This window comes from Microtus pennsylvanicus, chromosome 1 (assembly GCF_037038515.1).
Source record: "Microtus pennsylvanicus isolate mMicPen1 chromosome 1, mMicPen1.hap1, whole genome shotgun sequence".
In the NCBI taxonomy this organism is placed as follows: Eukaryota; Metazoa; Chordata; class Mammalia; order Rodentia; family Cricetidae; genus Microtus; species Microtus pennsylvanicus.
The window spans coordinates 179,282,078-179,354,166 of record NC_134579.1 but is presented as its reverse complement, the minus strand read 5'-3'; the positions used below and the strand labels follow the sequence as shown (position 1 = coordinate 179,354,166).

The following is a 72,089-nucleotide window of genomic DNA, read 5'->3' as shown; positions in this document are numbered from 1 at the left end:
CTAGACTAGCTCTGATATTTGTAAAAATGTTATAGTCCATGTATATACTGGTATTGTTATGGAATTCTCAAAGGATGTTTTCTTTTATCACACATAAGGCTTTTGCCTGCCTGTTTTCCTCCCTTCCTTCCTCTGTCCTCCCTCTCTCCCTTCCTACTTCCCTCCCTCCCTCCCTCTTTTTTCCTTCCTGTTTTTGTTATTGTTGGGTTGGATTTCTTTTTGTTTTTAGTTGTGGGCAATTTTATTGGTTTGTTTTGAGACAGTTTCTTCTAATGTGGCCCAGGCTTGCCTGAATGTCTCAGCCATGTCTACTCCCAGGTCACTGAGAGCCAGCATTGCACTTATATACCACCAGGCCAGGAGGTGGTGGGTTTTTGGTGTTTTTTGCTTTGTTTTGTTTTGGTTTCAGGGGTGGGGGTGGATTGGTCCATTCTTTTTTGCCTGATGTAAACACACTTGTTAAGGGCTCACTTGGGATCTACTCAGCAATCCAGTTTACCCATATTTCCAACGTTTTGCAGAGCCTTGATTTCAGTATTTACAAGCAAGTTTTAATTCAATTCAGTTTTATGACTATGGCCAGAAATACTGTGGTTTTCAAGCACACTATGTGCTCTTTATTTTCATATATTCCATAGGTGGGATTTTTAGCAGTTCAGTTCCATTTTCCGCCACCAATACGAAGTTGGTGGTCACAAACTTACATACCTGGTAAGAGCTGAGAACTATGGCTGGTTTAAAGAATAATATCTAGGTACAACAGGCTGTGAGAATGAGAAATGGTTTAAAGAATGATATCTAGGTACAACAGGCTGTGAGAATGAGAAATGGTTTAAAGAATGATATCTAGGTACAACAGGCTGTGAGAATGAGAAATGGTTTAAAGAATAATATCTAGGTACAACAGGATGTGAGAATGAGAAATGGAGGCCCATTCCTCAGACCTGACGCTCACACACGATATGCAGAAAGAGCTTCTGGTTGGAGCTTTCTAAAACATGAAAACAAAAGTAGGAAGCCAAGAAGCATCTAAGACGTAAGGGACCCTTTGTGACTGATGAGAAGTGCAAACCAGTTAGTACTGCTGTCTCATGCCTGTAATGGGGCTCTCAGCAAGCTGAGGAAGGAGACTTTCCAAAAACTGAAGGCTGTGTGTGTGTGTGTGTGTGTGTGTGTGTGTGTGTGTGTGTGTGTGTCTGTAATCTATGTGTACCAGCCTAAGCTATAGTATGAGACCTTAACCAACAACATAGTTATAAATACAATATTAATCCTATCAACATTTATTCATGAATGAGGATGGAGCCCATGAGGGCCCACCTCTCAAAGAGGGATTTCTATACAATTAATGACGGGTGGAGGAGAGGGTGTTGTTTTATTTATTTTTTGTTTACATGGTATAGCCACAGACAAGTTGATTTGCTGACTTTTCTCACCCACACTGAAGCAAGTGACCTTTACTAAACTTAGTGGGCCACACACAGAAAGGAGAAATGAAAGCCATTGTTAAAGATGCCAGGGAGAAGGAAACGAGAGTCAGGGATGGGAATAGGGGGTGAAATACCAAAATTAATGTACAATTTCTAAAGAACTTTACAGAACAAGTTCAGGCCACCAAGAGGCGGACTGGAATAGGAAGTAGAAACTGAGTAGAAATGGCCACCTGTGATTCTGGCTGCTCTCCTGGGGCTGCTTGGTCTCCCTTTCCTGTGCAGCCTGGCTGACTCCTCAGCTTCGCCTGAACACCGCCCACCCAGGGAAAGGATCCACGGGGACTTCAGAGATTCTGTCCTCACTTCAGATGGCCAAGGGAGGAAATTAGACAGGAGAAGGAAGGAGAGCAGAAAAAGAGAGAGTGGAAGGAAGAGGAAGCGATGGAAGAAGTCTTCACCAGTGACCATAGACAAATACAACTCTTAGGAGATTTTATTTTATCCCAGTCAACTGAAAACTGTGTTTATTTTCTGTTTACTCTGAAAACAATAGCGCAGTGTGTGCGAGGACTGTCTGATACAGGAAAGCTCTTTCACAACGTCTCCCCTGCTCTTACTCTTCTTTTTATTGGGTCTTGCACAACGGAGTTGGGAAGTTACAGCCAAGAGTCTCCCTGCTGAGGAATAAACTCGTAAATCAGGGTGTAAATCATCTCAACAGAAAGTGTTACACTCTATCATCTTTATTGGCTTTACCTCTCTAGTTTGGAGGGGATAAAAACAAAGCTGGACCATTCTTTTTTTTTTTTTAATGATAAAAATGTGCACTAACTACACTTGGGTTTACAGGCCAGTCTCTGCCAATGAACATCTTCAGATCTGTTGCCTTATTTTAGTTCAGTCTCTGTAGGAAACTTCAAGCTCGCTTTTGCTATTGTTTTTGTGTGCTTTTTATATTTTGCTGTGTTTTGTTTCTTTCGAACAAAACATTGTCAAGATGAACTGAGATTTGGTCCCTGAGATACATCTTATTTTTAACCTAATATTTCAGTGGCTTAAGATAATCAGCGTTCCATAAACACACTTGGAAAAGTCGGTGAAACAATGAAAACAGGCCTTGGGTTCTATCACGAGGAACTGGACGTTTTTGTTTTTTAATGTATCGGAACTCAGAGCCTCAAGAACTTCAATTTAATCTCCTGGAGAGTAAATCCATTCTCAAGTGCCTGTGGCTACATTGTTACTTAGCCCTTGACTGAGTTTCTTTTTAAACTTTGGGAAGAAACAGATCCAGGTCACAGGGTCTCAGGGCTTCATTTTGTTCTCAGTGGGAGAGGACCATCCCCCTACACACACCCGGACACACAGCTCTGACCCTTTAATATTCGGTCATTGCCTTTCACCCTTGATCACTGGCTAGAAATTAACCAGGCACAGAGAAGGGCTTTTGTTAACTATGGTCATACCACACATTTTTGGTAAAAATTGAAGAAGCATTATTGAACAGCGAAAAAGGGAGGAGAAACCAAACTACGAATGTTTCTATGCATTTTCTATATTTCTATGTAGAACACATATTCTGCCTTTCAAATATTAAGTTTGGTTGGGTTGTTGTGTTTTTTTTTTCCCCAGAATTTTATACTCTTTTCCATTAATACTCAGCTTTCTTAAGTGCCTTCAGAGGCAGAGCTACACATTTGCATCAGTAAAAGAACTTTGCCACAAAACGTCATAGTGAGAACATGGAAACCTGACTAGAAACCTCCTGGGCCTTCTGGGCCATTCCACTCATCTCCTAACGATGCAGATGGAATAAAATAGTCGACAAGATAATGCTTCAAGTTCTGAGACAAACACATTCCCATGACAAGCTGTTGCCTATGTGAAAAATGGGGCCTCTCTCCTTCTGCCTGGGACTTCTATGGAGCTTCCTTTACCCAGTTTACCTCAGACTTTTATAGAGCGGGACAGTACAGACAAAAACAAAGACATGCTTCATAGCAGGTAGCTGGCGTGTTCTGAGCTACTGAGTCCAATCCATACCAGATTCTGAAAACTTCTCTCAGTGTGTTACTGGGCTGCTGAACCACTGAGAGCTGCCTGGCGGAGGGCTAAGACATCTCAACTTTTGCAGCCTTGGAGCCTAGTGGGAGGTTTTCTGGGGCATGAGGGAGTGGGAGGTAGGCAGGCTTGAGTCCTTAATTGGCACAGTGGGACTCCAAGGCATCCTCTTTTGATCTCTCTTTTCCAAGCTGCTAGTTAGGCAAATGGTTTTGCCACATACTGCAGCCATGACACTCCCCAAAGCAACAGAACTAACTAATCATGGATGAAAGGCACATAAATTGTAAGGGGAAGCAAACCTTCCTCTTTTTAAATCAAATTAAAGATCACCAGGAGCACAAGTGTCCTTGCTGCCATAGGGCTATAAAAGAGTCTGAAAACACGCAGCAACAGTTTAACTAAACACATCTTATAGTGCAGAGAGCTCTGACTGAGAGTAAATTTGAAATTTAAAATGGCTCATCTCACACTTAATACAATCGTAGGAAGCTACACGTGGGCAAAATAAGCATTACTATGTCCAGAAAATGTGTGTCTCTGTTTTGTGAAGCAGATAGTCACATTAGAAACAGCCTGCTTCTGCTCAGAAAAAGTTGCTGTCACTTAATAGTAAGGAGTATGAATATGTAATCTATACGGAAATGCCTAAATAAAATCTATGACAATGCCTAAAATACCTCTGACTCACTAAAAGCATATAATTGACATAAATTCCTTACTTTCCTAAAATTGCAAAAAATATAGTAAACGTTTTAACCTCACAAAATATAAATTGTTCCAGTTTTTTAAAAATATGAAGGAAGTTTTTATTCTCAGTTTTAATTTTTATCTTCATATATGTTCTGAAGAGAAACCTCTGTAATATGACTTTACTTCATTTCAGATCTTAATGAAGTTAAGATTGGTGGTATGCATTTGAAAGACTCTTGGGCATTTTATTAAAGTAATTAACTGTGATGAGATAAGCTTAGTAAATTATTTTTAAAAATGATGACACAGAAGTTCAAGAGTATTATTACTGATATTTCAAAATTTACCTCTGTAATTCACTATGGAAAACTGTCAAAGGGTACTTTAATTTTATATCCATCCATTTATAGCCTAATAAGATAAACAATATAGTGAAATATATGAGCCAATCAAACATATTTCTTATACACCATGACTTTTTCAATATCAGTCAACAATATTTTCAATCTTGAGTCTGAGCTCTTTGTACTAAGACGTACTTAGAAAAATTGTTTCTTCTTGTTTTCAGAGTGTTGGTAGCAAGGACATCTGCTTTTGAACACTGGTGTTTTCTAGTGATCTTTGCTTGATCACAGTAACATTTCTTCATAAGAAATTACAGTCATCTCAGTGAACTTCTGTCCGTTGAACTTTGTCCTTATTTTGTTGCTAAGGTTTATTATTTTAGCACCAGGAATTATAGATTCAAGGGAGATGGCAGAATACTTTGTCCCTTAGTATTGGCATGATCTGTGCTTGATGCTTGCTTAGGGCACTTTTGCTGGCACATTCCCTGGAGTTCAGGGTGGGGGGATCACTATGTCCAGTGGCACAAGAAGTAATGGGACCAGAGAACTCACCAGCTTAATGGGAGTCTCTAGACTTTCTGGGTCAGTGCCTTCCGTGCGAAAAGACCAGCATGTCCAAAGAGAAATGAACATTTGGAGAGATCACAAAGGACTAACAAGTAGACTCTGAGGGTTGCAGTCAGCTTCTGTGGACTTCCCTCCTTCTATCAGGGGTCCCCCTTTGTGATACACATGCTGTCATCTTCCTTCTTAGCAGGTAACTGATTCCTGCTGAGGTATTCACTGAAATCAATGTGCTGTGCTAAATTAAGTGCAAAATTCATATAAATGATACGTTCTGAATCCCTTCCTCCAACGCACACACAGCAGCATGCATGCACACAGGATCACACGTGTGTACCCTGTGTCATAACCTAAAGGAGAAATAATTTTCCCATAATATTTCAGTACTGAAAGATGGTTCTCCGACCTATAAATTATAGTACATATATAATGACACCTCATTATGTCATGTGACCGACAATGAAAGCCCATTTCCCTGCAGCTGCTATATAATCCCTACATGATTCCTTTGATTCTCTGCTCTGAATGAAATTATAATAAAAAATGTTTATCCATTTGGAAATATAAAATGGGTTTCATGAAGTTAAGGCTTTTAATGAAAACATATGTACTTCGAATGTGCTTAGCTTCTAGAAACACAGGTCAGCCAGGCATGGTGGCGTATGCATGCAATCCTAGCAGTCACTCAGAAGGCAGAAGCACAGGAGTCACATATAGTAAGATCGCCTCAAGACACACTAGCAAGCAGGCCTGGGACCTCAACTCAGCTGGCAGAGAACATGAGATTTCTGACTGTAGTATCCCAACACTGTAAAAGAAAAACATAGATGCACCTAGGGTTTTTTATTTGTATGTGAGCTTCAATGTATTTCAAAAGCTAGAAGATTTGTCAGAATAAACGTAAGATTAATGTGAAGGACATAGTATCCCCCAACAACAACCAAGACAAAACAAGTCGGCAAGAAGTTGGCTGTTGCTGCAATATTATTCAGGCTGTTGTTGCAGTGGGGTAAGCACTAGGCTGTTTTTCCCATGGAGTTTTATAGAGAGGTGTTTACAAGTCACAGGTGTGCAGATTTATCAGCAGAGTTCATTTGTCATCATGGCAGGCTCGGCCAGCTGAATGATTACTCCTCATTTCTGGGTCTAGTTAGTTTCGGGAGAAGGGCAGGAAGAGGTCAGCTAGTCTTGTAGGAAATACAGAATGCAAAATGGAGGGCCTGTGTTTACAAAGGTCACAGGTAAACAAGAGTTTAGGCAGTCGATCTTACCTCAGTTGGAAAGCTTTGTTTATAGAGGTTTCCCAGAATGCAAAGGGTAAAGATTTCAGAAAAATAAACATCTGTTTTTATAATAAGTCCACTCATGGGGGAACCACCTGTGTTTGCATCTGAGCCTCACAGTTTTGCTACTCACAATATTCTCCAGCTCCATCCAGATTACACTAAGTGAAAGAAACCACTTCCTTCATTTTTGAGGCTATATAGTATTCCTGTCTTCCTCCCCACGTGTGTGTGTGTGTGTGTGTGTGTGTGTGTGTGTGTGTGTGTGTGTGTGTGTGAAAGAGATGCCAAAGGGAGGGTGTTCAGTAGAGGGTGTTCTGAAAATTGCTGACACCAAAGTGAAAGAAACCACTGACCCTAGACAAAATCAGAACCAAGAGAACCAACAGGAGGGCACGTAGATCAGGCCTGATGGCCTGAGTTCAATGCCAGCATCCACATCATCTTTATCTTTATCTTTAGATAAACATGTTATCTCCTGACCTCCATAGGTCTGCCATGAAGGTACACACATACACACACAAATACACACGTGCGCATGCACATACACACGCAGACACTGACTAAATAATCAAATTAACTTTTAATCTCCAAACATAAATCCAAGAACTTATGAAGGACAACACATCAGTCTGCTTGAAGCATTCCTGTCTCCCACACTTTCCAAAAGCTTTAGTAAGAAATTCCTCTCATTTAACATTCACCCCACTGTTCTCATCCTTCTGAGATATTCACATATTTATATAAAATACCTGTCCATAACACCCCCAGACTGCAGCAATGAAGACAAGGCTCTTGACAATGCTTACGCAGCAATGGCGCCCCCACTACTAACAGGAGATGAGCGTTGTCCTCTTTCAAGTCAATGAAGTCTGCAGCTCTGTAGCCAAGTGCTTCCACGGCTTCCCCTTCCTCCCTCCCCACCTTCTCTCCTTCTCTGGTTCCTTCCTTCCCTCCTGTCCTTCTTTGTTCTTTTCTCATTTATTAAATCTCATACATACTTCCTGTTGCCTTGACATCATTGGAGATGCCCATGGCTTGTGCTTGTACCCCAATTTTTTGACATTCATAGATTTCAGTCATTTAACCTTGACCTCGTCTGTTTCTGTGCTTACAATACAAAGTTTCACTTAGAAATAATTTTTAGGGACCTGTTGTACTTTCTGCTGACCATGCTTCAAACAAACTTAACATATATTTTTGAATTGCTGAAGTGGGATTTTTACCAAAGCAGATAACAAATTATGAGGAATATGATTTTATTCAGGTCATGGCAATACAGAATTTTTATTGCCTGAAATTTTCTACAAAGAGGAGACACATGTGTACATCCCATTGTTTTCCATAAATAGACACAATTGTTGTTCTACTCAAATTTTAAGAACAAAAAAGCTGGGTTTGGTGGTTCATGCCAGTTACTGCAACACTAGAAGGGTTTTAGAATCAGGGGTTTCAAGAATACCCTCAGTTACATAATGATACTGAGTTTGAGCCTAATTTGCATTACTTGAGAACTTGTTTCAAAAATAAAATAGAAAACAAAAAACCACAACAAAGTAGTACAACAACATAGGGACCTAAAAGTTTGGCAGTGCCATTAATAATAGCGAGCTACACTAAAGTCTATAATATATAACTCATAACTCTTTTTAAATTTTTCTACAGTACAAAGGGCATTGCAAAGGTTTTAAAATAAGTACAGTGTCATCTTTAGAAACAGAAACATTTTAGGAATGTAATTATTTTTAAAAATACAAATAGATCTATAATCTAAGTCTAGCCTAACAATTTTTAGAATTTGAGCCTCAGAAATTATACACAAAAATTGATTGAAGATACTCAAGAAATTTTATTAGTACAGTTTATTTTTGTTGACATTTACTACATTGGAAACAAAAACAGGATTTAAAAAAAAAATCTATTTACTAATATAATAAAATACCAGAATTCCCAGCACATGAGAGAGGTTCTAATTAATATACACGTTATTATATTATAAATAACAAGTTCATCAAAAACATTTTTCAGGGAAAATTATCAACAAGAAAGGTTGCATTTGGTTTTCTCCTTTGAAACGTCTCACAATATATGGCTTAATATAAGAATACAGTCTCTCACTTTGGCCTCTGTGTTCTCAGTACTGTTGACTCGGGCTGTAGTCAATAAAGAACAGTCTAGCCTCACACAGATATGTTGTTTTTAAAAGATAGTATTAGATAATTGTAAACATTATTCTTGGTATTTTAGCAAAACTCAGCTGCTTGTAGTTTCTTAAAGACTCACTGAGATGTGGTCTCTGAACTTCCTCTGTGAACTTTTCACCCTCTGCTGCCTTGTAATCTATTGTTCTATCTCTAGCTTGGAGTGGATCCTTTACTCAGGCGTGGTTTTGCAACACTGTGCATTGTTTATGAAAAACATTGAGTAATGCAGACCTTTTAAATGCTGATGTGCTTTATGATACAATACTAAAAGCTGGCATGCAGTGACATCATCACTGGTCATGTTGGGAACACTTTTAGAACTGGGAACCTTCCAAGGTTGCATAGAAGCTCTCTCCAGCCCCAATTTTTATCTAAAACCCTGAATTTCAGCATAGCAGTAATAAAGCATGGCTTTCATCAAATTGAATTCTCACTTTCTCCCTTTATGAGAAAGTGTGTTGATTGCCCAGATCTCAAAATATTGTACTTTTTCTGCCATCTTTGTTTCAAGTAAAATGATGATCCTCATAAAATAAACTGGCTCTGTCGGTGGATCAGCTGCTGCTCTGTGATGTCAACAAAGGACCTTGCCACCCATCACCATGGCTTCTTAAGTGAAACTCACCCCTTTTTCCTTTCGTTGTTGTTTGGTTGTTTCTCTCTTTCTATCTGTCTGTCCCTCTCTCCCTCCCTCTGTGTGTGTCTGTCATATGTGTACATGTATTTACGCACATGCGTCTATGTATATCTGAAAAAAGACAATGATGACAAGAAGCTGCTACATTCACACCCATTGCTTTGATTTGCTCTAAAGACTTATTGTCTTTTGGTGTAGATGTCCACGCTGAAAAAGAGGCAAATGATGCCTTCATATTGTGAGGATAATACTTTATAACTTGAAGGGGTGTTGAGAACTCAGAAGCCATCCGACCACATTTGAGGAATGGCTAATCTACTGTGATGAGTGTGCAAATCAGGAGCCAAAATACTGGCATTCCTTGGACCCAAAACAGCCCATGGGTCGGTTCTGCTTGGCCTCTTTATGCTACTTTTATGCCTTTAGACAGGCAATGCATTCCCTGGTTTACTACAATTCTTCCATCCCTTTGACTCAGCTCCTACTTTGCTCACTGATGTTAAATGGTCTTGATAGACATTGGAGCCTGAGACCACTGCCAGTTCAAGAGGAAAGTAAAATCTGAGGCATGAGACTTTGAAAGTCATTATCTGCAGACAGTATGATTGCTCATCTTGAAAAATGTAAGAAATTCATCTGGAAAGCTAGTCAAAGTAATGCGTTCAACAAATACTTTTATATTAACAAAAAAAATCAGTATCTTATGCAACCCCAGAGTCAGCTAGAAAGCTGAGATAAACATATTTAAAAGTTAAAATGTAAAAACTAATATGAAGAAAATGGTGAATTAAAGGAATTAAAGAAATAGAGCACTTTGATAACACTTTGATAACATTGATACATTTATGATTATGTAATGATTAAAACAACACTGTTTACAAGCTCTTACTAAATTTTACATGGGGTCCTGCAGTATTCTGTCCACTAATCTCACTTTAACCTCATTGTAGCCTCCTTTGCTATCAGCACATGTGTAATCTCCATGTTGTAGATGAAGAAATAACACACACACACACACACACAATGAGAGAGAGAGACAGAGAGAGAGACAGATATATATATATATAGAGAGAGAGAGAGACAGAGACAGAGACAGAGACAGAGACAGAGAGAGCAGATGATCTCCAAGATCATATGCAAGGAGAAATTTATCACATTCCTACATGGCAAAGTCAGTGTATGGAATTGTTTCTCCTCAAATACTCTATAATCGTTAATATTAGTCCATTATCACTCAAAATTCTACATTTCAACAAGGAAACTTGGTATTCCCATGAAAAAATAAAATCTATGTAACCAAGATAGTTTTGAAAGAATGAAAGAGAACTGTCCTACAGGAGTGAAAAGACAATGAAGTTAGTACTTAGGATATCACATACTTGGTAGGCAGCAGGGATGATAAAATGGAATAGGGTGCAGAAACCAGATTACATCCTCATGTGCTTAATACTCAGCGGCTGCCGCTATATAAGTCTATAGGGTAAAAATGAGGGCTATGATAATGAACAGAGTGTGACAATGCACTCATATTAACTTAAGAGGTCAACTTAGAGCTTCATTGTAGCTCATGTGAAGTAATTTCCAAATGAGTACAAAGTTAAATATCAAATTATATGTCAAATATAAATACGTAAAACACACAAGAATATTTTAATAATGAGATAGTAAGTTTTCTGACCTAGATTTGACTATTTACCCATTATTTAAGATTTAATTTATTTCATAAGTGTGTGCTTTGCCTGCATGAATGTATATGTACTGCATGAGGGTCTATTGCCCTCAAAGGCTAGAAAAGGGCATCAGGTCCCCTGAAGCTATAGTTACAGGCAGTTGTGAGCCACCATGTGGGTGCTGGGAACTGAACCCTGGTCCTTTGCAGAGTATCAGGTGTTCTTAACTGTGAAGGGAGCCTCTCACCTAGTTTTTAAAATGTCCTGCAAATTAATAAATAAAGTAAATAAACTAATAAGCAACTTGGTTTTTTTAAATGGGCAAATATCTTTAAATATTCAGAAGAAATACTAATGTTAAATAGACATGTGAAATTAAACTCATTTGTAAGCATTAAAAAGGCAAGTGATTTCAGTATAATATTTTATTTTAGGATTACAGTAGTGATGTTGATCATTACTTGGATTCCCTGACTGTGCACACTGTCATGCTAGCATGTGCTGCCCAAGTGGTGTAGTTTCTAGGTATAAAAGTAGCCAGCATCCCCTTGTAGTGTCAGTAGGGGTCTTCTTCATAGTAACAGCTCTGTCTCTGGGGACATTTTTTTCAAATTTTTATCACATGTGCAGAAAGACTGAGGTAAAAAAAAATGATTGTTTACACATTATGAGCCAAGCAGACAAATCAGAAAAAGTAAATTAGTACAAATGGGTAGTGGCCACTTAAACACAGTAAGTAAAAATTATGGGATACTAACAGCTATTGCTAATAGATTTGACATGGAGCTATGCACATAAGTAATTCAAAGGAGAAAATATGGTGGATTCAGTTCAAGTAAGTGAAATGCTAGTTGGATAAAAAAAAAAAGAAGGAATATATATGTGTGCACACATTTGAGTGTAAATGACCAGAAGGGTCACTGGAAAGTTACATATCAGGCTGTTGGCAGGAGTCCTTTGGGAACGAGAATGAAGAAGGGGGGGGGCTAATGGTGGCTCCAATTTTGTTCATTGTAGTCCTCCATGGTTAAAATGCTTTCTGTGAATAAATAATGAGAATAAAGGAACAAAGATTTCTTAGATTTGAAATATGTATTTCCATACATATTTGAAAATGCCTTTTCTCAAACCTTCATTGAGCATCTATATTATGGGTGACCCAGAATGAAAGACACTGATGATAAAAAGAGTCTCTATTTATCTGCCTCCCCATCTACTGAGAGCTGGGGAATTCATGCACACACTGTGTTAAAGGGGACAGTTTGCCCTCTCCTAACAGAAAGGACTAGAACATACAGTAGCATCAAAAGAATGAGGTAGCCAGAGTAGATGGTGTGGGGGTGGGAAGGGAATTTTGTTCTTCCTTGCATCATTAGATAAAGTAATAACTGATCACTTCTACAGTACCCTCAAGGTTTTCTTTGGTAATTCATGTGCTATTTATTCATTGGTTTCCAACTCTGTACAGAGTTCCTCTGGCTACTTTCCCACTATTTCAATACCCTTAGCTTTCACAGTATAAACTGTTGTGTTCTCCCTCTACCACCACGTTGGTAGCATTACTAGTGACTGTGTTAAAGTAGTCTGCATGGAGGTTTTGTATTGTGTCTTGTGAAAGATTGGATGTCTAGGGGCTTTTATATTCAAGCCCAAAGTCTTTTTTCAAATATCTGTCAATCTACTTTTCTAAAATATAAGTAGTGAGCTCTTGAGAGGGTACCTGTTTTGCATCCCAAGAATCTATGTAAGGTCAAAGGATAGAATGGACTCCACAAAGTTGTTCTCTGTCCTTCACATGCCCACTAGAGCATGTGTGCATACTGCCCTACATAACACACACACACACACACACACACACACACACACACACACACACACAAATATATAACAAATAATTTAAATAGCAACAGAAGCTAGATGCATATATTTTTTCTTTTATTTATATTGCTCTTAGAAGTATAAACAAAACATCCCTATAAGAACATAACTAGAGTCAGATGTAGAGGACATCTTGCATTTCACTGAGGAATGTATCTTTAATCTCTTGTATTGCCATTAATTTCTTTGCAACAATTATGAAATTTTTTCTTAGTAATATATTCTGTACTGCTTTGACTTTAAAACTGAATTCTTAAAGCCATTGCATCTGCAATAAAAACGAATCATGCAAATGTGTGCTTTAATGTTAACAATCTTTTGGGCAAGAAAAGTACACCTTGGTTCTTATGTATAATTTGTGTGTGAATGCCTAAAGGTCTGACACTAAGTGGTAGCACAGTTGATTCAGCCACAGAAACTCCTTCAATGAAAGAGAACCTTTTTGTGTTTGCTAGTGCTTTTATGATAAAGCATCACAGACTGGTGGCTTAAACATGAGAGATAAATGTTGTAGGAGGCTGCTCGTTCATTCCAAGCTGCCTAGACACTCAAAATAATCTCTGAGAAACTATATTATTTGCAATACTGTTTGGCCAATAGCTTAAGCGTATTTCTAGCTTCTTGTTGGCTAGCTCTTACATTTTAACTTAACCCATCTCAATTAACCTGTGTATCGCCACATGACTGTGGCTTACAGACAAGGTTCCATCTGTCAGCTTGCATCTTTCCCCTCCGGTGGTTCCATGGTGTCTTCCTGACTCCACCTTCTTTCTCCCAGCATTCAGTTTAGTTTTACCCACCTACCTCTATTCTGCCCAGCCAAGCCCAAGGCAGATTCTTTATTCATTAACCAATAAAAGCAACACATACAGAAAGACTTCCCACACCAGATAAACATTTCAGCAATTCTGGAAGCTATCAGCCAAGACCAAGATGCCCCATTGTTGAAGGGAATCTCTAACCAGTCAGCTGATAGAAATGCTCATCTCTTCTGAAAACCTCTGCACAGACATATCCAGAGATCCAGTATGTCAAGTTATCTGAGCATCATTTAGCCCAGTTAATTGATTCAGTGAAATTAGCCCTCATAACCACAACCACAGTTGTCTATCATCACCATCACAGCCATCACCATCTTCACCAACCATCATCATAACTCACTGTAAGGGCAAGCTTGGCTAGTCTTATTCTGCTGAACAGTTAACTAAATGGAAAGAAGAAAAATATGTGTGCTTGGGATTTTGACAGTTTTCCTAACTATAAATATGTTCCCACTATACCGTGTTACCTCTCAGAGTTGTGTGCAGTTAGGGGAACTCATTCTTCATTTTAGCTCAGTATTCTTTTCTTGCAAACAGGAGTCGGAGGAATGGAAGTAAGGTAGTGATTAAAAACCAAGAACTGTGAGTCAGGGCCTCTGGTCTCTCTACTGTTCATGTATGTGGCTCTCCACATAGCATATCGTTATACAGTACTTATTAGTCACAGAAACTGTTTGCATGAAACCCTAAGTAAGAACGTTTTATTTTTCAGCATAACATATTCCATTTGGGTATAGAAATCCCTTTTGTTTAAATCTCGCAACCATATTTTTGAGCAAAATATGATCCTTTTCTAAATCAGTTTCAAATACTGAATTATATTATGTCTTGAAAAACAGATATATATCTTGTTAACCATAAAAGAATGAAAATTCTATATCAGGTTCCAATCTGAAGTTGTTTGTGCTTTTTTATGTTGTACTTCAAGCCACTTTTACATGGTCAAGACTCACCTAGATTCTGCAAATCCACCGTGGGCTTTGAAAATAGACTCAAGTCAGCCAGGAATACTATTCCAAGCCTACAATTGCAGCACTTGAGAAGAGGAGGCAAAGAATCATCACAGCTTCAAGGTCAACTTGGAATACATAATTAGACTTTATCTCAAAATCTGTACATATATTACACACTTAAGTATAACATACTATGGCATTGTGAATGTAACCAATCAAAATTTTCAGCCTAGTTCTGTCTTGGCTGGCCAAAGAGTCTGACTTTAAAAGGTGTATACATATCCACATGTATATGAATGTGTCTTTCTGACCACATATTTAATAAATTAACAGCTTAATTTCAATGCATATACTAAACAATTTATGTGTCTTCAAGACCAGGTTTCTCCTTTCAGGCTCATCTCCTGGGCAAGCAAGGTTTAATCTACACAGGGGCTCAGGAAATGAGGAATGTGAGCTCTGTGGGGCTCAGGGTTTTGTGACCACTTTTACTGCTTACAGGTGGAAATGTGACCTCTCAGCGTCCCACTCCAGCCACCGGCCAGGCCTGTGCTGCTATGAAGAATACGTCGACTGAGTCACCCCAAATATACGCTTCTTTGGTTGCCTTTGGCCGTGATATTTTCTCGTAGCCACAGAAAAACAACTCATGCATACAAAAAAAGTGATAACCATACCAGCACTTGAGCATCTCATGTCATTTACAGTCAAAGATGTCCTCAAGGGTCCCAAAGTACTGCAGAATAGGAAGATGCAGCCATCCTTTTGGATTGTCAGCAGTCAGAAGCTGAGAGCATTAAATTTGCCAACATGTGATGCTGTGCATGAATATTTTAGAGGGTTTCTGTATTTTTATACAGTTTAAGCAATGTAAATGAAAACGTTAGAAAGGCTCTTGTCTGTTTTAGCATTCTGTGATCATTTGCTTATGTCCCATTTTACAGAGGGCACATGTCAATGTCTATAGCATTCCAACGGCTGCAACTGAAGACAGCTATGGTTTCTGTAAGTCAGCCGCTGACCTCGGGCTGACAGGGCATGTTGGCTGAGGACTGCGGCCTGAGCTCACCACCTAGAATGTACTGACTCACTACCCGGGGTTTTACTTCCCAGCAAAGGAGTTGACTCACTGAGTGACCTTAAATAGTCCTCTCGTGACTTGGTTTCTCCAAAGAAAGCAGCTCCTGAAGAATGAAGGCTAGCAGTATTACAAACCCTCACTGTCATTAATAGGCATTTAAAGCAAAACATAAAGTAGTTTTAAATTTTGATGATTCTTTATAAATTAATAATTTAAAGTATTATATTTCTTTCTTTAATTTTTTTCTGAAGTGTTTTTTTTTCTTTATTTTTTTGAGACAGAGTTTCTCTGTGTATACCTGGCTGTACTAGAACTCACAGAGACCCATCTGCCTCTCCCCCCCTCCCCAGGGTGCTGGTATTAACGGCAAGGGTCAACATCATCCAACTAGGTTTTATTGCTGGGTTTTTTTGTTTGTTTGTTTTGTTTTGCATGCTGGCACATGTGGAGACCAGAGGATAGCCTCCAGTGTCAGCCTCAGGAGGCTATCCATTACCCCTGAGACAGGGCCTCCCATCAGCCTAGCTCTCACCAATGTGACTGAATGGGCTGGCCAGCAAGCCCTAGAGAGTCTCCATTTTCTGCCTTCCCAACATGGGATCTAGGCCTGGAATACAGGTCTTAGTGTTTGTGGGACTAACACTTTACTGACCTCTGTATCTCAGTCCTCATAGGTGTTTCTATTGAGTTATATACGTATAACATACGTATTTTTTGTTATTATTTAATGTGACTTATCGGCGCCATACCATGAACTGCAAAAAATGTATCTACTGTACCACAGCACTAGAGTGTAGTAGTTATATAAGAACAACAGTGGTGTTTTAAATACAACATAAGCATAGCACAACACTTCAAAAATTTCACTAATAAAACTAAATGTAGTGTTTTCTGGGTCATGACTGCCTTATGGAGAAAATGAATATTAGTCTCTAAATGGATTACTTCTCAGAGGACTGAATTAGCTCTTGTGAGAAAAGACATAAACTAGTGGGATTAGTCCCTCCCCTGTCTGGTTTTTGTTTTACCCTTTCCATGTGGCTGGTTCCTTCACTTCACTGCCACAGTGTGACATGCCCGGACGATACTGCCAAACTGTTTGGACCGCTCATTCACCAGAGCTGTAAGCCAAATGAACTTCTTTTCTCTTTATATCACTCAGTGTCTGGCACATTATTATAAGCAACACAAAATAAATTAATTTCATAAAAACTGGATTTATATAAAAGGTATGCCTTTAGAAGGTAAATTTACTCACTGAAGTCAGACAAGGGGGAGCTGGAGAGACGGCTCAGCAGTTCAGAGTACCTGTTGCTCTTCCAGATCGCTGGAGGTGAGTTCTCACAGCTGCCTGCAACTCTAGTTTGGAAGACTGACTCCCTATTCTGAACTTTGCCTTCATGGATGCCTGCACTCACCTGGCACAGGCCCACACACATACACATAATTTATTAATACATAAATCTGATGAGTATTTCCTAAGTTTCACATATAAAATCACATACATGTGCATATATGTATACAAACAAGTGCTTATTCTATGTATGTGCATCAGGAAGATAATTTTACAAAAACTCGCCCATTTCTGCTCTTCCACCCTTTCAAACTACCCCTTAACGTTTGTCAACATTAACTCCTGTATCTATAGCTTATCCATACATTTATTCACTAACTCATCCTCTGACGCTGTTAATGTTCTGTGTGTGTGTGCTGGAGGTTACAGGAACAGCAATGACCAGGGCAGGCACAGAATCTTTTCTGATGGAATTTCCCGGCAAGTAGGAGACATAAAAGTGACACTAGACTGTAGTTAGAGTGAACAAAGAATCAAATAAGGGCTTTGGTTGAGAATGAGAGTAAAGATCCTTAAAGAATGAACAAGGAGCTCCGGGATCAATTGGTGAAGAGTATTTATATAAAAGATGTATAAATATTATGCCAATAGTTATCATTCCCAACCTCATGGTAGAGTTTATTCTCTACTATGAGGTAACAATAGAGTAGAAATTTCATTGAATTCTGGTCCTTAGAGGTGAGGTCTTCAGAGTGGAGGCCACAAAATTAAACACTGTTAGCTTTATAAGACAAGAGACGAGAAGGCCTACACACATACATACACTGTCTCTTGCTATGTGATATCTAGTGTACAACGGGACTCAGCGGGAAAGGAGGTCATCAAAAAAGGCGCAGTCCCTTGACCTTGGACTCCAGAGTCATGGGCCAAAATAAACCTTTTTGTTAAAACTCACGTAGTTAGTGGAGTTGCATTATCAGTCACAGCAAACATACTAATACAACATCCCTAGGAAATGACAACTCAGCAGACAGAAATGATGAGAATTGAAAGGAAGCTGAAAGGACAAATATTCTCAGAGAGGAAAAACGTGCAGCATGTTCCAGATACTAAGGGTAAAAATAATAGGGCTGAAAAGAGAGCCAGCAAGCAAAAGTTCATGCAGAGGTCTGTAGGCCTGCTGAAGGTATCAGAATCTTCTATTAAATGCATTATCGCATTTCCATAAAAGAGTACAAGTTTCCTTTATTTATAGAATGTATTTATTGCTTCTTTGAAGGTCTGCAATTGTCATTCTTCTTTCATGGCAAATCAACCAAAGAAAGTCTATTTTGTGTTGTGCTTTTTATCTCAACGCTTACTCCTATTTGTGGTTGGTCCTCACCTTGCATTCAGCCCCTCAAACGTATTTAAGTAAAAGACTTAACATATGTGCCATTAGTTTATGTTTTCATCTTCTATAAATTGGGTTTAAGAAGTCTCACTTTATCTTTTCATTCAAAATGTTGTTTGAGGCTACTGCCTCCATTCCCACTCTGTATCCCATATAATGAACTATCATATTTCATGCATCTACTCCTTTCACAATCATCTCTCACGGGAAACCCATTTGCCTATTATACATTTGAAAGTGTTGTCATGAGACTCTATCTTACATATCCACATATGCACCTGATTGAGAATTATTTGAAATATCTACCCAGGGGTAAGCTTGCAAATTTATAAGGTACATGTGTACCTAATTTATGTACAGGCTTGATGTTCTTTTATTAGGCTCGTAGAATTTATTGATATTCTCATCAGCACTACCTGTCTCCCCTTTTCTGAACTGACACTTTATTTCATATGCCTTTGTAATTCTAATATTTTGACATCTAGACAGCAATATATATACACACTACTGTTTGTATTTGGTGGCTAATTTTGGATTTCCCTTATGCAAGTTGTTTTTCAGCTTGTTCCATTTTTTTCCTTGTCTTTCTTCTCTTTTGTTGTTTATTTGTAGAAATCTATTTGTAGACAATCTAGTAGTTAAATAGTCTCATTGGTAAGAAAATTTTTCATTTTCTAGTTGGTCTGTTTCTGCTGGTTTGGGCCAGAAGCCCTAATGCTAACACAGCAAGTCCATCAGCCTTGACTTTGGGATTTAAGCTTTTGAAGACTTTTTAATGAAACCTTTTGCTCACCTTGAACCATAGAAAAGTTTTTTTTTTAGTTTTGATTTATTGACTAGCAGATCATCTTTCACATATAATCACAAAACAAATTTGGAGTCTTTCTGCATATAGGGTAGGTCTAGATTTTTCTAAATAATTTTTATTCTTTTCAATGCCATTTGATTTTAAAATCACTAAATCTCACATGTTGCTTTTTTCAGATTATATAATAGTTTGGATCCTATACAGATATTCTTTTATATCCTATTGTTTGTTTTTCTTTTTAAAACCATACTTTTTTAAGTAATGTGACTCAATGCTTGGAAAGTAAAGCTACCATCTTGATTCTCTCATAAGAACAGACAAAAACTATTTGAATCCATCAGACATGTTCACCTCACTCTGATGTGGGGGTCTTCTGTTTTGTGTTGATTTCATTGGTTAAAAAAAGAAACTGCCTTGGCCCTTTAATAGGACAGAAAATTAGATAGGCGGAGTAAACAGAACAGAATGCTGGGAGAAAGCCGAGCCAGGCAGTCGCCATGATTCTCCCACCCGAGACAGACGCAGGTTAAGATCTTTCCTAGTAAGCCACCTCGTGGTGCTACACAGATTACTAAATATGGGTTAAAGCAAGATGTAAGAATTAGCCAATAAGAGGCTACAAATAATGGGCCAGGCAGTATTTAAAAGAATACAATTTGTGTGTTGTTATTGCCGGTATAAAGCTAGCTGTGCGGGAGCTAGGTGGGAACACATTCTGCAGCTCCCTTTTACATCACTCAGAGCGATGGAAAAAGCAAAACTCAGAAAAACTGTTAAACTGTCAGATTGGCGACTACAGAGGCTGCAGAGAAGGCTCAGTTATTGAGAGAACCTGCTCCTCTCCTGAAGAACACACATGTTGGGCATCTCACAACTGCCTGTAACTCCAGTTCCAGGGAACCCAATGATATTCTATGGTGCATGGGGACATTATACACACGAGACACACATTTATTCACACAAGTAATTTTAAGAATAAAAAGAACATATGGCTATAAGATCTTAACTATTATTTAGGTGCTAGACAAAGAGTATTAATCCAAGTGAGGCTTGTGTCTATGAATGATGGTTATACATACACATATATACATATTTATATACATATGTGTATGTAGTAAGGTATATATATATATATTAGGAAAGAACTGAATTAAAACTTTGTTTAATTAAATTAAACAATGTATCTTATATTGTTTTGTTTATGATATCTCAAATTTAGCTATCAAGATATGCTATTCTGGTCAAAGTTGTTTAGACAGATGCCTCATGGAATGAATAGCCATGCCAATAACAAAAGTAAGAGCAAACTGGATTCATTTTTAATTGATTGACCATTAGCACCTCAAATGCTATCTAATAGTATTTTACGGAGTAGATACAGGGAAAAGAGAATACTTGTAGTAGAACACAAAGAAAGTCATGTTCTTTTCCTCTGACATCTACTTCACCATCTGGTCGTATCCCCAGATGGCCAACGTCTTCATACACAAGTCAAATGCCTAAGTCTCTGTCAACAAGAGCTGCCTTCCCAGGCCATGGTGTTGCTCCTATGGAAGGAAGTGTAGTTTTGCTGAATGGATTTTTCTTTTATTTGTGGTCAGAATTAAAATACCTAAAACTGTTTGATATTATCTTTGTTTTTATATACAGTGCTTGCCCAATGTCTTTGTTAAAGACAAACAAACATAATAGCTAATTCTTGGCTTTCCTGCTGTGATTGCTTAAGGATTTCCCAACTGGGATTTAACCTTAGATATTCTACAATTCCTGTGGAAAAGTCTGGTTTAAAGAAATGCTTAGATGTCAGCTCTGTGGCATACATGCAGCTGCAGCCATTCCTTCTGGGCCACCACTCTTCTCATTTTGCAGGGTCATGGGATTCCATGAACCAATGATTATTTTCTTTATTTTCAAATTATAAGTGGAAAGAGGGGGTGGGGGGGAACCTTGGTACATAAAAAGATAAAGCAGAGAAAGAAAATTTGCAAAAATCCTGTGGGGAAACTAGGACATACTGCTACTGTTGTTCTTCAGTAAAAGGCATGTAATACAATAATGAGAATTACTTCCATTTGACCTTAGTAGCATGTTGGCTAATGGCAGCTTGACCTTTGTGTGTGTCCTAATCGCTTTATATTTGAAACTTGGTAACTGCAATCTGTTTCCGCTGTACACCACTGCTAATTTTTTCAAAGATTTCACATACAAAAACACAGAGATCTCTTGGGGTATTTTCCCTAAGCTTCATCTGATCGTGCGAGTGTAATTTGTTTTCACAGCCCACCATTTCCGCCTGTGTTTTGTAAAGATAATGCTTTCGAGTGAGATGTGTTATGAATAGGTAAAATAATTAGCTTAGGAGAAAAGCAAAAGCGTTATATTCCATGAGGAAAATAGAACATAGAGTAGGGGTTGGTTCTATTGCAAAAGTGGTGGCCATGCTAATGGGAAGACCTGAGTTTGAATATTCATCATTATAGAAATGATGGCTACACATGTGTCTGCTGACATAATTCCAGCCTTGGAATGTGGAGACAGGGGATTCCCCAGAGCAAGGTGACATCCATCTCATTGAGCTTTGGGTTTGACTGAGAGGCCTGCCTCCAGGCATAAAATGGAAGAATGGTCAAGGATGATTCTCTGGCCCACCCACCATGGCCCACCACATGCACCTGCACGCAACCATAAAAAAAAAAATGGGGAGGGGAAGAAATCAAAGCCCTTAGATTCAGATTTCATTTTATTATTTATAACTAATTATCTGTAACTTCAAACTACTACATGATGGAGATATTAGCTGTAAAATGTAAAATTGTATTTTTCAGATGATCCAACTGTATGTAAATCTTGAACATTGGTATGCCAAATTTTCTTTTATATATTTTCCTTAATTATAATAGTTGGCAATCATGAAGCAGAGGAAAAACAAACCAACTTTCTGTTTTGGGAGGAAATTTTACACACATCCAAGTGCACGTCAATATCTAGATCATTCCATTTCTCAAGGGTTTTGATTCATGACAGGTCAATGAGTCACTGATGCTTTGGCTTCGAAGCTGCTGGATTGGGATCAATACAATCAAAATGACGACGAGAGATTTCTTTCTTCCACCCTTTTCCGAAAGTGTGACATGTTGCAACACATACAGAGATCTCTTGGACTTGGAGTATTTTTATGAAACCTGAAATTTTCTAGCGCTACATCTGATCCTGTGAGCATAATTTTTCACTGAACACCATTGCTTCCCATATTTTGTGAAGATTATGAATTCTTTATAGCTACTTATTTCTTAAATGTGTTTATCCTAGTTTATCCCTAAAAGAATATGAATGATAGAGCAATTATCTGAGTGAATTATGTCCTGTTTGGGCTCCAAGAACCCTCTCCTATATCACCGTGTGCACTTTCTAAGGAAAAGAATGAGCATGCTCATTGTAAAAACAAGAAAGCCTTCTTGTGGTCTAGCATTCACATCAGATGTTCTATTCTTTCCATCACTATTGGTAGGCATTTCTTCCCAGTGTAGGAAGCAAAGAATTTTACATGTTAAAAAAGTCTGAGTCTTCTTGCTAGCTCTCATTATTTTATTGACCCACTCCAAACAGTGGTTTTCAATTGAATGATTCCTTACCAAAAAAAAACCAAAAAAACAAAAAGAAACAAAAAAACTCCAAAACTATTACTAAAGTCACTAAGAACTAAGAATGGCAATACTGACCGGGCTTTACCATTTTGTTTTAACTTTCTTAAGTTCTGGTCTTTCAATATGTTGCCTTCTCCCCAAAACTTAGGTAGGACTTTGATGATCATTGTGGTAGCATTGTGAGGTAGCTTCCATAAAAAGTAACAAGATTGGGGCTGGCGAAATGGTTCAGTAGTCAAGAGCACTTGTTCTTGCAGTGGCCTAGGTTCGATTCCAGGATCCCATGTCGTGGCTCAAAAACATTCATAACTCAAGTTGCAGGAAATCTGACACTCTCTCTTGACCTTCACTGGCACCAGGCGGGCATATAGAGGCAATACATTGCTGTACGTTAAAAATCTAAAAATCAATTTTAAGAAAGTGCTAAGGTTGTTAAGATGTGTTAATGCCATCGTTAAGGAACTGACTGGATTCTGCCATAACAGATGGTTAGAAGTAAGCCTTTCTTTTGTGAATTTGCATTTTCGAATCTCCATCTCCACTTGCCCTCCCATCTTCCCAATGGGTAACGATGAAAGATGAGGTTTTCATCAGGTGTGAGAGTACAGTCATGGATCTCCATTCTCTGGAGCATTGAGCTAAGCCCTCCCATGATTCTCGGTCAGGCTGCCAGGGATTAAGTTTGTTAGCTCTGTGCTCTTGGGACATTTAACATCTCCAAAGCAGAAGTTTCGATCTGGAAATTTTAATGATAAAACACACTCAATTTTAAAAATAATTCTATCTTGAAATGTTATTAGGATTTATTGGAGTAATATAGGTAAAACACTTAGAACAGTCCACATGCAATGATTGAGCAACGCATGCTCTCAAGAGTGACACTCGAAGAGGCCATCCAGAGCCTCACCATCCCCACCACGCAGCAATGGGACTTGATGGGACTGTAGCAGAGTTCAAGTTTTTTCTTTCTCAGCATCCTTTTCTTCCTCCTTTCAAGAGAGCTAGTCACTGACAGAAGGCAAACTGAATTCCAAGTCCACGTCTATCAGTTGTTTCCATAAAGCCCAACATGTAACCTCTAAAAATTTCCTATAATGTTTCTCTTATATTCCTCATTGAATTAGTTCATGAGTGAAGAGTTCATTTTCATACTTTTCCAACATAATCTTATGGGTATTTACATTTTCAATCCTTTTTATAGTATTATACTATCTTCTATTTCAAACTTGCAAACTTACTACTCTTGAATTATGAGATGATATCAAATTTCTCATTTATAAGTAGTAAACATACCTAGACTTGTTTGAACATTTAAAATAAAATAGAAATAAGAGTTGAAATACTATTACCACACACTTAGAGAAGAGCTATTGAAATTTTTTTGAGTATAACCTTTTTATTTTTTAACTTAAAAGATCAATGTTTTACTTTTTAAATTTTTGAGAATTTCACACAAGAATAATCTATTTACATTATGCTCATCCCTTTCTTTTTCCCCCTTCCAGCTCCTCTCATGTTCTCTCATCTCAAACACATACTCTCCCCTTCTTTAGCATACTTACATACCGGAATCTACTGAGCCCATTTGGTGTTTCTCAGATGTGTATGTGTTTAGAGCTGACCTCATGGGATTAGATAATCTATTGGGGGGATTGTTCATAGACAAGAATGATCCTCCCTTTCTCAGCATCCACTAATTATTGCCCGTAGCTCTTCATTTATGGGCAGGGCCTTGTGATTTCTCCCATTCACCTCAGGATCTCGACTGGTACTGACTTTATGCAGGTCTTGTTTGGGTGACCATATTTTCTGAGTGCAGTTTTCTCGGTATATGTTGAAGACTATCCTCCAGCAGAAGTGCTGGTCCTTGTACAATCTCTCCTACTACTGCTGCAGAATGTTCCCTGAGCCATAGGTACAAGGATTGTGTTATGAATGTATCATTGTGATGAATTGTGTCTTGCTGTGATTGTATCCATATGATGCAAAAACTAAGCTTCAATGATGAGCAGTTAGAGCTATATTTACCTATGGGTATAAGGGTAGGTATTTATAATGCAGTTAGATATTGTGTAGTATACAGTATCTTTTTGTTTTGTTTGGGGGGGTTGTCTGTTTGTTTGCTTTGTGCTTTGAGACAAGGGTTTTCTGTGTGACCTTGGGTGTCCTGGAACTTACTCTTGTAGACCAGGCTGGTCTAGAACTCAGAGATCCACCTGCCTCTACTTCCTGAGTGCTAGGATTAAAGGCGTGCACCACAACTCTTGGGCATGCAGTTTCTTCTCTACTGTAAAGCAGTAGGTTTTCCCTCAAAGATCATGACCTCACCAGCAATGGAGAGCTGGCTTGGTTTTCAGTAGCAGACACAAATTCCTTTCTATCGAATGGGTCTTTAGTTCTATTAGATAGCTGCGTTTACCCCAAAGCTGTAAATGCCATTATTACATGTGAGACAGACTGCTTCAAAAAATATTGCTGGATTATTTAATGTAACATGAGGGCTGGCTGCTTGTTTGTTGTGGTTTTTGTCCCACCCGATACTATTTAGCCCCAAAGAAAATCACACATAGGTCTCCATAAATTATAAGCTGATTGGCCCATTAGCTCTAGCCTCTCATTGGCTAACTCTCACATCTTGATTAACCCATTTTTCTGATCTATGTTAGCCATGTGGTTCAGTACCTTTTTCAGGGAGGCAGATCACATCCTGCAGCTTTGGTGGTCTAGGCAAGAGTGAGAGGAATCAACTTCCTCCTTCCCAGAATTCTCCTGTTCTCATTACATCATTTCTGCTTCCTGTCTGGTTTTCCCACCTATATTTCCTGCCTGGCCAATCAGCGTTTATTTAAAACATGATTGACAGAATATAGACAATTCTCCCACAATTTAATCTTTTGTTTTTCATGTTTGAGAAAAATTTCCACTTTTTAACATATTTTTTATTGATTGGGAATTTCACACCATGCACTGCAATTACACACATTTCCCAGTCCTTCTATGTCTGCCTGCCACCCTTGTAGCCTCGCCCCCAGAAGAAAATTTAAAAATGAAAGATAAACATTTCAACCCTCCATCTTTACCGCCTCTCCAGGAAAGATACTTTTGTCATAGTGGCCAATGCCAATCGGAAGCTGTGAAGTGCCATGTAGTTAGTATGTGCTTTTGCTCAAGCAGTGTTATTTGCAAATATTCATTTCAATGAGTAGTTGGTCTGGTTGGTCTGGTTTAAAAAGGTCTCTGGCTTCTGTTACACCTTCAATAACAGACCCTCACTGAAACTTCTCTAAAATACCGTGCTGGCGATTCTGCAGCTACTGTCCCACAGGGCCAGTCCCTTCCCTTATTCCAGCAAGTGAAGATAACATAGATGCTGGGATCTGCCAACTCAGAGCCCTGGATGTGGACTTGTATGATCAATCCTAGCTTTTGTTGGGACCGCCCACTCCATCAGGTGGGGTCAGGGTCAGCTCCCGTGCCCACACTATCAGGGTCACGTCTCCGGATCTGGTGGCTAGGTAATTCTCACAAGACGAATGATGTGGGGCAGAACCACTTCTCCAATGCCGAGGTTACTGGGTCCAGCTCTCCCATGCCCCGCACCCCACTCCCCGGGGCAACAAGGGCCACGGACATCCACCATGGACCCAGACTTGTCTCTCTGCCGCAGCTTGGGCCCAGACATCACTGCAGTGATTGCACTCATATTGGTATGGTCCCAATCACATCGTGGTCCTACGACATCAAAGTGGCAGTTCAGACCCGAACAGCACATGGCCCCAGGTGGCAATGTAGGTCACCCATATCAGCTTCTTCCTCACTACCTTCTTTTCTCCAGTTCTGCTTCTCTCCACAGTGCAGGAACCACTCAGCATCTTCTCTCCCATTTCCTATCATATGAGCCTACCTGTTCAACGTAGTGGTGCCCACCTGTGCTGGCCAAGGGGCATTGTGCAGACCTTTGGCTGTCTTTCTGCATGCCTGGGCCTCCCAAATTTCCATTTGTTTGTTTTTACTAAATCTTATTTGCTACTCACTTTCTCACTTAACATAATAGGGGATTTGTTCTCTGTTGTTACATTTATAGATGACATATACTTTACAAATATATAATGACGTGTATAATCTCTGAATAAATCCTATGACCATTGGTAGCATAATCTAAGAACTTATGTGATAGGTTCTATTCTGCACGTTTTGTGTTTGTTTTATTTTATATACCTAATAAGATCTTGAATAATAGCTCTCAGAGATGGACAGGATATCCCAAGTCCTTAAGCCATGTGTCTGTAGTGAAATAACTAGGACCGAAACCCAACTGGAGGACTTACATCACCCCTAAAGTCTGCTGCAGACTTTATTTATTTTTTAATACCTGACATTTAGTGCCATCAGTGGGAATAATTCAAAGTCTTAAATAACTTTACCTTCTTCTTTTCATAATATATTTGCCTCTGCTTCTGGGCAACAATAGATTACAGAATAGGAAGGACGAAAAGAATTTAGCTTAATACATTGGTGTACAATGAATGCTCTCAGTGAGTATAGTACATTACAAATAGGGGAATTAAATAAAAAGGGAAAAGATCTAAATGGAACTTCAAGGAGGAGGATTAGGTCTTGAGGACTGACAAGAGACGAAAGGAGCTTTGGGGACAAGTTGGACAGGCGTGACAAGCAAAGGTGTGTGAACAGGCAGGGCATGACTGAGGGATGAAGGCGCTCCTCAGAAACTGTCCATTTTCTCTATGTTACTAAATGAAATTATTCCTCGACAAATGCAAGAAATTTGGATTCTTGTAAGCAAGGTCTCATTTAAAGAATGGGGCACTCGCTGAATGAAATCGTTTAATCTAAATAAGGCCAGTAATCTCTTTACTGAGTTTGGAATCGCACCTTTTGTGAATCGATTTGCAATCCTCTTTTCTTGGGTCTAGATTTTAAACCCCTGGACCTCATCCTTCTGTGGGCTGTGCAGGTCTCTTTGTAATACATGTTTCTGCTTTGCCTTTGCTTTATGTATTTAATTTTGAATTTCTGGTTTTCTTTTTTGTCACAGTTGGTTGTGTTTCTCATGTTTCCTTTTCTAACTCTGCAAATGCTGCATACCAACAAGACAGATGAAGAAGGAAATATTCCCAAAATGATTTCAAAATCAAATTGTTTTTCTGTAATTTGATTTATAGGTAATGCCGAGGAAAGGCTCGGGGAACATTTTAAAATAACTCTTAATTACTAACAGATGAAAATGTATTAGCTAACTTTAGGCATGGAATCCAGGCAGCTGATTATGTTTGAAATAGAATTGCAAGCTTCCTCTCCTTCTAGAGTGGCCCACCCGAGGGCTTTCACCATCTCCATTCACCAGTCTCCATATGTCAATGAACTTACATGGCATTTAGAATTATGTGAATTAAAAGACCTCAGAGTTTCTAGAAGGTATAGATTGTCACCTTTGATGTACATTATTCCAAAATGTGTGTAAATAGAACTATACATCCACAATGAAAAATCATCGAGATTACCTGCCACCACAAACCCTAGACAGACAAACATTTTGGCATATTAATAAAAATGCTATACCTTTGTCTAACCAAGGTTTGTTGAAATAGACTGGGCTTCATGTTAGTTGATGGTACAGATTTGTAATAACCTAAGAGTTAAGGTTATAGAAAGAGACTATAATTGTAGAAAGATACCATATAAAAGCAGAGTCGTAGTGTCTGTGAGTTCATGTTCATGGTGAAAATGTGTGTGTGTTGTGGGGTAAGAGGTTGGAGAGGCATCTTCACAGTTCATTTGGAGATGCAAGTTTAGAATGGTCAGAAAACCTTTATATATTTACAAAAAAAGATTTTAAAAAGTATTATTACAATTTTCAGGACCTTTTGGTATATTAGAAATTTTTTTTTCTCAAATTGGGTGTCTTGAATCAATCACTTCATGGAAAATCCACTTCTGATTCCTAATGAGAAAGGTTACGGTAGAAGAAATTCCATCATTCCCCTTATGCACTGCATAGGATGAATGGCTTTCAGTGAAGTTGATATTTTTGGAAGAAAGCTGGCAAGCACAGGTGAGATGGGCATGAGAGCCGACCTCTTAGCTGGCAGATCTGCAGGGATGTACAGAAAGAAGTTTACAGACCCGCAGGAACCAGTTATTAAACGTTTAGGAATTCTGAGATTCTGCTGACGTCCTGATTGTAGCTTTAAATCTACCATGATCTGAATATTTAACACATGAAAATTGGCACATAATATGTGATTCAGTGTTTCTTTCTCCCATGGAGACACTTGTTAGTATAAGCTTGCCACTGAGTTTATAAGAACCCAAAACCCATGAATTTAGTCTGGAAAAATAATGATAGATTCAGGGAAATAAAATTCTAGTATGAGTTTGTTAGACTAGCAGGAATCTCAATCCAAGAAAAGGCTTTCCAGAAACTTGAAGAATAGAAACCTACAAAATGGATCCTTTCCTCTCAGCCAAGGCTCATCATTACACTGGATGACTGACCATTTGGATCCCTCAGTCTTGAGCTTTCCATATACTTTAGTCCCCCTTCACCAATCACCTGCTGTTCTTCTCCATATTTTGGATGACGACATATAAGTTTTCCACCTCTGAAATCTCTATTTCAAACATCCAAGGTTCTGAATAGAACTGCTTTCAATTAATATTTGCTTCACATGCCTTGTAACCTAAATAAGGACAGATAAGAAGGATGGTGTAATAAATGAAAATAAGTTATGGTGTAGAACAATTTAAAAAACTAATAATAAGAACTGCACCTATTCTAACAGCCTATTATCTATCTTTTGTCTATGTCAGCAGAAAGACTGGCCACTCCTTGAGGGTTTGGCTTCCTTCTTTTTATTCTCCTAAGGCTAAACAATATTGCCACTGCATAGCTGCTCAACATTTTCATGGAATCAACATTTTTGTGGAATCAAGTTTAATACTGCTTCCTAACTGAATACCAGAGGATTACTAAACAAGGGGACCAACCACATCCTGTCTTTCATCTTAATCCTGGAAGGTTTTGGCCCTGGGGACATGACTGATACTACTTATTTAAGAGGCTTCGTTTGTAATGACTGCGGAGAAAGGCTGTATCCTAAGCATTTCTGAGAATTAGGAGGTGGTCCTTTGCTCCCAAACAGGGCTTGTTTGTGGGTGAGATCTATCATTACTTTTCCTTCCTTTTCTTTGTCCTTCACACAGGGCTTCCTTCAGGACAGAACTGTGCTCTCTGAAAGTTCAGAGTCCATTAGTATTCTCTTCTGTTAGTCTGATTCTAATTAGAGCACCACAGCAATTGTTGTTCCGCGCTAAAAGGAAAATCTTTTAAATTAAAAGAAGAAAACAGGAAAAAATCACCCACAATGCTTAGCAGTTCACATCCTCTCCTTAGCTTAGGGGTGTACCTCTTTAACACTTCAATAAAATTTTATTTGGTTGCTTAAACAGCAACAACAACAACAACAAAAAAAAAAACCTTGTAAAGCAATTGCAAATGGCTCTCCTTTCTGGTAGAAGCCTGTGTTTAAGGAGGCAGAAGGGTCCCTGCTGATTAAGGTCCTAGACTGAGCCAAGCAACACACTGGGGAGTCTGGCTTCTTCTTTCCTTCCTCTGACCAAGCCATTCTTAGGTACTCTCTCTGGACTTCTGTATCCTTATTGATAAAATAAATCCTTCTCAAGGCTCTATAGTAGGATACATATTGATTGTTCTACTGAGTGATTAGAAAGAGTCAGTTTAAATTAATGAAGTGATTATCAAAAAGTGGATACTAAGGGTTAACTAATAGTAATAGCTTCATATAGAAAATAGGGATAGGCCTAAACTCATGGGATTCTGTTCTCATTTTATTTTATATTACCTATGTGTGTGTGTGTGCTGTGTATGTGTGCACATGTGCACAATCACATACATTCCTGTCTTAGTTCAATTGCTGTGAAGAGACACCAAGACCAAAGAAACGTATAAAAGAAAGAGCTTATTAGGGGCTTACAGTTCCAGAGGGTGAGTCCATGACCATCTTGGGGAGGAGCATGGCAGCACGCAGGCAAGCAGGGTGCTGGAGCAGTAACTAGGAGCTTACTTATGATCCACTAACATGAGGCAGAGAGACTGGAGATGTCATGGACTTTTGAAACCTTAACGCCCACCCAATCTCAGCGGCACACCTCCTCAAAGAAGTCCATACCTCCCAATCCTTCCCAGGATTTAAATAGCTGAGCCTATGTTAGCCATTCTCATTCAAATCGCCACAACACCATAGCAACACATGGGTGGAGGTCAGAAGCCAGCTTTAGAGAGTTCAGGATTTTTTCTATCCATAATATGGTTGCTAGAAATCAAACTCAGGCTTAACCAGCAAGTACCTTTACCCACTGTAACGCCTTGCTGGACCTAAATTGCTATGATTTCAAATCATAAATTTAAGGTTGCTCTATATCATCTTGAGTAGTTAATGTTGTCTCTAATAATGTTAATACTGGTCATTTGAACTGATGACTTTAGTGTCATATAAAAATTCATCAAAAGAATTTTGTCTTGGGATTAGAAGAAAATTTCCAAATTTTTCTGAAATGATCCTAAACTTACTTCTACCATTTATATGAAACAGAATTCTCAGCATTGATAATTATAAAATTAATATATCAATTAGCCCTAATATCCTAATATCTGTTGAAGATGCTCTATGATTTATAGTTTTAAATATTCAGTCAAGATTTAATTCTTTATTAGTGTTATAATAATTTGCTTTCATCTTTAATAAATAATAACATTTTATGTGTGCAGAGAATTGTTTCAAAATAAATTTCCTTATGGTTTATTACCAGTAACTATTTAATTAGTATAGCATACCAGTCTTTATATACATATATACCCTAAGACTGTTAAACATTTTTCCTAGGCAAAATGTGGTCATAAGTAGAAAAAAATCTAAGAAGCTCTGCTTCACAGTATCCAGCTATCACTAACAAAATTATTCCCACATTTATTTCTTCAGCTGTAATGGTTCTAAGACATGTCCAGAAATACTTTTATGTACCTCATCCCAAAGGTAGAATCTAATCCTCCCCCACTTTGACTATGGGTCAGCCCAACTGTGTTACTCACTTATGATGAAAAGAAAGGGGCAGAAGGGAAGCTGTGTGAGCCTGTTCCTATGAATGGGTTGAGAAACATCACCCAGTTTCACCTTAGTTCTGTTTTACTCTTGGGACTCTTACCCTTAAAAGTCATCCATGAGGTCCTGAGAAAGCCAAGCTATAGACAGGAGTTTCTGTCCTGCCTGGTCCCATAGCCATTCAATCTCAATTAAACACACAGAGGCTTATATTAATTATAAACTGTCCTATTGCTCAGGCTTATTACTAACTAGCTCTTATAACTTAAATTAACCCACAATTCTTATCTATCTTTAGCCACATAGCTTTGAACCTTTTCTCAGTAAGGCATTGTTATCTTGTTTCCTCTGTGTCTGGCCTGTGACTGTGTCTCTGCCTTTCTTCTTCTCAGAATTCTCCTAGTCTGGTCACCCTGCCTGTATTCCCTGCCTGGCTACTGGACAATCAGCGTATTTTTAAATGAGTATGAGTGACAGATCTTTACATTGTACAAGAGCATCCTCCCACTACACCAAGCCACACATGAGTAGTCCATGTTGGCTAAAACATGAGGTCAGGACAATACAAATGAGGCTTACTGCTCACAATAATCCCTGGAGTCAAGATATCTGCACTAATTTATTCTTGGACCTTAATTTCCATGGGTAACAAAAACAAACATCAAAGACACATGCAGACCCTGTAGAGTGTGTCAGAAGCAAAACCCTGAGTATAGGAGGCCCAGTCCTCCAAAGCTGGCACAGCAACTCTAGTCCAGAAAGAGGCATGATACTTATTGAACTGGTTGAAAAATAAAACTACACTTTTTCCTCCCAAAATGATATTAGCCATCTTTCAAAGCTATTTGTTTTACAATATGTTGAGACGAGGTATCATGTAGACTTGGATGTCCTAGAATTCAGTGTATGACCAGGCTGTGCTCTAATTCTCATCAGTCCCCTTCCTCTGCCTCCTGAGTTACAGTATAGACACATGTACCACCATGCCTGGCTTTTTATGAGAGTTTTGAAAAGTGAGTTTAGGAAAAGGCTTAGTCTGTCTGCTTTTGAAAATATGCAGAGACTGGGTAAGGAATTATCTTCTATGGTGCACTGAACATGTCATTGTAACGTTGTATGTTGATGCCTTCATCCTGAACGTAATGATATTTGTAGATGACACATTTGGGAAATATAGAAGACTGAAGGAGGCAGTGAGGCTGTAGCTCCTGGAGGATACCGGGCCCTTGGAAATGACCAATAAGACTCTCCATTGTTCTTTCCCATACAGACAAGAAGAAGTTATGGGAACGCACAACAAGATGGTGGCCAAAGTTCCTCAGAATAGAAATGCATTTGTCGCACCTTGACAGTGTGCTCTCTAGCTCTCTGTGCGAGAAGCTAGCCCCTGTTGTTTAAACTCAGTGGTAACTTGGCACAGCTGTGTTGAAATAGCTGCACAATCTAGCAAACCAGAGCAGATGTTCCCCTACTCTCGTCTTTTCCTCTGCTCTTCCCACTTTCCTTTCCCTTCTCTTAAATAAAGGATTCTTTTCTTAACACAGGTATCTGTTTGAAGGGTTTTTCCAGGAAGTCATTAGGAAAAAAACATACCATTACTGAAGGATTATTAAGCCAGGCTATCAAAGGAAATGGGACCCCAATTTTGATTGATCATCAATCAGCTACTTAGAACTTTGACCATCAGTTACTTATTACTTTGTGTGTTGTCTTTAAACAAAGATTCAACATGCAACAAGGAAGCTGAAAATAACCTGTTTCCAGTAGAGTGGCTCAGTGGCACATGATGTTACCAAGCCTGTCCGTCTACTGTGCCTGCAAAACATGGTTCAGAAATGGTCCAGGCGCAGTGTGATGCTGAGCATAAAGGGAGCAAATGGATCGAGGATGAAAATGTTGCCATTATCACTTAATGCCAGATCCGGTGACTAATCACAAACTCAGAAATTATGATTTTTTTCCAGGGCTTGTCTGTAAAGTGTTTCTCCTCAGCTATTTTGATCACATAGTCAAATCTCATTAAGAAAAGGTTGCAGAGGCAACATTTGAGAAGAAATTCTTTCGTCTGTGACTCATTCATATCCATCACTCTATTGGGGATTCTCCAAGTTTGTCTTCATCCTTACTATGTGTCATGATACTCAAGTTGGACAAACAACCTGCTGAGCTGATGGGGAAATGAAAACTGTTCTCTCTTTTATAACTATTCCTGGTGAGAAATGCAATCTGAAAATTTATATAAAATTCTGAATTAGCTACTTAGTTTCACCCAACCTCTGTGAGAGAAAGCATGCAAGATTTAATGAAACTTCCAGGGTTCTACTAACTTCAGAACAGATTTCAGCGGTATCCCACATATTCTATTCGCTTTAGAGATACCAAAGCCCTCCGCATGGAAATCTTACATCACCCAGCCTCTACCGAAACTAACGCTGGAACTTGGTTCCCTAAATTCTCAGATGATCTCAGGTTCAATGATCAGATAAAGCTAGAGGATTAATGATGAATACCTCTGGGTGTGTCTCTGCTGGTATTTACAGCGGTAATCCAATCCTGAGTACTCTCCTAATTTATAGATTAATCACTTGATGGGTTAACAATAATAGTATTATTGTCAGGTGAGGAAAGGTAAGAAGTGGATCCCAGGAGGAGAAAGTCGGTCCCTGAGAATATACACTTGGGACTGTATCTCTCCTAACTCCTTCCTCTATACCTCTTCTCTTGCTTCTTATCTACCATGGAAAAGCTCCTCTGTCACTTACCCTCACTGCTGTGACTTTTTGCCAAGTGTGTGGACTGAACATGGAATGAAACTTCCGAATCAATTTTTCTTCCTTCCATTTCTTTCTATCAGGGATTTCTTCACGACAAAGCAAAAGTCATCAATTGATCGATGCTAAAATTGTTCTCTCTTAATCTCAAACTATTACCATTTTGTTATTAAATAGTTCCCCTGTCTACATGAGGTAAACACACCTTGGACACTTGGACACTTGTCAGTGACACAAACTACAGGAAGAGGGAACCTCAGTTGATGAATCGCCTCTATCACACAGGTCTGTGGGCGTGTCTGTAGGGCATTTTCTGGATTGATGATTGATGCGGGAGGGCCCAACCACCTGAGCAGGTAGTCCTATGTTGTTTAAGACAACTGACTGAGGCTGGGCTGTGGTGGTGCCTGTCTTTAATCCCAGCACCTGGGAAGCAGAGGCGAACGGATCTCTGTGAGTTCAAGGCCAGTGTGGTCTACAGAGTGACCTACAGGACAGCCAAGGCTTCAGAGAGAAACCCTCTTAAAAAACAAAAACAAAAATAAAAAAAACAAAATTCTGACTGAGCAAGCTATGGACACAAGCCACTAAGCAGCTCTCCTCCCTGGGCTCTGCTTCAGTTCCTGCCTCCAAGTTGTTGGGCTCCTGACCAGACTTCCCCTGAAGATGGACTGTAATGTGGAAGTAAAGACTAAATGAACCCATCCTCCCACAGTTATTCTTGGTAAGTGCTTTATTTTTGTCAGTGTTTCACTATACCAGAAACCCGGATAGAGCATAGAATATATAGTTAAAATTTTCAGTATTATTGATGATAAAAACATGGTGTAAATTCAAACATTAGAGATTATGCTAAAAGGTGGAATTAACCAGTTTTATTCTCATTTACAGTTTCTTGGCCATAAGAAATTGAAAAAAATAAAGATAGTTTTTGCACTGATTCCCTTTAGACCCTAGACTCATGCTTGGAAAAGGTCTAGGACTGTGTTACCAAAACTCCTACTCTCATCCCAACCCTGATTTCAGTCCAGAATCCTGTGTCATTTTATTGTAAGTAGCCACCCATGACCACCTCCCAATTGGCTTGGCACTGGCCCACAATGTTGCCATAAGTCTGTCATTCCCTGATAGCTATCCCAGGCTGCACACATTCCACACGGGGTCCCGATGTGGAAGGTAACACGTGCCCTATGACACGGTGCCATTGTCTGCAGAGGATGTCAGTTCTTTGTGAACATTCCCACGGAGATCCATACCTCTGTTCATCGCAAACAGGAACTTTCTTTCCTTTTTCTTTTTTTTTTTTAAACCGGAAGGTAGAGTGAGAGGGGAAACAGTGTGGATTTCTGGGAGAAGTGGTGTTGGAAGTACAGTTTGGTCATGAAACAATTATGGGAAGCTCCACAGAGCATGCCCTTTATATTCAGTATAATAGAAATCACTTCCATTCCTCTGAGGAAACAGCAGTTCAAAGACAGGACACAGAGTCCCGAAGCTCTGGCAACTTTTTAATAGTGTTTTTCTCTTCTTCGCAGGCAAACTGAAAGAGTCTCCATGTAGGCAAATTAAGCCGCGTGGGTATCTTTTATATTTGGCCATGCTGATTTCCTTTTGCATTAGCTAGATTAGTGTATCTGGTCCCACTCATTTATTCAATAAACTCACACTAAACATTTTTTCTGTATTGAGTTGGGAAGGACAGATCTACAAACAAGCAATACACTTGCACCTAAGAAGTATACGCTCTACATAAATATATGAATTGAAAATACACCATTCTGAAGAGCAGTTAGGCAACCAATGATGGCAGGTGAACGTTATTTCTCCTGATATATGTGCCAGAGACATTCCTACCTAAGCTTTCCTGGGCCCACAGATTGAAAGATTCAAGCCTTTTAAAATCATATAATAATTATTTACAGTACAGAGTCCACCCTGCGGGAAGCCATGAGTATGGTACTACTGTTGGACTCAAAGGACTGAAAATGCCAAAGTGATATGAACACGGTTAAAACACACAATACCAAGTAAGTTAAGAAATGGAAGAAATTCAGCAATCTGATATAATAACATAAATGTAAATCATAACAGAGCATACAGACCCATAATGTTCATCTACTCTACAAAAAAGAAAAATAAACTAAAATAACAGTTTCTTTTGTCAAAGGGTTTGGGAATGGAGACAATGGATAAATGAATTAGAAAAAAAATATAATAGAAAATGCTTTTTAGACCACCGCTGACTATGTGACTCAGACTAGAGAAGAAGAATAATTCAATATTCAAAGAAAATACTGAGATGGATGAGGAAAATAAAAACAGCTAGCTATGGCGCATGTCAGCTTGGAATAACATTTTGTTGCTAAGAGGTTTAATAAAGCCTAGTCTATCCAGGAAAATGTCCTGGAAGTAACATCTAGAAAGAGTGCAAGACACCCAGTCTCACAGTTGTCCCCATGTCTCTTGACACACACTAGTTCATTCTTGCTCTTGAATACGACTTCAGCTTTATCCCAGTAAGCTGATTTATGGTTATTGAAGCCTTTCTTCCAAACAACACTGATAAACTAAGTCATAGCAGATTAAACAGGTATGCACTATTGCCGATTAGAAAGCCTTTCCTATGGATCAGTGTTGAGACAGAGCACACAGGCTAAGAGCCCCTGCCCTTGACCATCTCACTCTGCCTCACTCTAGTGGACACAGGCTAGTTATCCCACTATGAGTTACTGATGAAATTAGCATGTGGGTGCTGGTACTGTTTTGTTTTGTTTACTTTTAAGTTACAATCTCATATTTCTCACCCAGAAGTTAGTTAAGTCCCATCTCTTTATTCTACTGTCTTTCTAGAAACGTGTTAGCTGGTTCTACCCATTATACTTACAAACCACAATCCTGCTATGTGCCTAGCAGGACCAGTCTGCCTCTTCTGCCTTATTAGTCCTCCTTCTTGATTTTAAACCCAATCCACAGTGACTTTATTGTTCTATAACCTACCTGGCTGGCTTTCAGCATCATGATGCTAGAGATCTCCCCAAAGTTTATCTAATGCCATTGTGAAAGAGGCAGGGTGTAAGTAATCCTACCCAAACCCCTGAAGTCAGAAACCCTGGGGTCACACACAAATGTTCAGCTAACTCACTGCAGAGCCACAGGTAAGTAAATATTCATTGGTGCCTGTAGCATAAAGTAGTGGATGATGTCTCTAAGAGTTGAGGGTTGCTTTAAGCATTAAAAGAATCAATATGTGCACAGTTCTTAAAGCGATAGCTGGTGGAAAGCACAGACTCTAATATCTCGCCCATGACTTTTCCTATCTAGCTCCAGGATTTATCCTGCCTGAGAGGCCCCTCTCCTTTAACACTTTAGCACTGGGGCTAGAGGGGGAAATCCAATGATTTTTAGTCTCTCTCTCTCCCTCCCTCCCCTTCTCTCTCATTGTTTCTGTGCAGTGAAATAGAGTAGCCTGGGAACAGTCCAGAGTGTGAGTTCAGATGACCCAGGTCAAACGCATCTGTCCTTTCCTCATTGTGTGATGCTGGAGAAATTTATCTGCCTTCGTCCATTTCCCTGTTTATGGAACGACAATAACAATGACCTCTACCATGTGTAACAGTTGTCTGGATTCATCACAGCAAATCCTGTGAATGCCTGGGCGTGAGTGGTATTATACTAATATTCATCACTGTTGTCATGGGTTATCTGATGTCTACTTCCATGCTGCGAGAGAGTATGTCATAGAACTTCCTGAAGAGTCAGTGAGTAATGACCCCAGTTCAGTGCTCTATTTTAAAAAAATATATTACTGTGGGCAAGTCTTATTTTTAATTCACAGCTCAGTTTAACTATGAGTATAACAAAAATAATCAATGTGTAAAGCTAATTGTATCATTGATAGTTTATCTTTAAAATTAAAAGCAAACACTGGATACTTCTACCACAGGCATACATTTCATTTCCCCCTAATATTTATTACAATGTACTCTTAATTCATATGTAAAATCGAGAAGAATGTGTATTACTCAAATTTCATCACTACAACAAATACCTGTGATAATCAATTTATCAAAGAAAAGGGGTTGTTTGAACTGACAGCTTTAGAGTTTGAGTCTGTGGTTATTTGGCCTTATTGTTTTAAAAGAAACATAGTAGAGTAACATTGCTCTTCTCATACCCAATCAAGTAAGAAGTAGGAAAGAGAAGGGAGGTGCTAGAAAGAGAGAAATGACAGAGGGGGTGGGAGGGAGAGAGAGGAGAAAGAGACAGAGGGAAGCAGGAGAGATCAAGGTCCCACAATTTCCTTTGAAGTCATTTTTCCAATAACCCAAAGACCCCATTCCAGGCTCTACCTCTTAAAGTTCATTTATTGCCACTAGCATCAATTTCAATGTCAAACTTTTAATACATGCGTCTTTGTGGAACATCCAACATCTAAACAATAGAATGAAATGTTCAGAAGAAACAAGACTTTCTTGCACTATGTATTACTTCTGTTATTTACTGATCACAAATAAACAGAGAAATATGAGACAGAATGTTATGCCTTTTCATAGATTAGAACAAGGAAGGTTACAAAGTTCCCTCAATATCATTCAGCTAATTAGTGTAAAAGGTGAAGGTTAGAATAAAGTATGTTGATTTTTTACCTCATCTAAAATAATTTTCCACAAATATCAAGAAGAACCTAGGCAAAAACTTAAAAGGACATTATTAGGGCAGAAGGACTATCAATAAGAAAAGAGAAGGTACGCAGGCCAGCAGATAAAGGTGAATATGATGTGTGTGAAAGACGATAATGAAAGCCAATATTTTATATAATCAATACATGCTAATAAAAATGATTACACTTAAATGCACACAACACAATATGTAAATGTGTTTGTGTTATTTGGGGGAAATAGGGATATACAGGAGAAACATTTCATATAAACTCCTGGTCAAACTATCTTTCTCCTAGCATAATAGAATGTGTTTCAGTGCACTCAAATACTATCTTGGGATCACTAAAGCATATAACCCAGTATATATATCTGAGAAAGAATATATATATTTATAAACACACACACATGTATATGCATGTGTATATATCTTCAAGATTAGTCCCTCTGTCTTTCCAAGTCCTGCATCATTTTCTAAAGTAAGGTTTCAAATTTTAACAAATATCAGGTAAAGGAAATAGGAATATAGCTGTTTTTTAATGTAAGTCATGTGTGGGAGCTGTGGGCACTAGGCCCATTCATGAGTCCATTTCCTCAACCAGCCCATTTACTGTAAGTAGCATGTATTTCCTTGCACTTCTAGGATCCAATGAACTTTCATCTAGGAATACAAACAAGTGAATAGGAGGCCTAAATAATCAATGGCAACTTTGTGTTTATGCACATTATAAGCTTTAATTTCCCGCTACTAATTAATATCTTTAATTTTGTGGCTACTCTCATCCTTTTGCAAAGAACTGACATAAAATTGTACATGAAGAAGGATATTTTTTCCTTATGTGAGTTGGCCCAGTCTTTAGTGATCCTCAACTCATAACTAAATTACATTTTGCAAGACCTTGTTCTATACACTAATTTAATTAGTGTCCATCCAGTACACTCTATAGCGTATAACCTTCAGACAACTAAGCTGTGAAAGTTCGATTGACTCTCTACCTGAATACTAATACACAAGAATAATGATAAGTGATAGTTCCTTATATCCTTTAAGGATTAAAAAAAAACAGAAAATTAAGAACTCTAATGCTGATAGTTCAGATTCAAAGTCAAGCTCTTCCCCTAAATTACTTTGTTGTAACCTTTAGCAGAGTTTCTTTGAACTAACAATGACCATCAACCCTCAACCTTAATCAATAGGCTAACAACAATCTACATAGTGTTTTCAATAAATCAGTAAATATTTGCAAGCCACTTAAAATAATTCCTAATATGTAACAAACCAAATGTGTCCTAAATAATATTATGTGAATATATAAAATATGTATTATATATAATATATTATAAAGTATATTACATTAAATATAATATATAAATATGTAATATAAAATATATGTGTGTCCTTGTGAATAACAAAAATTCTTATGCATTTATATGTGTATCTGTGTATACATGAGAAGAGATTATGACATTACATTTCTGAAAATGCTTCCTTCAAATATTCCCAAACATGTACATTTATTAATGTTTAATCACTTTTGAAAATAGGCCTTTAAAACATCATTTGTGCTTAAAAACTAAAAGTTTAGGTTTATTCTTTACTACTACAATGTAGAAAGAAATTTAGATATTATCCTTTAAAAACTTGAGTTGGGCAAAATCCATTTCCAGGAAGACCTTTTGGAGAGGGCTAATTGTAGACACTCACAAGTGACCGTTATCTTAGAGGGTGATGCTGGAACCTTGACTGCTTCCCTGCGTCGTTCATGTCCTTGTTATGGTGCATGCTAATGCAATGTAATCCACTACAATCCAGTATAAAAGGCAACTTCAGCTCCTTTCTCACCTTCTCAAACTATTCAGTCAGCATCTTGTACTTGCTTGGATGTTGAGTTTCTACTTACATCCCTTTTCCTTGGATTCTCCTGAAACTGTTCTAGGGCAGAGCCTGATCGTGCAGAACATGGATGATGTCACTAGCATCTTCCTTTGATACACACTCCCAACAATCAAAATTTGCATTACTAATATGCTGACTTAAGCACTTTTTTTTGTCCTTTACAAAGTTATAAATCTAACACCTGCAGTATGGTAACAAGGTCTTCCAAAACCAGGTCTAGCTCCCCAGTTATCTCATGACTCTGCTTTTATCAACCTGACGTCAGATGAAAGCAATGGCCATTCTTTGAATAACTTATGCTGTTTTGATGCCTCCATACATGTCACTCAAGTGGTTGCCTGGTTTTTTATTTGTTTGGTTTGGGTTTTTGTTTGTTTGTTTGTTTTGTTTTTTTATGTCCTCTTTCTATTCTCAGCTTAAAGAAATCTTAGTTGAATTTTTAAACTTAGGTTCATATGATTGTTTCTCTAAAGCCATACACCAAAACCCTCTTCTGAGCTCCAGACCAGACTGCACATGAATTTATTATACCAAACTGTACTGTAATCAATTGTTCCTATGTTCATCTTCCTTATCTTGTAATCCCAGGCCCCATATTAGCACATATTAGCTTTGGTTGTGGTAGAAGCTTAATTACGATGTGTGTGTGTGTGTGTGTGTGTGTGTGTGTGTGTGTGTGTGTGTGTGAAATGTCTGTGCCTCTATGTTCCAGTAAGAAAGAACCACATTTCACTCTGAGGCCAACTGGTTGACTTTCTTTATACATGCATCCTAGTTTTTTAAATCCTTTTTTTATTTTTACTTTTAATAGAGTGCGCGTGTGTGTCTCTGTGTGTGTGTCTTGTGGTGCCCACAGGCACTAGGAGATTGTGTGTACTCCCCTGGACCTGCGGGTATAGGCAATTTTGAACACCCAAATGTGGTACAGGGACCTGAAATGTAAGAGCTGTAAACTCTTAACCACTGAGCCACCTCTCCTGCCCCTCTTATGCTTCAGGAAATGATTATGGAAGGTCCTTTATTCTTCTAAACCCAATGATTATAAAAGTAAACATAAAGTTGAAACCATATTGAGAATAAAAAGAAGGTTAATTAATGAAAATACCCTTAAATATAATTAAACCTGATACTACACTATTTTTGAGTAACAACATAACCAAAGTAGCAATGAATAGAGATTTTTCCTTTATCATAGATAGATAGATAGATAGATAGATAGATAGATAGATAGATAGATAGACAGATAGACAGATAGACAGATAGATATGTATCTACACATATACATATGTGTATGTATGATATGTGTGTATATATGTACATATATCTACATATGTGCTATATGACTATATGACAGAGAGAAGTATATGTACTATTTTTAAAAGTTGATGTCCTTCCATTAATCCATTAATAAATTTGGCCTAGAAAAGAAACAAGGAAGGAAAAGAAGGGCCATGTTGAAAGACGAAGAGTGTGGAGCTGAACTTCAGGAACAATTTTATTAGGGTCAGAGTAGACCTGAGGAGATGGTGTCTGAGAGCACTGGCGTCCTGCAACAACACATGGGATAGAATTGTGAATTAAAGGGGATATCGAGTTAAATGATCCTTAAAACATCTCAAATTGGAAACTATCATCTTTCTGATAAAGGTACTAATAAAGGAAGAATGCATCACATTTTATTTATCTTGAACTAAAAGATAGGAAATAAGAAATAATAAATATCTGTAGGGAGTTATTAATATCCGTGATAGGACTCATTGAAGCTTCCATTGGATTTTCCATGAAGATAAATTTCATAACAAAATAACTTTTTGCCAAACCACAATGAAATTTTATATGTAGAAAATTTTTTGAAAATCATATTTAATGATAAAATCCAAAAAATTATAAATAATAGTTCCATTGGATGCATGCCTTATTGTTAGCTATTAGTGTTACCCTAAAATCAAAGATAATCTCACCCGGAGAAACAAAGCTGAATTCAAAGATGCTTCCTTATTTTCTTCTCAAGTCTTCAAATTTGTCTACTAACTATGCTGATAAATACTAAAGAACATGAGGCAAGTTCTTTGAACCCCCAAGGAAGACAAAAGGAACACAGAGAAAACAGCCAACATAAGCAAGGCCACCATAACACACCTGTAAAAGTTCCACAAGCAGAAGACTGAACTCACAGGCCGGAAGTTGCTCTGTGGCCTCACTTCTACTTAATACATCTTCTTTGCTCCTGTCATTCCTGATCACCTTTATCCTTCATCTTCAACGGTGCCTTCCCATTGTCTTCAGTGCACAGTGGCTTCTCTCCTAGACACGTTACTGTTATGCCCTTTATATGCGACATCTATTCAATCAAAATGCTAACTTTATCTAGTTGTCTCTACGTGTGTATGTGTAAGTTTGTACCTATCTTTATATATAGGTAAGAAAATGCTGGAAGCCGGAGATTTCTCTCTTGCTTTTTTTCTTCTTGCCATGATTTTTTTTGTTTTGTTTTTTGCATTTTAGTTTTTCAGCCAACACTGATATATGCTTTCTTAGAATACATGATGTAGTAATAGGAGTGGCAGGGCTACGTCCCCAGCACCCCGGCCGCCTGCTAGCTTATGCCCTGAAATAATTACATGGACACTGTATTCTTTTAAACACTGCTTGGTCCATTATATCTAGCCTCTTCTCGGCTAACTCTCGCACCTGGACTAGCCCATTTCTAATAATGTGTAGCACCGAGGTGCGCTTACCGGGAAGATTCTAGCCTACGTCCATCCTGGGTCGGAGCTTCATTCCGTGTGCCTCAAAGAGCAGAGCTATCGCATCTGCCTGGGAAAGGGGAGCATGGCGTCTTTGAGCTCACTTCCTCTTCCTCCCAGCATTCTGTTCTGTTTACTCCTCCCACCTATGTTTTAGCCTATTAGGGCCAAGCAGTTTCTTTATTGCTTAACCAATGAAATCAACAGATTGATATATGACACTCCCACATCAACATGAGAGTAAAACTAAGGTATCTTGTAGTTTTGTCATCCAAATACATTTTTTCTTCCATGTAGATAGGGTGAAGGAATAGGCAGTAACATGGTGAAAGAAGTGCAGGTTCTCTGATCAGTTAAATCCAGGGTCCACACTGAGTTCTTTCCCACTGTAAATGCATGACATCCGGGAGCATATTCTCAGCCTCCAGAAGCTTTATTTCTCCACTATCAATGAAACTATTGTTTTAAAATAACAAGTATACATACTAAGCATTGGACCAACATTGCATATTAGTGATACTTTCCATCTGAGTTTTTGCCATATTATTTTATGCATACCCTTTAATGCAGAAATGTGTCCTCTGACCCAAGTGCACCCTGTCTATTTTTCTTTTTTTTAAAGAGAGTTCTGATTTTTTTATTATATGTATTTGTGTATGCCTGAGTGTACAGATGTAAATACATGAAGGCCAGAAAGAAGGTGTCAGATTCCCTGGAACTGGAGTAGAGGCCCCTGTTGGCAGCCTGTTATTGCTGCTGGGAATGGAACCCAGCCAGAACCTCTGCAAGATAAGACAAGTGCTCTTAACCACTGAGCCATCTCTCCGGACCCACGATCCTTTAACTAAGAAAACTCAGACATTTTTGAAAGAACTTCTTTTAACTACCGAAAGCAATATTCTTCTGTCGCTTTTGAAACAGCTTAAATGTCAGTTCTCTTTGATTCATTAAAATGATAGTCTCTTTAATCAAGACAAAATAATTCTCAGTGACTTCAGCTATCAAAAGAGAACTGTCTATTTTTCTTATTGTTTTTGTTGAGCTGTACATATTTCTCTGCTCCCTTTCCTTACCCCCACTTCTACCCTCATTTGTGCACCTTCATGCTCCCAATTTACTCAGGAGATCTTGTCTTTTTCTCCTTCCTATGTAAATCCATGCATGTCTTTCTTAGGGTCCCCCTTGTTGTCTAGGTTCTCTGGGATTGTGAATTGTGGGCTGGTTTTTCTTTGCTTTAGGCCTAAAAGTCATTTATGACTGAGTACATATTATATTTGTCTTTTTGGGTCTGGGTTATCTGACTCAATATGTTTTTTTCTAGATCCGTTCATTTACCCGTAAATTTCAAGACATCATTATTTTTTTTTTTTTACAGCTGAGTAGTACTCCATTGTGTAAATGTACCACAGTTTCTTTATCCACTCTTCAGTTGAGGGGCATCTGGGTTGTTTCCAGGTTCTGGGTAGTATGAATAATGCTGCTATGAACATAGTTGAACACATGTCCTTGTGGTATGAATGAACATCCTTTGGGTATATATCCAAAAGTGGTATTTCGCCGGGCAGTGGTGGCACATGCCTTTAATCCCAGCACTCGGGAGGCAGAGGCAGGCGGATCTCTGTGAGTTCGAGGCCAGCCTGGTCTACAAGAGCTAGTTCCAGGACAGGAACCAAAAGCTACAGAGAAACCCTGTCTCGAAAAATAAATAAAAATAAAAAAAAAGTGGTATTTCTTGGTCTTGAGGTAGATTGTTTCCTAATTTTCTGAGAAATCACCATACTGATTTCCAAAGCAACTGTACAAGTTTGCACTTCTACCAGCAATAGAGGAGTGTTCCCCTTACCCCACAACCTCTCCAGCATAAGCTGTCATCACACTATTTATTTATTACTGAGTGCCATTTTTCATATTTATATTAGAATGCACATCTTTTTGTCATCAGACACCACCATCTACCTTCCAACTGTCCCTGTTCTCTTAGGACTCACACTGTAGGTCTCTACTCTGCAATACTCACCCAACCGCTGCCACGCACTCTCTCCAGGTCGTTGTTTTCTTCACTTAAAATATGATTGTCTGTCTTACCTTATTCCTTCCCTTACCATTGCCATCAGAATTTTCAGAGAGACAACACTCTTAACAGAAACAGACTAGATAATCCCACTTCTCAATTCTTTCTTTCATTTCTTTGCACACCAATTTTCTGCCAATGCCACTTGGCCACTGATTTCTCCATTCATACATCATTTGCTGCACCGATCATCTTTGAGTCAGAGAGTAAACAACTTACTCTGAACATCACTTATAACTCTGCACTTAACTTACTCTCCTTCTGTCACTGTAACAATTATGTTGTTACACTGGAACTCAATCTGTTGATTCTACCAATAACATCACATGCCTCCCAACTGATGATCACTTCGCCCTTAACAAAGATTTTGTATTTTCACCCCAAGATATTTTTTTTTGCACACAAATTTAGTTACCTTACCAGTATAATCTTCAATTAAAAGACTGCAAAACTCCAACTCAGGTTAAATTCATCATTGTCTGCCAGGGCAGGTAAATGTGGAGAAAAGCAATGTGCAAACAGGCTGAGATCTCACTTTAAGTTTGCAACCCCATGTTTTCGTATGCATCAAACATTTCCTAGAAACTGTACTCTGTTTTTGTGACAAGATTGCTTTTCTATCAGAAAAAATGTATTATCAACCTTCTTGCTCATTATCTTCCTTACTTTATGTAAGTCCAGAAATCAAAGTTTTATTATTATTATTATTATTATTGAACTCTACATTTTTCTCTGCTCCCCTTTTAAAGTCTGTGCTGTGTTACTTTGAAAACTCCATCGTATCTCTGTCTGGGACTAAATTTTCTCATATTATACTGGATTATTAGGTCAGGCAAATCCTGTTACCATACAGTCTATCTCTCCTTTCTTATTTAATCAAAGGATGCTAGTTTTCGTACATCCGCCTTTAAGCTCTGCATCATCACTTGCTCATTTTTTTTTTTTTGTCGCAAACTTATGTCAATGTCTGGTAGATCACGAAAATAGGTGAGCATATGCTCACATTCTTTCTAGTTCCTGTCCCATCTGTCTTAACTTTCTCCAAAGCAATAGAGAGATCAACCTTTGAATCTCCAAACTCATCTTCTATCGTTCCCAGTTGAGTTAATAGTGCCATTATTCATCCAGTTACTTGAACTTATTAGTCATTCCTGTTTCTTCTTTTCTGTATAGTTCATTTACAAAACTTGGTAGTGGTTCCACTTTCAAAGCATTTATTTCTTTGATTTTTACTTCTTATTTACCATGCTCTACTCTTAATACAAATTAAAATGGTGAACTTAAATAAGGAAAGATCACACTCCCTTATTTTCTTCACAATTAGACAAAACTGCAACAAGGGTTGAAATTTTGAATCCCGGAATTGAGTCCACAGCAACCCTTCAACTTCCTTGCTTTTCAACCTCGGGCAAAGCAGTTAGAATGTTTTTGTGCTCCTCCCTTAAATTTAACAAGGGGAGGATAATTAGTGACGACTTCACACTCTGTTGAGAGGATTACCAAGGTGAAGACATGTGAAGTCCTTACAATGACAGGTACATCGAAAGCACATCATAAAAGTGAACAGAGATATTCCAGCTTTTATACTGGGTGTTACAGCTGTCAGCAGGACAGGCACCACCATCTGATGTTCCTACTGAAATGAAAGTTCAAGTTAAGGGTGCACGTTTTGATGTTAAATATAAACCTATATAACTGTTCATATGTGGATATGCATTCCAGGTTCCTGGTTAATATGCTCAAATGTTGAAGACCAGTGATAAGACCTGGGGGTGGGGTATTTGATAAATGCAAATGTTCGGCAGTTACTCATCCTCACTATAATGCTAAGAGTTTTGAGAGCATGACATTATATATCCATATTAAACCCTTGAAATCAGGCGGACTCACTGGAAAATGCTTAAGTATGAGGAAGTTTAATTTTATGTTACCATTTCTAAATGGAAATTTAAAGATTTACAAGAAAATTTATCTTCTTCCCCTGGGAACAGACTAATAGATGGTCTCAAAGATTAAAAACCATTAATACCAAGAGACAGAACATTGGAATATGATCATACGTCCCTGTTACGATTTTCAATAATTCCAGATCTCTTGTTAAGATTTTCATGTAAGAGATCATAAGGGGTCATCAATGGGAAAGTCATATGTTTTGCTTGATTCTTAGCCACTAATGGAACTTTTCAATTTTGGTTTGTTCACATGGTAAAAAAAATAAACAAAATTTACATGATTAAATGCTAATTATTTTAAGTTAGGTGTTTAAAGTTTATCTGTTTTGTTTTTGTTGCTTTTTGTTTTTTATGGGATAAATATTAACTGTTGTAGCTTGACTGAGAATGGCCCTCACAGGGTCACATGTTTGAATACTCAGTCCCTAGTTGATCAAACTGTTTGGGAATAATTAGGGAGTATTTTCTTTTGGAGGAGATGTGTCAGTGATTGAGAGCTTGAAGTTTCCCAAAGTTTCTACCATTGCCGCTGTCCTATCTGCCGCTGCTTATGATTTCAGAGGTGAGCTCTCAGCGGCTCCTGTCGCCTGCTTTCACTTGAGTATCATGAACTCTAACACTCTGAAGAGTTGAGCTCAACTAGCTGCCTTTTTTAATGAGCTGTAATGGTGGTGTATCATAGCCATAGGAAAGAAACTAATATGCTAATGAACTATAAAATTGTGCCCCCCACCCCTTTATATTGAGCTATCATTTGGGAAACTACCAAAATTCACTTCTTCTTGCCTTTGAGAACTAGAGTTGTTCTGAAATGTCCAATTTTGTGGATATGTCTCAGAAAACCAGATGGAGAATGGTTTCGCCCCCTACATCACGGTTACATAACCTCTAAATGAAGGGCACTATTTAACTGACCTCAAGCAAACAGACCTATAACTAGGTTATAAGAGAAAAAGAGGAAGTGGAATGTGTTGTTTATCATTTTAGTCTAGAAACAAAAATAGGGAAGTGGGAAGGCACAGCCAAGAAATTCCTGATTATGTCTGCAATACGACGTCTTCTTGCTGTTTGGTTATGTGCTCTGCCATAGTCTCCCTTGCTTCCTTTCTCAGGGAAAGTAGGCAGAGTGAATACACATTGCAATTGAGAGATTTTTTTTACTGGAGTGGGTTTGGAAAATCGTATGAGTTTCTAACAAAATATATATATTGATGAAAATGTCTTTAGCTACTATAAAGTCAAGCTCAGAAACCAATATTCAATAATGGAAGATACTGTAAAAGTTACAGCGTTTTCGAGCTGAAGGTTTAACTTCACTGTAAGAAAAAAAAAGGTGGAATGGTGTCTTATCTTCTACTCCTTTTCTTCTAACCTCTCAGTTATTAAATATTGCCTTTCTATTTAGATGAAATATGCCAAATCCTATTTGACTCTCTAAACTTAAGTAACTAAGTTGAATAGTGAATGTGTTTTGAAGGCATGAGAAGGAGCCATGCTGGGCCGTTGCTCTGGGGTTAATTTCTTATCAGCCTCTTCTAGACTGACTCAAAAGCAAACATCAAGCGCACAATGTGAGAAATTGTGCTGAGACCCCAATAGAAATTCACTTTCTGCTGGGTCTCACGGTTAGGCCCCTTCTTCTGAAATTCTATAGCAAGCCAGGTAGTGTGGGGCACATGTGTTATCTCAGCACTGAGGGAAGAGAGGCAAAAAGATCAGGAACTTGAAGCCAGCTTGGGATATAAGATATTGTCTTAAAAATAACCCAAAAAACAAAAACTAAAAAAAAAAAAAAAAAAAAAAAAACCCAACTAATTAAATAAATGCAAGTAAAATTCAATCCTGGGTCCAAGGTGCCTGAAGACGAAGATACAACTTTTTGTCAATGATTTTGATTCACATGTGTCTCCAAATATATGCTTGGAAATTTAACTCATTGCTGACTGGGAAAACATCTTTTACCTAACAGTTTTCAAATCAAAGACAAGTGTAACTGTGCGCACCTGTAATCCCAGCATTTGGGAAGTACAGACAGGAGGATAAGAGGTTCAGAGATCAAAGGTCATCCTCAGCTACACAGTAAGTTATGGGCCAGCTTCACCTACATGTTGTCTTATCTCAAAAAAAAAAAAAGAAAAGAAAAGAAAAGAAAAAGAAAGGAAGGAAGGAAGGAGGGAAAGAAGTCCAATTATCTGCAAGCTCATTTGCATATTAACTGTACAAGATGTTGAGCTCTACCTTCATTGTATATTTATTCTCAAAAACAAAATTGGTCATGATATCTATGCCACACTATTCCTCCAGGGTCACTCAGTTGATCATTAGAATATCTCACTTTGATCTCAAGCTCACCCCTGATGGGTACTAAAGTTGTCAGAATCATCCTGCCTCCAGCATGAAGGCTTCCTTTTTTAACTCTACATAGCAAAATGTTGTTTGCTTCTGTCCCATAAGCAAATTGCCAGTGTCATCTCTCAAATCAGGTTATTAATATCAATGAGCCTTCTGGCTCGGCATTGTGAGCACACTGGGCTTCCCTTGTTCTCCAGTACACATGCCTTCAACACTCGCCTTACTCATCCGCAAGGATCAACTCAAAGGGACCTTGGGGCAGTCCTCCTGGTGCTCTGATATTCACCTGATGGGCCAGACAGCACTGGCACATTGACCTCAGTTCTCCCTAGGCAAACTGTTTAAAGTTGCATGCTTAAGGTTAAATACTTGCGGAGTTAGGCAGCCCGGATGGAGGTTGTTATTTCACTTCAAAGGAAGACGATTACATTTTTATTAATGTAAAATCCTTTGTATACCTGCTTAGCTTTCTGCTTTAAAACTTCTTTTGAAGACAAATGGGCATAATTCTTCTCTCAGATCTAACCAGAGACGGCATAAATTACAGGTCCCATCAAGGAGGATCTAAATGGAGATGGCTCCTTCCTCGGTCTTCCTTTGTGGATTCCACCACAGAAATCTCCCAGGGCCAAATTTAAAACATATTTGCTTTAGACTTTGCCAAGTTTGGTATTATTTTGCAATTTCAGGCTTTTTTTTTAAAATTCTGTGTAGACGCATTTTCTGTCTCTTCTCTGTTTTTCATAGTTCTTTTACCTCTTTCTGTCTCTAACATCTATTTTCAGTAAAGACAGCAAAAAATGATAAGAAATTGGAAATGTGTTGGCTTTTATTTAAAAGGCATTCTGGTTCTTCCTATAAAAGCTAATGAAAACCTTCTGTGTTGCCAACCATCCTACCCTATTGTTCCAGGCACAGTGCACATTGTTTTAGGACTATTGGGCAAAATGTATGTTTAAAAAAAAATGAATAAAATAACAACAGCTGGAAGCAGGCTTCCTAAGCATAAGTTACTGGGCCCAGCACTACCTGTAAACCTGTCTCCAAAGCCAACAGATCACTCATTCAAAGTTCTCAAGTTTCTTCTCAAAAGATTAAAAGTAAACCAGGGAGTGGTGGCACATGCATTTAATACCAGCATTTAAGAGGCAGGGCCAGGTGAATCTCAGATAATCACAAATAGGATGTCAGCATGCCAGAAGACATAGATAAATTAGATAGATAGATAGATAGATAGATAGATAGATAGATAGATAGATAGATAGACAGATAGATGGTGGATGGATGGATAGATAGATAGATAGATAGATAGATAGATAGATAGATAAATTTCTCTATTATAATGTTAAAATTCAGTTCATTGAACCACTGGAATTCATAATCTTGGGCCAAGAGAGTTTGCTCAGTTGAAATAAGCCCAAAAGTGTCTTGCAAAAGCGATGCGGGGGGAAGTCATCTCAAAGTTCCCTCCAGATCACCTGCCTCCTTTCAGATTTCCAATGAGAAACTGCAGCAAACATGCAGCCTCTTTAATGCTACTAAGTTCTTATTGGTCCAACACTGTGCTGAGAATTTTATCAACACATTTCATTTGATCCTTGCCACAGCTCTGTGATGCTATTCCTCTCTGTTTTAGACACCTAAGAAGCCTTGGTGTCCTGCATATTTTCATATGTTCCAATGGTCACAGATCATAAACACCATCTTAGATTGTTCTTAACTATGTAAAGGAGTCAATAAAATTTACCTTACAAAGTTTAAGATCTTGTTTTCATCAATTAGAAAACAAAAGTCTTAATGTTGATCTAGAAAGGCTAAAAATACAGTTCTCCCCTCCCACTGGTTTTATGAAAATTCATTCCAGTGTATCAGCCCTCAAGGTAAGTCACAAGTTTTATAAAAGGTAATAATATTATCTAAGATATCACTTAAGAACAGCCTTAAAATCACATCCTAGTTACTTTATAATAGCAGCAGAGTCCCTTTAAACCATATAGTTTGTTTGGTGTGAATCTTCAAAGCTCATGCAAACCACCATGTTATAGTGGCTTATGCAGGCACAACCAAAATCAGAATGAAGTTGAAGAGAAAGAGAGAGAGAGAGAGAGAGAGAGAGAGAGAGAGAGAGAGAGAGAGAGAGAGAGAGAGAGAGAACGTGAAACCCATCCTCACTGTAGTCCAGTGGTTCTCCTGTGAGTCTCAATCCCTTTGGGGATCACATATCAGATTATGATTAATCAGATTATGTTATTAATCACATTATGATTAATAACAGTAGCAAAATTACAGTGATGAAGTAGCAACAAAATAATTTTATGGTCGGGGTGACCACAACAGGAGACCCACTGTCATAGCAAGTCCTGTAACCAAGGACAAGTCACTCCATCCACAAGGACTTCAGTTCTTCACGGGACTATTGAGCATGCTACTCAACGTTCTTTGGTTACCTTTTTGCCTACAATTTATGATCATATACATTTATACTACATATTCAGGGAACTGTTACAACAACTGGGGCCATATTGGCAGCCAGTACTCAGTATTAAGGCTGAATCTGCTTGGCGCAGAAACAAAGCACATGTTCTAGAGGGCAAGCCTGTATGCACGCTTCAAGATTTGGCATGGTACCCCTGCAGGATGGCAGGGAATGCATTTGAGTCTTATTTCCACACACAAATAGCAATGGTTTTAAGAGTAAGACTTCAGGATGTGATGATAAATAAGGAAAAGATTTTTTGAGATATTGAAGATGATATTTGAGGAAAGCGGGAGGAAATCGTCCTCATATTTCTTTAAGCCAGTGTTTAATCATATATTTGCAAAGGGGAAATTGTGACTAGCATGGCGTGCAGCTGTGTGTGGAAGAACTGAACGAAGACTGCAGTTGGCTCTTAAATTAGAAGCACATCTGAGGTTTGTTAACAATCTGTGAGCGATGCTAACGTGTTGGATTTCTCACTCTTTATTTGTGTATTTATATGACACACGAAAGACAAGAAAAGGAGAGAGAAGAAGAAGAAAGGGAAAGAAGTGATCAGGAGGGAGAGAGAAAATAGGAGATGGCTAAGCAGATACTGCAGTTTGTCTGTAGACTTGATTTTGTGACAGACTCTTTCCTGGAAAGAGAAAAATGAAGAAAATCCTTTAAACCCACCAGAGCAGCTTGGTAGAAGAGCCCTGGTACAGAATCTGAGAGGTTCTCATTCAACCACAAGTGTCAATACCAGACACATGGGAAGGAAAATAGTGTGATGCAATAAAAGGTTCTTGAGAGGGGGCACATACCTGTAAACCCAGCACTTGGGAAGCTGAGGCAGGAGAATCATGGATTCTGGGCCATTCTGGGCTGCATACCGAGATCTTGCCTCAAAAACCTCATATATTTTTAAACATTAAACTAAGAAAAATCTAGAAAACAATACTACACTATATAATCTGAGAGCATAGAATTGATTTATTAAAACCTGAACTTAGTTCTGATTATGGAATGGTATAGGTGTCTCATGTTTGCTTCAGCAATACTCAGCTACAGAAAGGCCCATCTCATATGCTGATTCTCAAGCATTTTATTCATTGGTCAAGCACAATTTCTGATGCTGTCAAAGCAACATACACAATCTTTGGAACAAACTCATTCAAGCTAAAAATGCAAGTATTTAATACTGACTTGTACTCATTAGGTCACATAAAATCAAACAGAAGTAAATTTAAGAAATACACTGACTTTTGTCATAATCTCAGAATCACTTAAATCAATTCTTAGAATTCTTCTCAATCTGTAAAACTTTAAAATTGATCCTTTTTTTCCTTCTTAATTTTAATTTGAAAGATCATGTACAGTGAATCTCAAGTACAAAATTGCAAAACAATAGTTCAGGAATCTGTCAGCAAGGACTTTTCTTTTTACTGTTGTTTGGTTTGGTTTGGTTTTACAGGCAGGGTTTGTCTGAGTAACTCTGGCTGTCCTGGAACTCACTACTACACAGGTCAGGCTGGCCTTTGAGCTTGAACTCCCAGAGATCTGTCTGCCTCTGCCTCCTGAATGCTGGGCTCAAAGGCCATACTCAACCAATGTAAAGTCTGTTCTTTCACCCTTCCCGAGCGATTCTGATTAAGGTTGCAAAATATATACATAAAGACAAGTACTCCTGTACCCTGTGTAGTCAGAAGAGTGGCGGGCTGCATCCAGCCACCCGGCTAGCTTAACCCCCAAAATAGCCACACGGAAATTGTATTAATTAAATTACTGCCTGTCCCATTAGCTCTAGCCTTTTATTGACTAACTCTCCATCTTGATTAACCCATTTCTATTAAATCTGTGTATCATCATGTGACTGTGGCTTACCGGGAGAGATTCAGCATGTCTTACCAGGCGGCTGCTCCATGGCGGCTCTCTCAGCCTGCCTTCTTCCCAGCATCCTGTTCTGTCTTCTCTGTCCACCTAAGGGCTCTCCTATCAAAAGGCCAAGGCAGCTTCTTTATTCAACCAAAGAAAACAATACATAGAAAGAAGACCCTCCTACACTATCCCTGGGTCTAGGAGACTTAATAGACTTTAGAAACATGATGCCTGGTTGCTATGATTCCTTCAGCTATGACGTGTTCGAGTCACAAAGAACAGAAAGTACTAAGGAGAACATGATGTATGAGTGCGTGGAGTCATTGAGGACAGATACATTACAAACTAATTAAAAGCTGTGTCAATTTATCAACACCTATTGCTAATAAACACATCACAGCATGCATAACTGATGCTAAGTAGATGGACGGAGTGCCCTTTTGCAGGAGGTGACCAATTAAAAACACACACCAATAAAGACAAAGGAGACGTGTCTTCACAGGGATGCAAAGGGTAGGCGGGGAACCATGTTCAATTCTGCCAGTGGGAGGGAGCATGCTGAATTAAAAATGTAGGGAAAGGGGAACACTAGGTTTTTCCTTTGGACACAGGCAGGTAACTGTGTCCTTGCCTCACCAAAAGACTGTTTAGGTCCCGGTAGGAACAAAGTTTTACATTTTGAAAGACCTACAGTGGCTGTGAAGAGCCTGATGCTGTGAGTGTCCCATTAATTCCATCTACGATAAATTTATCGTAGAAAGAGAGCAAGCAGTAACGCGAGGAATAATAAAGGCCATGCTGAAGGACCAACCAGGCCAGTTTGCTGAGAAGGAAAGCAGAGTCAGGTTTAGAGTGATGGTCACGTGTGCTGTGAGAAAAGTTTAAATGTGTTTGACCTACAAGGTTGTCTACACTAACAGCTCCACGGACAAAGCTGAATTCCCAACCGCACCTGAAATCTCACCCGTGCTGACGATGGCTGCCAAACCCCTAGACTGTTAAATAAAGTAAATGATAACACAGTGCTAATTTTTTCAATATTAAAAATTTAAATTAATGACGGCATAAAGAGTCTAGACGAAGAAAGAGAGAAACTGCAAAAGGTGTCAAAGCGTCTGATGCTCCAGAGAGAGGAGGAGTGAGGAAGTGACTGTGACCTATAAGCAGACAGACCCAGGAGAATCTCACAGATGCCCAGTTTCTGTAGGCCTACCAATGCAATCAACAGAAGACTTTCCCCTTTTCTTTTCTTATTCTTTCTGTTAAAAAAAAAATGTATAGGTTGGGGATGGGATGTGGGTGGGAGTGCAGGTGGGACTTTAACCCCAGCACTCAGGAGGCAGAGACAGGCGTATCTCTGTGAGTTCAAGGCCAACCTGGTCTACAGAGTGAATTCCAGGGCAGCCAAGACTACACAAAGGAACACTGTTTCCAAAATCAGAAAGAAAGAAAAATATCTAATACTTTCTTTGTGTATATGTGGTAAAGAATGTTGCATGTGCCACAGCTGGGAAATGAAAGTCAAAAATATGCCTTATAGATTTATTTGTTTTATTATTTTACATATATAAGTGTTTTGCTTGCATGTGTGTATATGCACCTCATATCTGCCTAATGTCCACAAAGTTAAGAAGGTTTCAGATTTCTGGGCAACAGAGTTACAGATGGTTGCGAGCCACCAGGTAGGTGCTGGGAATTGAATACTAGCTCTCTGCAAAAGCAACAAGTGATTTTAGCCACTGAGCCAGTCTCCAGTCCAGGTCCAAAGGGGAGAGAACAGTTTGTGGGAGTCAGTTCCTTCCGCCCACCACGTGGGACCTGGAAAATGAACACAGACCACCAAACCAGGCAGCCGTGCGCCTTTTCTCTAACTCACCTCACTGGCTCGGTTTTTCCTGCTTTCAACTGAACACACTGGGATTCGGAATGACAATTGAATTTTGTTAAAACAAAATAAACAGGCATATAGATGATTATGTTATACCATTTTCATCTTACCTACGGTCACTGGTTTCCACATACTGGGATTATTTAAACTGTCTGAACTATGGGGAAGCTGGTCTACAGTTTTGCTTGCTTTTTTCTGGAAAAACCAAAACAATTTATAGTTAGCTTTTAGTATCATGACATTGCTTTACTGAATTCCACCTCCTAATTCAGCAAACCATATTTAAAGCAATCATTGCTTTGGTATAATATGACTGGGTTTGTGTGAGATGTGTGTGTGTGCACATGCTTTTGCACACACAAGTACACACAACCGTGTGGGATCTGATTTAAAGTCGAATTGCTACACTCATGCATGGAAACAACTTAAGATCCCCAAAGTCTCCAAAATTTTAAGGATAAAAATTTATTTTAGTTACTAACATCTTTGCTTCTTCTGTTGATGCTATTTTCACTTTATTCTTAAAAAAAAATAACACTTGGGCCCCACAGTCAACTTTATAGAAGCATTTTATGAGACAGAAAGAGTAAATCTTTTTCTTTTGTTAAAGTAGTATTCATAAATTTCTTCAAACAACATGATATATATGTAAATAGATCACATGTTACATGAGAAAATAAATGCTACATTTATATAAATGGTTATATTTATTATATTTATTTATTTCTATTTTCATGTGCATGTGTGTGCGTGCGTGCGTGCATGCGTGTGTGTGTGTGTGTGTGTGTGTGTGTGTGTGTGTGTGTGTGTGTAAATATAAAATGGGCATGCAGGTGCCCAAAGAGGCGAGAAGAGGGCATGTGATCTCCTGGAGCTGGACCTACAGATAGTGCTAAGCTGCTTGATGTGGGTGGGTGTGCCCAATTCTGGTCTTCCTCAAGAGCAGCAAGTAATCTCGGCTGCTGATCCATCTCTTCAGCCCCTGCATTCTTATTCTTAAATTGTTACATTTTTCCTCCCCTATTTCTCCTTTCATGCTAATATGTTCTATACCCTTCTCCTAAAATGACTGATGTCAAATCCTAGTGCCTGTCCATGTTTTCTCCATAGCTGTAGAATCTTGTAGACACATAGCCACACTCATGGGTGAATACCCATATGGATCTAATGTGTTTTCATTGTTTATCATGTTGTGATAAATAGATTCAAAGGTGTTCCCATAACTCCCATGTCCCTTACTTTGAGAACACATCTGGAACTCCTGGTAAATTCAGCAGAGGGATGATCATTGAATACAGATGATTATATGTAGAAACTGTTACACAAGATTGCCAAGTATTAACATCTAGCTCAGTGTTAAAGCATTTGCCCATCATGTGTGAAACCCTGGGTCCTATCCTTAATACTGCCATTTTTCAAAGTGCCTTTGCTTTCATGTTCCTGTAACCAGATGTGGTGGTGTGCATCTACAATCTCAGCAGTTGGGAAGCTGAGGAAGGAGAATTGCGAGTTTGAGGCCAGTCTGGGCTACAAAAGGAGACTGTCAATAAGAGCAGTAATGAAAAATAGAAAAAAAAACGTAAGGATGGTGATGCAGCTCGGTCGGCAGAGTGTTCTGCCCCAGCTTCACAGAACTAGATGTGGTGTGTGGGCCTGTAATTGGAGCACCCTGCAAGTTTAAGCAAGTGGATCAGAAATTTAGCCATCTTCAACTAGACTGAGACAGTAGAGATCCTGTCTTTAACTCTATCTCCATTTTACCTGAGGCACAGCTATTTGATCACCTAGATATAATGTACAAAACAGAGTTTAAAGTCAATTTTCAAAACATCTTCCATATTTAAAAGGGTAGAAGTTGAAAAGGGTGAAACTTTGTGGTTGAAGAGAGACTTTCCCTACAGAGAGCTATCAATAAGGTATGCCAACTGTCACTCCACTGGAGAGTGGCCAGGAGGCTTACCGCTTACCTCAAGGACAGTGACTGAGACTTCTGAAAAAGCCGCTACACTTGTCAAAATGAAGACAGAGCCAAAAAGTTGGATAAATTGCTGAAGGAGGCAGTAAAGCAGAGGACTTTTGCTGAGGAAAAAACTGTGGTCAACACAAGGCCAAGGTTGTTATAATTTCTAGGAGTGATCTATGTGTCACAAAATGGTAAAAACATTTACCTCCAAGTTCCAAAGACCTGAGTTTGATTCTCTAAGACCCACATGGTGGAAGAAAAGAACCAACTCCCTCCACCTCCAACCTTCACATGGACACAGTAGCACATATGTGTCACACCCATAGACACATATGCACACACAATAAGCAAATAATATACAAATAAATAAAGGTATTTGTCTAATGGAGCTATTCTACAGCCTGTCCAAGAGTAGTATTGTATATGCTATCCAGAATGGTAGAAAATCCTTCATAAAAGGATGCTAAGGTGGTCCAAGGGATGCTCAAGGACTGAGGAAGGCAAAACAGTTGCATCAGCCCACAATCAGTAAACTTCAGGGCAACACATCAAGTATTGCGAAGTTATCTAAGGATCCACAAATGTAGTAGTACATTTGGCCATTTCCAAAACTTTAGAGTACCAGATCTAGAAAAATTTGTCATCTAGACTCGTTTTTGTTCCTTTCCCTATCCGTGCTCTCTTTTGCATCACCCCTGTTTTGATGCTGAAGAAGTCGAGAGGCAGCCAGTCATGTGAGGAAGAGGTGACAGATAGTCCTCCCTCCAGCACCAGTCTTATAGCTGGGGAGGGAAGCTTGGGCTCTGAACGAAGTCTTAAATTATTACACCAACTGTTGTTATTAACTACTACACTGGATTTTTCCGAAGCAAGCTGGTTGAATGGAGATTTATTATCATTTCATAAAAATGATTTAAATTTACATATGAAAAGTTAGTCATTTAATTTCAAGTACATAGAAGTTAATGTGCACCTCTTATATGCCAACAGTGCTGACATGCTTTTGACACTCAAGCTTATAATGCATACTCTTTACCCAGGCTTCAGAGCTCCTGGCATACAGATGTGTGAGCTCTTTCTTCCCCCTAATGGCACTAGCCATTAAAACGTCATCATTACCACTATCAGATATGACATTTTGAGAAAAAAATGTGAATTTATTTGTATGAAAGTCTGTGCATATGCATAATTTACATACTCTTTTTAGACTTAGTTGCAGATCAAACTTTTCTCTTGTTATAGTATTTTAATTCACGTTTTGAGAACATTATTTCTTTTCTCCTTCTGTGAATTTAAAAACTATTTTCTTGCTTACCATTTGACGTTTTTCATTTGATTATTTTACAAATATCTTGAGCTCTTGCTATGGTGTGGACACTGCCCTGAACATTTTGTTGTGTTCATATGGTTACCAGTTGGCAGCAGTGTCCAATACTCCACAAAAATTTAAATTCTATCAGAACAATGAAAAATGTGTTATGTAATTATTTCTTATTTTACATTTATTTATTTCTTTATGGCGGGGGAGAAGGCTGGTGGCATGAGCATGCCACAGCACATGAATAGAGGTCGGAGGATAATTTGTGTGAGTTGGTTCTCTCCTTCCACCATGTGAATTCCAGAGATTAAGTTCAGGTCATCAGACTCAGTAGCAAGCACCCTTATCCGCTCATCTGTCATTCAGGTCCAATCTTATTTCTGTTATGATGTCATGTAGCTAAAAATTCAAAACTGTCAGATCAATAATAGAAACAAATACATACATATGTACTGCATACTTTATCATAACTTCATATGTACCGGCAAGAAGGCTTGCTGGGCATGGGTATTTGCTGCCAAGCTATTCCTGGAACTTACTTTGCGAACAGAGAAAATAGCTGTCAGAAAGTTGTCCTCTGACCTCCATAAGCATGCTGTGGCATGCACACACACACACACACACACACACACACACACTCACACACACACACATGTGCATACACACAAAAAACAGATGTTAAAAAATAAAAATAATATAATATACATAAAAATAACACAACAATGATGTATTTAACATCTAATCATACAGTTTCTTTTAAAGCATGATTAATATCAGCAGTCAGACTTGCTGTGGTCTAAATTCTGTGTCCAACAACTCACTAGCTATATAGTTTTGAGCAAGTTATGTGTTTTGAACCTAATTTTCTATCCATCAAATCAGAACAATAAAGTGATGTATAATGTCACAATGAATGTCAATGTAGTTAGTATAGAGTCTGTATTTAATACGTCAGTTTTTAATATGGTAAAAGGGTTGTAAGTAAGAAATGTGTACCTGCACATTTGCAATATCGTGGAAACCAAGGAGTATTTGACAAGCCCAGGGATAAATGAGAATTATTTGGGGGAAAAATTGCCTTCTTGAAACTTATTTTCAAACTTTGACTTTTTAAAACTTACTTTCTTATTTAGGGTTTGTTTTCTTATGTAACATTAAAAATAGTTAAGTTTTCTCTCCTATCATCTATTCAAATATTTGTATTCTTTGAGGTTCTCGCTGCAGAAGATCTCACAGGTCACAGCAGTACTGACTCAGGGGTACTCATAGTGACTAATGCAGGCCAGGATAAACTCTCACTGCCCCCCCCCCCAAACTTTGAAGCAGCATTGACTAACTCAACAAGGTAGCATGGCATGGTTAAACAATATTCATGACAATATTCATGAGGCATCATAAAATAAAGTACTATTTATTACTGAAGGCAACATACTGAACTCCGTAAGAGACAAGCCACCCTCTATGTACTGGAGACACACAAGCTATGCAATGATTTTGCCATAGTGACTCATGAAAAAGTAACTGCCTTCTACTTCCTCAAAACAAAAGCACACCTGAGAGAGAGAGAGAGAGATGCTGGCTGGAACCTGTTACAGCCTCTTTTCCCTTGCTATCCACTTATAAATCATATCACGCATTGCAATCTTCAGCTATATAATTGCTCAAGCCTTTTAATCTTTTCCCATGGAGGCAGGATTAGGGTAGGCTGTACACGTTGCCCTGGTAAGATGCATTTGAGGCACGTATGCAAGATAAATCCCTGTCTCCACTCTTGACAGTAAAGGACAGGGGCACTGTTATGTTGATTTCATTTCAGATGCTTCGCTCAGACTAATTGGAACAAATTCCGTCATTCTTCCAATTCAATTGTCTCTATCAGAATGTCTGAATCCATCTGTGCCCTGGAGAGAAGCCTCGCCTACCGGCCTCCATCTAATTAGCACCAGCCATCCATGAAGCACGGCATGTCTTGTACAAATATTTTGACTGATCCTCTACTGTGCTAGGAACGTGAAAAATGGTCTTGCTTCACACATGATTTGATTTCTAAAAGCATCAAAAGAGAACAAGAACTTGTGAAGGGGACAAAAAAGAATGCATACTTTTTTGTGGGTGGCTGAAAAGCATTGGTAATTGGTGGGCATAAGGAAATTTTGGAACATCACTGTCTGCAGGAAACCTAGAAGAGTCAGAAGCCATGAACATGTCACCATTAGACATCCAAAAACTAAAGAAAATAATAAATTATAAGGAAGCCCCGTGGTGATTTATCATCTCTTGACATTTTTTAATGTTTTTTCTTCAAAGTTTATTAATAACTAAAATATGCATTTCAGTGAGAGTCAAAGAAACGACGCATATTCATTTAACCTTTTATTGGAGATAGACAAAGGGCATATAAGCAGGAGGGAGAGAGCTGCTTTGCCTGTGTAGAGTTCTGGGTTTCTCAGCTGCAGAGTATGTGCTCTGAATAGTGGTGGTTATCTCTATCTGCTCTGATTTCCGGGATACATGGCTGATGCAATTATTGTGAGGATACAGCCATTCACACGTGGGTTAAATAAACACAATAGTCATTTCTAAGTCAGAAAGATGATGATTTTGGCTTTTTACACCTGATTGGATATTTATTTTTCTTTCTATTAGTTGAAAAGAGTAGATACTTAAAGACATAGAAAACGGCACTGCCTATATAAACAAGACTGAAAAACCTACCAGTCAAGCTGAAAAATAGAACTGCTATAGGTAAAGGGTGGCTTATTGGGGACCGTTTAATAGGACTTTGATGACATTTCTATTTGTTTGAAAAAAGTCTTGCCAAAGGAAAGCATGAATACATAGTCACAAAAGTCAACTCCTGTTTAAGGAATCCCAAACAGAGTCATGAAAAACTTGTATCTCATAACGTAAGATAGGAGAATAATGTTAAAAATTAGGATATAATATATGCTAAAATATTTTGAATGAATAAATATTAGATTTTCTTTTGTTGGAATGAAAGAGGTCTTTGTATTAGACCTAGTAGTGTTCTCAGGCAAAAAAACTTTGGAGTTAGTGTTGCTTCTTCATCATTTTCATGACCAATTAACAATTATTGATTAGAAAGTATATTTTTCATCTTCACTGTTCCCATGTCCCTCTCTTCCAGTCTGGTCTTTGGATGCACTTTTTGTCCTTTATTCTCAGCCCCATTAGGTTTTCCCTCTACTTCAGCTCCAGAAACCCGCAAAGATAAAGCACATGTGATGGAGGCCACTTTCGTTGACTTCTTATGACTACTAATAGGATGGGGTTGTGGGCAAAACACATATTAGAACTAAAATGTCCTGCGCAGATGGGGATAGAGCACGAGACATAAACAAACCCACGTGTATAAGTTTATTAAGAAGATCTGTGCGGCTGAGCTTGGGGGAGTGGTGGACAGAGGGAGTGGAAGAAGAGGCTGTGGAAGAAGAGGCTGTGGAAATGGCACCTTTAGCTTTTAAAGGTTTTCCAGTACATGTGCAGGAGAGGAAATACGTATCTTCATCAGATGCTGATGGCGGGCCTGCCCACGGAGGAGGGGGTCTTCTATGTCAGACACTGGTGACGCAGATGGTGGGCGACTCATGCATGAAGATGGGCTTACATCAGACGCTGATGATGGCTGATGCTATGCCCTGAGCCTGCATACGGGAGGGCCTCTACATCAGACGTTGGTGATGCAGATGGCGGGTGACTCACGCATGTGCACCTGGGATACATGGGCTGGCCTCAGAACCCGGAAGTGCAGTCTTTTGGGTGGCTAAGGAATTACAAAAACTTATTTTGGTCCAATTAAATGTAGTTTAGTAATCAGTAAATAAAACATAATCTCTGACCAAATTTCTCATGAGTGGCAATATTTAATGAGCATATTAAAATTAAGGAAAAGGAATGTAGCAATTCAAGCACAGTTAACAAGTAGTTGGCCAATATTCACACACACACACACACACACACACACACACACACACACACACATATATATATATGAATCTCTGAGTTGAGAGGTGGCTAAGAACTATTTAGGCTAACAAAAATTATTGATATTTGTTTAAGGAATGTGATTTTAACTTAGAAGACCTTAAAAAGGAAATATAGAAGTTGTACAGGGAATTAATTTATCAAAATAAATCAACATTTTGAAATATTTTGAAGTAATACACTGAATACAAGACCTGAACCATTTATAATAGTAACACTTTATGGGAGAAGTAGAAAGCATTTGGTCAGATTAAAATCTTGGGTTGTGTTTTTATAAATTGGAGCTGTATGAATATACATAATTTCACCCTTGATTTGAGAATAAATTTTTATGCATTAACTTAATGGAACTCACTCATTTGATTCTTTAGAGTAACAATATTTAAGTGTACACAAGCTATAACAAGGACATGTCTATTTGATAAACTCAGCAATGATGAAAGAAACTAGGTAAGAGGGGAAAACACCTGAAACAGCAAGCAAGGGCCCTGGATTGAGCTTCACCATTGCCATCAACTGTGTGTCTGACCTCAGTTACTCAATGACCACGTCCCAGCTCTTAGACTTGTGCCTTATTTGCAAAAGGTCAATATTGAAATAAGTGATACCCAGTTTCTTCTGAAATCCTGATCCTGTGCAGAATAAAGAGATTAGTTGTTGTTGGGGGCTGCTCCTTCATTTCTGGCTGCTCAGATCAGAAACAATCACACAGAAACTATATTATTTGAAATAATGTTTGGCCAATAACTTAAGTGTATTTCTAGATATCTCTTATATCCTATATCTCCATTAATCTGCTCATCACCACAAGGTAGTAACCTACTGGCAAAGTTTCCATGGTCTCCAACAGACGTGTCTGTCTCCTGTGGTGGCTACAAGGCTTCTCCCTTACTCTCCCTACTTTCTCTCAGCATTCAGTTTAGTTTTACCACCTAGCTCTGTTCTGCCCTATTATAGGCAAAAGCAGTTTCTTTATTTAATAACCAATAAAAGCAACACAGACAGGACTTCCCACACTAATTAGTAAAACTCTTCTAGAACTTGTCTCTGGTGTTTAATGTTTGATAGGGTGCATCACACAGAACACAAAAGATGGCTTCCTAAATCACCCCATACATCTGTAAAAAGTACACTAACTTGAAAATGAATGTGATTTATTATTCCTCACTGTGAGAACACTGTTAGATACCATGACTACCTAGAAAAAAAGAATGTAGAATTTTTTTTAATTGGAAAGCCATATGATTGTAGCATATCTACAAATTAATAATTAAATATGTTAGATCAAACCATATACAAAATTTACAATGAGAAGGAAAAACATACTAATTAATAAATTACCTAAATTCAAAATGAAGGAAAATCTAAGCCATGTGGTTTTATTTCTGTTTGGTTTTGTTTTTTGTTTGTTTGCTTGTTTGTTTGTTTTTGAGACAGGGTTTCTCTATATAGCTTTGGCTGTCCTGGAACTCACTCTGTAGAGCAAGCTGGTCTCAAACTCACAGAGGCCCACCTGCCTCTGCCTCCCAAGTGATGGAATCAAAGGCATGCACCGCCACCACCAAAGTATGTAAATATTTTCTACATAGATACCTTTATTTCTCTTTTCTCTCTTTCCCCCTCCCCCTTTCCAACCCTTTTCCTCCTCCTTCCTCCTCTCTCACCCATTTCCTCTCTCTTTCCCTTTGTCATCTGCCTGCTACACTTTCTTTTCTTTTTTTCTCTTTTTTTCCTTCCTTCTTCCTTCCTTCCTTCCTTCCTTCCTTCCTTCCTTCCTTCCTTCCTCCCTTTCCTTTTTTATTTTTTTTCTCTCAGGGTGAAAAATTCCCCAAGATGTACCTGTGTACACAGGATTGCAGATATGTGTGCTACCTTGGATAAAGTACCATTTTTTTTTTTACTTTTTATTTCTAAGTTAGGAATAAAATGACACAGAACTACATCTTATCTCATGACAAGGAAGTAGTATGACTTTGTCTCAGGAACCCTATATCACAATGAAGAGTAATACAGCCAGCAGTGACAAATGAAATTATGTCCCTGGACCCTTTATTACCTCATTGCAATACTACATAAGTGTTCTGAGAAGAAAAGAATTCTTGGAAATAAGTCTCTCTCATTCTCTTTTGTTCTCTCTTCTCCTACAATGTGTTTTACAAAATATGTTTCCTTTTCCCACTGGAATCTATACTGCAATAATTTTCAATTTATCTTAACAAAAATATAAACAAACAAAACAATTTTAGGCCTTTCTTTCATCAAACAATTTTAGAAATCATCCAACATCCAATCCATACTCTGGTATTATAATCATACCACCAAGATTTTTCTACGACTTACTTCTAAAATATGTGTCATAAATGAAAATAAAAGAGAGACATGCGATAATTAGAAGATAAATAGCATAAAACCTTGTCTGGTAGATTATAAAAAAATTTAAAAAGCCTTGTGCTTGGGAGTCTTTGGTTATTTTGAGTCCTTTGACACTTCTAAAAGTGATGATTAACTTAGATTTGAACTGCAAAAGTATCTGTGACACACCCACAAACCAGGATGGGTGGCAGCACAACCCCTCCTGCCTCTGTCTATACTGCGTGAGGTTGCAGCTTCATGCTGAAAGAAAACAGTGACTCTCCCCTGGGACCCTCAATTCAAGTCAGCACTAAGTGCAGTGTACCTTTTCTCAGGAGTAGCAGGCTTAAATCAATCTCTAGAATTTGATAGCATGACTATAATTTTTTTTCTCAGCACGTCTTCAATATCTATTTTAGATGACTGGTTTTTTTTTTTTTAACCTTGCTAGCTGCTTTAGTCAATCACTCTGAATTTCTGTTAATCCTTGCTGTTTGTAACATCAGCCACTGTTTATAAAACTATACTGTAGTGATGTGGGAGTGATTTCTTATTAATAAAGAAACTGCCTAGACCCATTTGATAGGCCAACCCTTAGGTAGGCAGAGTAAACAGAATGGAATGCTGGGAGAAAGAAGCTGAGTCAAGGAGTCGCCATGGTTCTCCCACTCCAGACAGACGCAGGTTAAGATCATTCCTGGTAAGCCAGCTTGTGGGCTACACAGATTAATAGAAATGGGTTAGATCAATATGTAAAAGCTAGCCAATAAGAAACTGAAACTAATGGGTCAGGCAGTGTTTAAAAGAATACAGTTTCCGTGTAATTATTTCGTGTAAAGCTAGCCGTTCAGGCGGCCGGGTGCGGGGACTCAGCCAGCCCCTCTTACTATTACACTGTAGCAACTGATAAAAGCACCTTTCAGCTAGAATTTCATACAACTGTGATACTTGTGGTGACTAATTCATTGTGTATACTTAAGCATGCATGTAACATAGAGACGTTCAACACTCTTGTCCTTGGGGAGGAAACATTAGTGTTAGTTTTGTCCACATTTTGGGTGTCTACCTGACTTTCCTGATGTGATGCTGAGTCGGAGCCAAAGAAGAAAAATTTAAGGCCATGGGGCAACTGTGGTTGTTGTGAAACTATTATTGTCAAAATAACAGAAACCAGAAAAGAAACCAATGTCTTTAGAATGGCAAAAGGTATATAGAAGTACTGGAATATATAGGTTAAATACTTATGTATTCAACCAAAATGTTGGTCCAACAAAACATTAGTCTCTGTTCCCATGCTTAAACGGTAACACCTCCTTTACACACATTCTACCTCTTCTCGTTCTAAAATTCTCTTCTGCAGAGAAGTTGAGAACCCCAACTTCAGCCAAATAAGGTGTACTAAGGCAGCAATGTGAAGCCATGTCACTGGCCCATGCGCCACTGCTGCTGGTGACATTTCTAGAGACCAGCTACAAGTGAAAAGACAAAATGAAAAGGAAGAAAGGAAGGATGAAGAAAAGAGAAAAGGAATATAGGAAACTCTGCTGGTTTTAAAGAACAAATATTGAAGTATATGTTATGGCAAAAGAATAACTTTTATGTGAAATTGTAAACTATCAACTAACTCACCAGAAAAAGAGCATTCACACAACGTACTGGAGTTCATTGGGAAGCTGATTTTTTTTTTTTGAGTTCTTAACATGTGATGGCTTAACAGTTTTTAGAGCAGCTCCAGCCAGTAATTAGGCTGTATGCCAAATTCATCTACCATTAGGTTAAAAGGCTTGAGAGGTTGTCCACAGAACACTCATTGCTGGCAGATTCAGAAATGTTGCTATGTAAATACTTAGGATTATTGTTGTTTTGTTGAACTCTCTGCACAAAATTTCAGCAGCACAGAAACTAGCCCCAAGTGTCAGTAGATGGGACTTTGTGAAATAAAAAGGCTTCTGCACAGCAAAGGGATGCAATGGTGTAAATGAATGTAGACAGATTGTAAAAATATATACAGCTTTAATGGGGAAATAGACTTACAGAACCACCATTCCTGCGGAGACCAGGAAAGCAGAAGCAAGCGCTGCAAGCATGCTGGCCAGATTTATAGGTAAACATTAGCCCGAGGCGAACATGCCCCCTAAGGGGCTGGACTTATTCCTACAAAGGGAGCCATCAGAAGAGCCCACAAACAGCCTACAAAATGGGAGCAAACACCAACTATACTCCAGATAGGAGTGCTAATATCCAGAATTTGCAGGGAACTCCAGAAAATAAATTCCAAGGAATGAACTGCCAATAAACAAATGCTAGTGGATGGAACAGATTTTAAAGGAATAAATATGAATGGCCAATAATTATCTCAAAAAGTTTTCAGGCCGGGCGGTGGTGGTGCACACCTTTAATCCCAGCACTCGGGAGGCAAAGGCAGGCGGATCTCTGTGAGTTCGAGGCCAGCCTGGTCTACAAGAGCTAGTTCCAGGACAGGAACCAAAAGCTACGGAGAAACCCTGTCTCAAAAAATCAAAAAAAAAAAGAAAAAGTTTTCAACATTCCTAGACATCAGGGAAATGCAAGTTAAAACTACTTTCAGAAACCAACCCACTTCAGTCGGAGAGACTGACAACAACACATCCTACAACGCATGCTGGAGAGGAGAGGATGCTGGGAAAAGGATATTGCTGCCGATGAGAGTGCACATTCAGACAGCCATGTTGGAAAGCAGTTTGGAGGTTTCTCATAATCTTAAAAATAGAACCATATAAGTCACCTGTTCCTCTTCAGGGCCACCCAGAGACCTTCCTGTCCTGCCACAGAGATGGGCACACCTCTACATTTACTGTTTTATTTACATTAGCAAGGAGATGGAACCAGTCTAGATGTCTGTCCACCGACTAATAGATAATGGAAATGTGATATACACAAAATGTCATAACTCCAAAGAAAACTGAAACACACACAAGTATAAGCATGGATATAGCATTAAATTTAGTGGGGGAAATAAAAAAGACCAAGAGAGGGTAAAAGTGGGTGATGAGGAAGGACAGGAGACAAGCAAAAAAGAGCCATGAGTCATGGAAGAGGGGTATAAAGCTAACTGCTTTTCTAGTTTCAACCCTGTCACAATTTTCTTTTCCTTTTTGTCGGACACATACGTGTATGAACATATAAATGATAGTAAAGTAGATAACCCTAAACTCAGCCCCAGAATGGCCATCTAACTGTGGCAAAGTTCGCTGAGAATATACAGAGTTTAGGTCTGGACCAGTGTTCAAGCAGCTACTTTAGATGTATTGGGAAACATCCACTAACAAAACTATTAGCAAACTCATCACGCTAAAGTGATTTATTTTGAAAACTGCTTCTGAATTTGAAGTAACAGAACTAAAAATGTATGTCTCCACAAACCGTAATTGCAAGGCAGATCAGGGTTTAAAACTAAACAATTAAACTGGAAATGCTTTCTTCACTTAGTACCCAACGTTCTTGTCACTGAAAATATCACTTACGATGAAAAATGGCAATGAAACTTGACAGGTGGCTGAGCATTTGCAGTACGGATTGGTCATACAGACATTCGATAAATAAGCTGGTGTGTGCATATATTGTTTAAAACATACTAAATTCTACTAAAAATTTATAGTGTGATGTTTGTCCATCCCACAATGAGAAAAATCAGAAGAAATACTTGGTGAAAAATCGGTTTAAAACTTCTCGAATTTTGCATGCAAATGGATGGAAATAGAAAATACTATCCTGAGTGAGGTATCCCAGACCCAAAAAAATGAACATGGGATGTACTCACTCATAATTGGGTTCTAGCCATAAATAAAGGTCAGTGAGTCTATAATTTGATATCCAAAGAAGCTAAATAAGAAGGTGAACCCAAAGAAAAACATATAGCTATCCTCCTGGTTATGGGAAGTAGACAAGATTGCCGTGCAAAAAACTGGGATCTTGGGGGTGGGGTGGGAGGGGGGTAAGGGGAGATGGGGAGAGAAAAGTGAGAAGGGTAGGATGGGGAGAACTTGGGGAAACGGGATGATTGGGCTAAAGGAAGGTTGGATAGGGGAGCAGGGAAGCACATATCTTAATTAAGGGAGCCATCTTAGGGTTGGCAAGAGACTTGGACCTAGAGGGGCTCCCAGGTGCCCAAGGCGAGTTCCCCAGTTAGTTCCTGGGGCAGCTGAGGATAGGGAACCTGAAATGACCCTATCCTATAGCCATACTGATGAATATCTTGCATATCACCATAGAACCTTCATCTGGCGATGGATGGAGATAGAGACAGAGACCCGCACTGGAGCACTGGACTGAGCTCCCAATGTCCCAATGAGTAGCAGAAGGAGGGAGAACATGAGCAAAGAAGTCAGGACCACGAGGGGTGCACCCACCCACTGAGACAGTGGGGCTAATCTATTGGGAGCTCACCAAGGCCAGCTGAACTGTGACTGAAAAAGCATGGGATAAAACCGGACTCTCTGAATATGGCGAACAATGAGGGCTGATGAGAAGCCAAGGACAATGGCACTGGGTTTTGATCCTACTTCATGTTCTGGCTTTGTGGGAGCCTAGCCAGTTTGGATGTTCACCTTCCTAGATATAGACGGAGTGGGGAGGACCTAGGACTTACCACAGGGCAGGGAACCCTGACTGCTCTTCAGACTGGAGAGGGAGGAGGAGAGGAGTGGGAGGGGGGAGAAGAGTGGGGGGAGAGGGAGAGGAGTGGGGAGAGGGGGAGAGGAGTGGGAGAGGGGGAGAGGAGTGGAGGGAGAGGGAGAGGAGTGGGGAGAGGGGTAGAGGAGTGGGGGGAGAGGGAGAGGAGTGGGGAGAGGGGGAGAGGAGTGGGAGACTGAGAGGAGGCGGAAATTTTTTTTCAATAAAAAAAATTAAAAATTAAAAAAAAACTCAGGCAGAGAAATAAATTAATGCTTTTGAGGTTATCAGGGAATAAGGCGAGTTTTGACTGCTTCCTAAAGACCCATAGTGACTTCACTTAGTTTAGACACTGAGAAATCCTGAAGTAATCAGTGCTGGTCAAGCAGGTGCTCTTTGTAGAACAGAAGCTTTGATTTAGACAAAGTTTACACTTGGTTACCCCCAACACAAGGAGGTGACAATAGTTCCTTTATATGTTAAATTTCTAGAAGGCATTGAAACAGGAGTGTTTGCTGCACTGGGGTAAAGAGAGGATCCTATAAAAAATATGTCCTAACCAGCTAGCAAAAAGATCCTTGGTGTTTCCATGAAAAAAAAAAAAAAAACCAAAGCAATTGGAAGAGGAAACCAGAGCAAATAACTCCTCTATCATCTTTATTTTAGGTCAAGCCATTTGGAAGCAAGTTCCAGTATTTTGGCGCAGAACAAATAGTATCACCCACTGAGCTGACCAGAGTGGGAAATGCTAAGGTCTGCATTTTGAAGAACCGCAATTGCTGTTCCTTTATATGACCAGTGTTCCCTGACCCAGACCGCCTGGGTTATGGAGTAGGTTGAGACCAGCAAAGAGAACAAGACCTAAATGTTGCAGGTGGCTAAGGGAAATGTGTCTCAATACCCATTCATTTAAATTCCTCAAGTTTTCTGGGGGGAACAAAGTGGTCGCACCACTGAGCCGTTTGGAGAAAAACCATCCCCAGGTTCAAAGGCCTCTCATTCTCCCCCCAAGTCTTAGCTCTTCAACTGGCATGAGAAGGAATTTAATCCAAGGGCTCCTTCGGCAGTCCTCACATTACACAGACTGTCTGTAACTGGTCTTCTCAAGACCCCCCAAACTCAGCAATGAACACGATGGAGTGTGCTTACTTCCTCCTGCAGAGAGACATGTGCAGGACAGATTCAGTAATTACTTGTTGAGTGAACGTCTCTTAAGATGAGC

At 38.8% G+C, this 72,089-nt stretch overlaps 1 pseudogene; it reads left to right on the top strand.

Annotated features, from left to right (window-relative positions):
• Window positions 1–26,300: 26,300 nt before the first annotated feature.
• Window positions 26,301–55,693, top strand: LOC142831443 (elongin-C pseudogene; annotated as a pseudogene).
• The last annotated feature ends 16,396 nt before the right edge of the window (window positions 55,694–72,089 follow it).